At 44.2% G+C, this 66632-nt stretch overlaps 11 non-coding genes across 11 annotated transcripts; all 11 read left to right on the top strand.

Annotated features, from left to right (window-relative positions):
• Positions 1-8732: 8732 nt before the first annotated feature.
• On the top strand, positions 8733-8805 carry TRNAV-CAC (transfer RNA valine (anticodon CAC)). The gene has a single exon. It is a non-coding gene; the product is annotated as a tRNA-Val (tRNA).
• Positions 8806-9221: 416 nt separating this feature from the next.
• TRNAV-AAC (transfer RNA valine (anticodon AAC)) lies at positions 9222-9294 on the top strand. Its single transcript has one exon. It is a non-coding gene; the product is annotated as a tRNA-Val (tRNA).
• Positions 9295-20508: 11214 nt separating this feature from the next.
• Positions 20509-20581, top strand: TRNAV-CAC (transfer RNA valine (anticodon CAC)). The gene has a single exon. It is a non-coding gene; the product is annotated as a tRNA-Val (tRNA).
• A 3773-nt stretch (positions 20582-24354) lies between these two features.
• On the top strand, positions 24355-24427 carry TRNAV-CAC (transfer RNA valine (anticodon CAC)). The gene has a single exon. It is a non-coding gene; the product is annotated as a tRNA-Val (tRNA).
• A 9754-nt stretch (positions 24428-34181) lies between these two features.
• Positions 34182-34254, top strand: TRNAV-UAC (transfer RNA valine (anticodon UAC)). Its single transcript has one exon. It is a non-coding gene; the product is annotated as a tRNA-Val (tRNA).
• A 3762-nt stretch (positions 34255-38016) lies between these two features.
• On the top strand, positions 38017-38089 carry TRNAV-AAC (transfer RNA valine (anticodon AAC)). Its single transcript has one exon. It is a non-coding gene; the product is annotated as a tRNA-Val (tRNA).
• Positions 38090-41723: 3634 nt separating this feature from the next.
• On the top strand, positions 41724-41796 carry TRNAV-UAC (transfer RNA valine (anticodon UAC)). Its single transcript has one exon. It is a non-coding gene; the product is annotated as a tRNA-Val (tRNA).
• A 1654-nt stretch (positions 41797-43450) lies between these two features.
• Positions 43451-43523, top strand: TRNAI-UAU (transfer RNA isoleucine (anticodon UAU)). Its single transcript has one exon. It is a non-coding gene; the product is annotated as a tRNA-Ile (tRNA).
• A 7267-nt stretch (positions 43524-50790) lies between these two features.
• On the top strand, positions 50791-50863 carry TRNAV-UAC (transfer RNA valine (anticodon UAC)). Its single transcript has one exon. It is a non-coding gene; the product is annotated as a tRNA-Val (tRNA).
• Positions 50864-52517: 1654 nt separating this feature from the next.
• TRNAV-UAC (transfer RNA valine (anticodon UAC)) lies at positions 52518-52590 on the top strand. The gene has a single exon. It is a non-coding gene; the product is annotated as a tRNA-Val (tRNA).
• Positions 52591-53975: 1385 nt separating this feature from the next.
• On the top strand, positions 53976-54048 carry TRNAV-AAC (transfer RNA valine (anticodon AAC)). The gene has a single exon. It is a non-coding gene; the product is annotated as a tRNA-Val (tRNA).
• Positions 54049-66632: the final 12584 nt, after the last annotated feature.

The raw sequence follows: 66632 nt of genomic DNA, 5'->3' as shown, positions 1-66632 counted from the left end.
TGAAGGCACGGATCAGAGGAGTGCCCACATTCTCCCTGGGTTCCCAGGATCTATCCTCAGGACCATACCCCTCCCAGTCCACCAGGAAGAACTGCCGGCCACGAACAGTCTTCATGGCCACGATATCTCTTACCGCGTAGATGTCGTCCTCAGCAATAGGAGGAGGAGCCGGGCTGGCAGCAGCGGAGAAGGGACCAAGGAACACCGGCTTGAGGAGAGAGACGTGGAAGGAGTTGGGTATTCTCATCGTGGCCGGAAGCTTCAGTTTGTAGGAGACCTCATTGATCTTGCTGAGGACCTTAAACGGCCCGATGTAGCGAGGACCCAGCTTGTAGGAAGGAATCTTCAGTCGGATGTACTGGGAAGCAAGCCAGACCAGGTCACCAGGAGAGAAACACGGAGGGTCTAGACGCCTTTTGTCAGCGTGTTTCTTCATCCGCTGGGAAGCGCGCCCAAGGGACGCCTTGACAGAGTCCCAAATGGTAGCGAAGTCACGGGCTACAGTATCAGCAGCAGGGACATCCGAAGAAGGGGATATAGGCAACGGGACGGAAGGCTGTAGTCCGTAAACGACATGGAAGGGAGATTTGGAGGACGACTCACTGACGTGGTGGTTATGGGAGAACTCAGCCCAAGGCAGAAGCGTGGACCAGTCGTCGTGATGGGCGTTGACATAGTGACGTAAGAAGGATGTCAAGATTTGATTGACCCTCTCCACTTGGCCATTAGACTGAGGATGGTAAGCGGAAGAAAAGTCCAGAGTCACTCCCAGATGTTTGCAGAGAGCCCTCCAGAAGCGGGAGGTGAACTGAGTTCCTCTGTCGGACACGATGTGGGAAGGAAAGCCATGTAAGCGAAAGATGTGTTGTATATAGCCTTCCGCGAGTTCCTGAGCAGAGGGCAGTCCGGGCATAGGGACGAAGTGAGCCATTTTGGAGAACCGATCCACCACGACCCATATGACTGTGTGTCCGGAGGATACTGGCAAGTCCGTAATAAAGTCCATCGCTATGTGTTGCCATGGAACTGAGGGTATCGGCAGAGGCAGAAGACGGCCATAGGGCAGGTGTTTGGGCGTCTTGTTCCTGGCACAAGAGGGGCAGGCAGAGACAAAGGCGGCAACGTCCGTGCGAAGGGATGGCCACCAGTAATGGCGTACAATCGCACCCCATGTTCTCTTCTGGCCTGCATGGCCGGCTGTTTTCGAGGCATGACCCCAGTGTAACACTTTTTCCCTGTCGGTCTCAGAGACATAGGTCTTCCCGGGTGGTATCTGGGCCAGAGTGACAGGAGCCACCGGAACAATCTTGTTAGGAGAGATGATAGGTTGGATAGTCTCTTCCTCCTGCTCCAGGGGCATGAGAGACCTAGACAAGGCATCAGCGCGTATATTCTTGTCCGCGGGTCGGAAATGAAGCTGGAAGTCAAACCTGGCAAAGAATAAGGACCACCTGGCTTGCCGTGGGTTCAGTCGCTGAGCGGACCGCAGGTATTCCAGGTTCTTGTGGTCCGTGTAGATAATCACGGGGTACACTGCTCCTTCCAGGAGGTAGCGCCACTCCTCCAGAGCCAGTTTGACCGCTAATAGCTCTCGGTCACCGATGGTGTAATTACGTTCAGGTGCTGAGAAGCTTTTAGAGAAGAAACCGCAAGTCACCATCTTCCCGGAGGAGGATTTTTGCATGAGCACTGCTCCGGCTCCTGAGGAGGAAGCATCCACCTCTAAGGTGAACTGGCGGTTTAACTCTGGTCGGTGGAGTACAGGAGAGGAGGCGAATGCTCGCTTCAGGGAGCAAAATGCGGCGTCGGCCGCAGGTGACCAGTCCTTTGGATTAGCCTCCTTTTTGGTCAGAGCGGAGAGAGGAGCAGTCAGGGCGGAGAAGTGAGGAATAAACTGGCGGTAGTAGTTGGCAAATCCCAGGAACCGTTGGATTGCCTTCAGTCCAGAAGGAGGAGGCCAGTTGAGAATGGAGGAGACCTTCTTTGGATCCAGTTGCAGTCCAGTGCCCGAGATGATGTATCCCAGGAAAGGGAGAGAAGACTGCTCAAAGACGCACTTCTCATATTTGGCGTAGAGACGATTCTCTCTCAGTCTTTGTAGAACCAGCTTTACGTTCTCTCTGTGGGTCTGGAGGTCCGGAGAGAAAACAAGAATGTCATCCAGATAAACTACTACACATATGTAGAGGAGGTCCCGGAAAATGTCGTTCACCAGTTCTTGGAATACGGCAGGAGCGTTACACAGACCGAAGGGCATCACACAGTATTCATAGTGCCCATCGCGAGTATTAAACGCGGTCTTCCATTCGTCCCCAGAGCGGATACGAACTAGGTTGTAGGCACCCCGAAGATCCAGTTTGGTGAACACACGGGCTCCTCTGAGCCGATCGAACAGTTCGGGGATGAGCGGTAGGGGGTACTTGTTTTTTATAGTAATCTGATTCAAGCCCCGGTAGTCAATGCATGGGTGAAGGTCACCCTCTTTCTTCTTAACGAAGAAGAAGCCTGCTCCCGCAGGAGAGGAGAATTCTCCGGATGAATCCCTTTGCCAGGCTTTCCATGATGTAGGTGGACATGGCCCTGGTTTCGGCTGGAGACAACGGATATATCCGTCCTCGAGGTGGTGTTGTTCCTGGGAGCAGGTCGATGGCGCAATCGTAGGGACGGTGTGGCGGAAGTACCTCAGACTCCTTCTTGTCAAAAACGTCCGTGAAGGACCAATAGGCCGAGGGCAGACCCGGTAGGTTCTCAGGAACCGGAGGTCGTCGGACTGGTTGTATAGACTTTAGACATCTCTCATGACAGGCAGAGCCCCAACGGGTGATTTCGCCAGTACCCCAGTTGACTGAGGGTTCGTGTGTTCGCAACCAAGGAAGTCCCAGCAGGACTTGGTGGGACATGTGTGGAAGGACGTAGAGAGCGATGTTCTCGGTGTGCAGAGCACCGATACGCAGTTCCACCGGCTTCGTGATCCAGGAGATGGTATCAGAGAGGGGTCTCCCATCCACCGAGGCAATCAGTAGGGGCTTCTCGAGTAGAGTAACAGGCAGCTGGTATTTGTCCACCGTGGCCTGCTGGATAAAATTGCCTGCTGCTCCGGAGTCGAGGTATGCCTCAGCCGTGAAGCGCGTCTCTCCTGTTGATACTTGTACCGTCCACATAACTGGGTCGGAGAGAGTCCCAGCACCTAGGGTGGCCTCTCCTACCAACCCTAGGCTTTGGAGTTTCCCGGCCTTTCCGGACAGGAGCGTAGGAGATGTGTGTCCCCTCCGCAGTAAAAGCAGAGGCCCTTGGCGAGCCGCTCTGCTCGACGTTGGTCAGACTGTCGTACTCGATCAACCTGCATGGGTTCGTGGACAGGAATCCCAGCTGTAGATGACTGTGGCACAGAGGACTTCTGTGGCGGAGAGGAGTGCCGTACCGCACGTCGCTCACGAACCAGCTCTTTGGAGCGCTCCTGAAAACGAATGTCCACTCGCGTGGCTAGGGCAATCAGGGCATCTAGGGTGGAGGGCATGTCACGACCCGCCAACTCATCTTTGATGCGACTTGACAGTCCTTCCCAGAAGGCGGCTGTCAGGGCCTCATTATTCCACCCGAGTTCAGAAGCCAAAGTGCGGAAACGGATGGCGTATTGGCCCACCGTCAGTGTTCCTTGACGTAGGCGGAGAAGTGATGAAGCAGACGCAGAGGCGCGTCCCGGCTCGTCAAAGATACTGCGAAAGGCCTGCAGGAACTCTTGAAGATCCTTGGTCATGGGGTCCTCCTTCTCCCACAAGGGGTTCATCCACGCCAGTGCCTCGCCCTCCAGGTGAGACATTATAAAGGCGACCTTGGCTTGGTCGGAGGCGAACAGATGGGGCAGCTGCGTGAAGTGAAGGGAGCATTGGTTTATGAAGCCCCTGCAGGTCTTGGGATCTCCAGCATAACGAGGAGGTGACGCCAAACGGAGTCGGGAAGCATCCGACGCGGGAGCCGTGGATTGCCTAGTGGGAGACCTGGGTGCTGCAGGCGTCATTGATGCTTGTAATGTGTACAGGCGAGTGTCCACGGAGGTCATAAATTGCAGCATGCGGGTCTGGACTTCACGCTGGCGTTGGAGTTCCTCTTGCAGGGCCAATAGTGCTGCAGCGGGATCCATGGCCTGATCTTACTGTCAGGGCCGGGCGGTCGGGCAGACCCAGGAGGTGGATCCACTGGACCGAACTCTAAGATGGTGGTAGGGAGTCCGGTAGCTGAAGCACTGATGGGCAGCAGAACAGTCCGTGCAAGTGAAGGTAGCGAAGGAGTCCCTGGGACCACGGAGTCACAGATGGTAGTCCGGGTGACGTAGCTCCGGTTCGGAGGCCGAGATGATGTCAGGCGGGGTCCGGAACCTTGGGAGCGAGATGACAGGTCACCGCAGGGATCCGAGATGGTACGGACTGTCAGATGGCAGACGGACAGCGTGCGGGGCTCGGGATTCAGCAGGACTGGATGGCGAGGCGGGATCAGCTCTAGAAGAGAGATACGTAAGTATGGCAGGAAAACACAAGGAGACCTGACTCCTAGCTCAGAAAACACGAAGATCAGGCCCCGCCCCCTTGGACAAGAACCCCCTTTATACCCCGTACCTGTCTAACCTCATTTCCTGTTAATGGGCGCTGGCCCTTTAAGAAAGGTCAGTGACCGCGCGCGCGCCCTAATGCGCGTGCGCGCGGCCCGGGTGCCAGAAGCCAGGGAAGGAGGCTGAGAGGAGGACGCAGGGGAGCCGAGCAGGGCCTGGGAGGCCGTCGGGCGCCGGGATCGGCGGCCAGGAAGCCCAGGAAGGACGGGCACAAGGGACTGGGACGCGGGGAGCGTGGCAGGTGAGCCGGGGAGCGGGGCAGGGGACCCGGGAAGGGGAGCCGAGGACCCGGGGAGCGTGACAGAGGGTAAAGTGGATGAGGATGCGCAGGAGGAGAAGGAGGCTGAGGAGCATGACATTCCGGAGCTGTAGAGTGTGGGTGAAACCCTGACTGAGGTAGGGCCTGCAAAACTTGGTGTGTGAAGGACGTGTTCCGTCCCTCGCTCAGACTGGGTCCCAGCTTCCACAATATTAACCCAGTGTGACATCAACGAGATGTAGTGGCCTTGCCCACATGCACTTGTCCACGTGCCTGTGGTTAGGTGGACTTTGGGTGAAACAGCGTTGTTCAGGGCACGTGTGATGTTTTGTGACACGTGGTTATGCAATGCGGGGACGGCACACCGGGAGAAATAGTGGCGGCTGGGGACCGAGTAACGTGGGACAGCTGCCACCATCAGGTCGCGGAATGCTTCTGTCTCAACCAGCCTAAAAGGCAACATTTCCAGCGCAAGCAGTCGCGAAATGTTAGCATTTAGAAGTGTGGCATGTGGGGCGTTGGCAGTGTATTTGCGCCTGCGTTCAAAGGTTTGCTGAATGGATAACTGAACGCTGCGCTGGGACAAAGACGTGCTTGATGATGGTGTTATTTCTGCGTGGGCAACTGCAGGTGCAGGGCCGGAGGAGGCTTGTTTGCGGGCAGCATGGACAGGGGATTGGCTCGCATGCACAACAAGCGAAGATGTAGCAGTGACATCAGCAAGCACTGCTCCTCGACTCCGTTGTACATCCCACAAAGTCGGGTGCTTGGCTGACATGTGCCTGATCATTCTGGTGGTGGTCAGGCTGCTAGTTTTGGTACCCCTGCTGATGCTGGCACGGCAGGTGTTGCAAATGGCCTTTTTAGAATCATCTGGAGCCAACTTAAAAAACTGCCAGACTCGGGAAGACCTAACATTTGTACAGGCACCTTGTGTCGTGTTGTTCCGGGGAACAGTTGCCTGACGTCTGCCTGGGGCCACCACCCTGCTTCTTACTGCCTGTTGGGATGCTACGCCTCCCTCCCCCTGTGCACTGCTGTCCTCTCTCTGCATATCCTCCTGCCAGGTTGGGTCAGTTACTGGATCATCCACCACGTCGTCTTCCTCTTCCGCACCCTGCTCCTCCTGACTTCCTGACAATTGTGTCTCATCATCGTCCACCCCTTGTTGAGAAACGTTGCCAACTTCGTGAGAAAATGGCTGCTCAAATATTTGGGCATCTGTACATACAATCTCGTCATGGCCCACTTCAACAGGAGCTGGCGAGAGGCCAGAATGTGTGAATGGAAACGTGAACGAACAGCTCTTCCGAGTGTCCAAGTGTGGGATCAGTAATGTCCGTGGACGTGTACTCGGCCTGGTGGTAGGAAGGAGGATCAGGTTCGAAAATGTGCGGTGCAGTATCACGGCTACTGACACTTGACCGTGTGGAAGACAGAGTGTTTGTGGTGGTGCCAATCTGACTGGAAGCATTATCCGCTATCCAACTAACAACCTGTTGACACTGGTCTTGGTTCAAGAGCAGTGTACTGCTGCGGTCCCCAAGAATTTGGGACAAGACGTGCGAGCGAGTAGATGTGGCCCTTTGTTGTGGCGAAATTAGAGCTTGCACACGACCTCGGTCTCTGCCTGCACCACCATCACGTCCACTTCCTTGTTCGTTGCCAACGCCCTTGCGCATTTTGCAATGCTGTGCTGATGTGTATTCACTAGACTTGTGCGTTATATCCAAGTTTTTGCAAAACGCACACAAGTGCAGCGGAAAGCTGCCACCAACAGGCACACACGTGCGGTTTTTAAATGCAAGCACGGAGGCACTAAGAACCTAACAGGTCTCTATCCAGGGACAACGTGGAGCCTCCCAATTTTTGGCTGCTCTGCCAAAGGGCTATACTACAATAGACCCACTTCCTTACAATGGGCACTTCAGGTTTACAGGCCCTCATGCACGTCTCTATCTAGGGACAATGTGGCGCCTCCCAATTTTTGGCTGCCCTGCCAAAGGGCTATACTACAATAGACCCACTTCCTTACAATGGGCACTTCAGGTTTACAGGCCCTCATGCACGTCTCTATCTAGGGACAATGTGGCGCCTCCCAATTTTTGGCTGCCCTGCCAAAGGGCTATACTACAATAGACCCAGTTCCTTACAATGGGCACTTCAGGTTTACAGGCCCTCATGCACGTCTCTATCTAGGGACAACGTGACGCCTCCCAATTTTTGGCTGCCCTGCCAAAGGGCTATACTACAATAGACCCACTTCCTTACAATGGGCACTTCAGGTTTACAGGCCCTCATGCACGTCTGTATGCAGGGGCATTGGTGAACCTCCCAATTTTTGGCTGCCCTGCCAAAGGAAAATACTACAAAGACTCACTTCCTCAAAATGGGCACATTAGACTCAAGAGGCCTTCATGTACGTCTCTTTTCAGGGACATCGGAGTGCCACACAATGTTTTACGTAAAATCTTTCATGTATTAATCTCAAAAAGTAACATACACCAGCTCTATCTCACTATTGGGTATGTGCCCTTAACATTTCTGCCATGAAAAATCATTTTGGGGTCATTTTGGAAGGTTTTCTGGTGAGTCCGTAAAAATGGCGTAAAACGCGGACAAAATTGTTCACAGCTGTGACTTTTGAGTGATAAATGCTTCAAGGGGTCTTCCCCATGCTGTTGCCATGTCATTTGAGCACTCATCTGAGACTTTTGTGACATTTTTAGGGTTTCTCCATGCTGCCGGGGGTCATTTCACAAAAATACTCGGGTCTCCCATAGGATAACATTGGGCTCGTTGCTCGGGCCGAGTACACGAGTATCTTGGGATGCTCGGCCCGAGCCTCGAGCACCCGAGCTTCGAGCACCCGAGCTTTTTAGTACTCGCTCATCACTAGTCATCACGTCTACTTCAAATGCAGAAGGTTCTGGGTTCAATCCCCAGGAAAAACAAGCCGTTTTCGCTGTTGAAGTAATTTGCTATCAACCTGTAATATATGAAATTCTTGGTTTTGTTTGACTGATAATATATTTTGGCTTCCCTCACCAAGAGAACTACGATTTTAGGTTTCTTTTTTATTGACCATTTTAGCAGAAAACATAATCCCATATTATAAAAATCCTGTTTGTATCAAAATATATAGTTCCTTTAAATACAAAAGCAAACAACTAAACTATGTGGAAAAAAGTAACACATTCAATGTAAGCTTCCTTTTAAGCAAAATCCCTTTGTAGGAATAAAACTGTTTAAATATGTAATAAAAATTGTAAATGTTTCATTAACCAAAAATACTTTCCTTCAGCAATAAAAAGGCCCCGTCAGTCACAATTCTGCTCTGCTAGCCAATACACAATAACTTTCCATCGGGTTTCATAAAGTAGTGGTCATCACGTCTGCTTAACACGCAAAAGGTCCTGCGTTCAATCCCCAGTAAAACCAATCTGTTCTTGGTGTTGAAATAATACTCAATTAAACTACAATATATGAAGTTCTTGGCTTTGTTGCCGAATGATGGGATGTTTTGGCTTCCATCCCCAACAGAGCTACGAATTTGGTTTTTTTTTCCCTGGCGGTCAAAACTCGTCTCTAATTGCCATTACTTTGCAGCCTTTCAAAGGTTTCATAGTGTAGTGGAAATCATGTCTGCTTTACACGCAGACGGTCCTGGGTTCAATCCCCAGTGAAACCCATGTGTTCTTGGTGTTGAAATAATCCCCTATCAACCTGCAGTATATAAAGTTCTTGGCTTTGTTGCCGAATAACGGGATGTTTTAGCTTCCATCACCAACAGAGCTACGAATTTGTTTTTTTTCCCCTGGCGGTTAAAACTCGTCTCTAATTGCCAATACTTTGCAGAATTTCAAAGGTTTCATAGTGTAGTGGTCATCACGTCTGCTTCACATGCAGAAGGTCCTGGGTTCAATCCCCAGTGAAACCAATCTGTTTTTGGTGTTGAAGTAATTTCCTATCGACTTGTAATATGTGAAATTCTTGGTTTCGTTGCCAAATGACAATACATTTTGGCTTCCATCACAAAGAGAACTACGATTTTGGGTTTCTTTTTTATTGACCATTTTAGCAGAAAACATAATCCCATATTATAAAAATCCTATTTGTTTCAAAATATTTAGTTCCCATAAATACAAAAGCAAAAGACCAAACTATGGAGAAAAAAGTAACACATTCAATATAAACTTCAATTTAAGCAAAATCCCTTTGTAGGAATAAAACTGGTAAAATGTGTAATAATAATTGTAAATGTTTCATTAACCAAAAATACTTTCCTTCAGCAATAAAAAGGCCCCGTCAGTCACAATTCTGCTCTGCTAGCCAATTCACAGCAACTTATCGTCAGGTTTCATAGTGTAGTGGTCATCACTTCTGCTTAACACGCAGAAGGTCCTGGGTTCAATCCCCAGTGAAACCAATCTGTTCTTAGTGTTGAAATATTACGCTATCCAACTACAATATATGAAGTTCTCGGCTTTGTTGCCGTATGACGGGATGTTTTGGCTTCCATCACAAACAGAACTACAAATTATTATTTTTTTTCCCCTGGTGGTCAAAACTCGTCTCTAAATGCCATTACTTTGCAGGATTTTACAGGTTTCATAGTGAAGTCGTCATCAAGTCTACTTCACACGCAGAAGGTCCTGTTTTCAATCCCCAGTAAAAACAAGCCGTTTTCGCTGTTGAAGTAATTTGCTTTCAACCTGTAACTTATGAAATTCTTTGTTTTGTTGCCAACTGATAATATATTTTGGCTTTTATCCCCAAGAGAACTACGATTTTGGGTTTCTTTTTTATTGACCATTTTCGCAGAAAACATAATCCCATATTATAAAAATCCTGTTTGTTTCAAAATATATAGTTCCTTTAAATACAAAAGCAAACAACTAAACTATGTGGAAAAAAGTAACACATTCAATGTAAACTTCCTTTTAAGCAAAATCCCTTTGTAGGAATAAAACTGGTAAAATTTGTAATAAAAATTGTAAATGTTTCATTAACAAAAAATACTTTCCCTCAGCAATAAAAAGGCCCCGTCAGTCACAATTCTGCTCTGCTAGCCAATACACAGTAACTTTCCATCAGGGTTTCATAGACTAGTGGTCATCAAGTCCGCTTAACACGCAGAAGGACCTGCGTTCAATCCCCAGTTAAACCAATCTGTTCTTGGTGTTAAAACAATACTCAATTAAACTACAATATATGAAGTTCTTGGCTTTGTTGCGGAATGATGGGAAGTAATTTGCTATAAACCTGTAACATATGAAATTCTTTCTTTTGTTGCCAACTGATAATATATTTTGGCTTCCATCACCAAGAGAACTACGATTTTGGGTTTCTTTTTTATTGACCATTTTAGCAGAAAACATAATCCCATATTATAAAAATCCTGTTTGCTTCAAAATATATAGTTCCTTTAAATACAAAATCAAACAACTAAACTATGTGGAAAAAAGTAACACATTCAATGTAAACTTCCTTTTAAGCAAAATCCCTTTGTAGGAATAAAACTGGTAAAATATGTAATAAAAATTGTAAATGTTTCATTAACCAAAAATACTTTCCTTCAGCAATAAAAAGGCCCCGTCAGTAACAATTCTGCTCTGCTAGCCAATACACAGTAACTTTCCATCAGGTTTCATAGAGTAGTGGTCATCACGTCTGCTTAACACGCAGAAGGTCCTGAGTTCAATCCCCAGTGAAACCCATGTGTTCTTGGTGTTGAAATAATCCCCTATCAACCTGCAGTATATAAAGTTCTTGGCTTTGTTGCCGAATAACGGGATGTTTTAGCTTCCATCACCAACAGAGCTACGAATCTGTTTTTTTTCCCCTGGCGGTCAAAACTCGTCTCTAATTGCCATTACTTTGCATGATTTCAAAGGTTTCATAGTGTAGTGGTCATCACGTCTGCTTCACATGCAGAAGTTCCTGGGTTCAATCCCCAGTGAAACCAATCTGTTTTTGGTGTTGAAGTAATTTCCTTTCGACTTGTAATATGTGAAATTCTTGGTTTCGTTGCCAAATGACAATACATTTTGGCTTCCATCACAAAGAGAACTACGATTTTGGGTTTCTTTTTTATTGACCATTTTAGCAGAAAACATAATCCCATATTATAAAAATCCTATTTGTTTCAAAATATATAGTTCCCATAAATACAAAAGCAAAAGACCAAACTATGGAGAAAAAAGTAACACATTCAATATAAACTTCAATTTAAGCAAAATCCCTTTGTAGGAATAAAACTGGTAAAATATGTAATAATAATTGTAAATGTTTCATTAACCAAAAATACTTTCCTTCAGCAATAAAAAGGCCCCGTCAGTCACAATTCTGCTCTGCTAGCCAATACACAGTAACTTTTTGTCATGTTTCATAGTGTAGTGGTCATCATTTCTGCTTAACACGCAGAAGGTCCTGGGTAGAGTTGAGCGCAGTTTGAGGTTCTCCAGTTCTAGGCTCGAGTGATTTTGGGGGCTGTTCGAGATCGAACTAGAACTCGAGCTTTTTGCAAAAGCTTGATAGTTCTAGATACGTTCGAGAACGGTTCTAGCAGCAAAAAGCAGGGCTTTTTACAGCTATAGTGTGCAGGAGCCATCGCTGGCAGCCTGCCACAGGCTGGTAACCAAGATATACATCGGGTATCCAACCAAAGCGCTTTGGTTAGTAACCCGATGTTTATCCTAGTTACGTGCAGGAAGCCCACACTTCCCCGCTCAGCTCGCTCCGCCCCCTCCTGCCCGCGGCATGTACACACGTACACACGTATACACACACACACACACACACACAGTCCTGCTCGGCTTACCTGCGGTCGGCCCGGGGGCAGCAGTCCTTGGCACTGGAAACTGTGGCTGCCGGGCCTTTAAGGCCCGCAGGCCACAGCGTTCACTGTGTTCTCCTGCATTGAGCATCATCTGTGGGCGGAGCTACCGCCCGGCGTCCTGCTCGGTCGCACAGATGAAGGAGTCACAGTGCCAGCCAGCGACCCCCAGCACATCGCTTCCCTCCGGCGCTGTGTGGGCCCCATCTGCACCGTGACCTGATCAGTATGTGGGACATCACTCCCTCCCCGCCCCTCCCTGTCCCCCCTTGCGTGTGTGGGCCCCGCAGAGCCGTGTGTGTGGCCCCCGGAGCCGCGTGTGTGGGCCCCGCAGAGCAAGGTGTGTGTTTGTATGTATGCATGCAGCAGAGCAGTATGCGTGTCTATATGTATGTATATATGCAGCAGAGCAGTATGCGTGTCTGTATGTATGTATGTATATATGCAGCAGAGCAGTATGCGTGTCTGTATGTATGTATATATGCAGCAGAGCAGTATGCGTGTCTGTATGTACGCATGTATATATGCAGCAGAGCAGTATACGTGTCTGTATGTATGTATATATATATATGCAGCAGAGCAGTATACGTGTCTGTATGTATGTATGTATATATGCAGCAGAGCAGTATGCGTGTCTGTATGTATGTATATATGCAGCAGAGCAGTATGCGTGTCTGTATGTATGTATGTATATATGTAGCAGAGTAGTATGCGTGTCTGTATGTATGTATATATATATATGCAGCAGAGCAATATGCGTGTCTGTCTGTATGTATGCATGTATGTATGTATGCAGCAGAGCAGTATACATGTCTGTATGTATGTATATATGTAGCAGAGTAGTATGCGTGTCTGTATGTATATATATATGCAGCAGAGCAATATGCGTGTCTGTCTGTATGTATGCATGTATGTATGCAGCAGAGCAGTATGCGTGTCTGTATGTATGTATGTATATATGCAGCAGAGCAGTATGCGTGTCTGTATGCATGTATATATGCAGCAGAGCAGTATGCGTGTCTGTATGTATGTATGTATATATGTAGCAGAGTAGTATGCGTGTCTGTATGTATGTATATATATATATATGCAGCAGAGCAATATGCGTGTCTGTCTGTATGTATGCATGTATGTATATAGCAGAGCAGTATACGTGTCTGTATGTATGTATATATGTAGCAGAGTAGTATGCGTGTCTGTATGTATATATATATGCAGCAGAGCAATATGCGTGTCTGTATGTATGCATGTATGTATGCAGCAGAGCGGTATACGTGTCTGTATGTATGTATGTATATATGCAGCAGAGCAGTATGTGTGTCTGTATGTATGTATGTATATATGCAGCAGAGCAGTATGCGTGTCTGTATGTATGTATGTATATATGCAGCAGAGCAGTATGCGTGTATGTATGTATATAAGCAGCAGAGCAGTATGCGTGTCTGTATGTATGTATGTATGTATGTATGCAGCAGAGCAGTATATGTGTCTGTATGTATGTATGTATGTATGCAGAAGAGCAGTATGCGTGTCTGTATGTATGTATATATGCAGCAGAGCAGTATACGTGTATGTATGTATATATGCAGCAGAGCAGTATGCGTGTCTGTATGTATGTATGTATATATGTAGCAGAGTAGTATGCGTGTCTGTCTATATGTATGCATGTATGTATGCAGCAGAGCAGTATACGTGTCTGTATGTATGTATATATGTAGCAGAGCAGTATGCATGTCTGTATGTATGTATGTATGTATATATGCAGCAGAGCAGTATGCGTGTATGTATGTATATATGCAGCAGAGCAATATGCGTGTCTGTCTGTATGTATGCATGTATGTATGCAGCAGAGCAGTATACGTGTCTGTATGTATGTATAAATGTAGCAGAGCAGTATGCGTGCATGTATATATATATGCAGCAGAGCAGTATGCGTGTCTGTATATATGTATGTATATATGTAGCAGAGTAGTATGCGTGTCTGTATGTATGTATATATATATATGCAGCACAGCAATATGCGTGTCTGTCTGTATGTATGCATGTATGTATGCAGCAGAGCAGTATGCGTGTCTGTATGTATGCATATATGTATGCAGCAGAGCAGTATGCGTGTCTGTATGTATGCATGTATGTATGCAGCAGAGCAGTATACGTGTCTGTATGTATGTATGTATATATGCAGCAGAGCAGTATGCGTGTCTATATGTATGTATGTATATATGCAGCAGAGCAGTATGCGTGTCTATGTATGTATGTATATATGTAGCAGAGTAGTATGCGTGTCTGTATGTATGTATGTATATATGCAGCAGAGCAGTATGCGTGTCTATGTATGTATGTATATATGTAGCAGAGTAGTATGCGTGTCTGTATGTATGTATATATGCAGCAGAGCAGTATGCGTGTCTATGTATGTATGTATATATGTAGCAGAGTAGTATGCGTGTCTGTATGTATGTATATATATATGCAGCAGAGCAATATGCGTGACTGTCTGTATGTATGCATGTATGTATGCAGCAGAGCAGTATGTGTGTCTGTATGTATGCATGCAGAGCAGTATGCGTGTCTTTCTGTATGTATGTATGTATGCAGAAGAGCAGTATGCGTGTCTGTTTGTATGTATGTATGCATGTATGTATGCAGCAGAGCAGTATGCGTGTCTGTCTGTATGTATGTATGCAGCAGAGCAGTGTGTGTGTGTGTGTGTCTGTATGTATGTATGCAGCAGAGCAGTATGTGTGTGTCTGTCTATATGTATGTATGTAGCAGAGCAGTGTGTGTGTGTCTGTCTATATGTATGTATGCATGCAGAGGAGTATGTGTGTGTCTGTATGTATGTATGTATGCAGCATAGCAGTGTGTGTCTCTGTATGTATGCATGTATGATGTGTATCTATGTATGTCAGTGTATATGACTGTATAGATTTGTCTGTTTATATGTATTTTTGTGAGTTTGTCTTTAAATATGTATATGTACGTGTATGTATCTGTGTATGTGTGTGTGTCTGCGTGTTTATTGGGTCCACTGGGACTCTTCCGCCCGGGGCCCACAAAAACCTGGAGCCGGCCCTGCCTGCGGTGATGAAGTCCCGCCATCCCGACCTCAGCGCTGTCACTGTCCTTCATGGCCGCCGCTTGTCACATCACCTTCTCTCGCTTCCGACCCAAGACTGACTAGCGGTGACGTCACGGGCCTCTCGCGATTCTTGGCTGTGAAGGCGGTGGTCATTGAACTCAGTGACAGGGGCTGTCAGTGTGCTGGAGATCAGCGCAGGTAATGTACCTCGCTGACAGCAGCACTTGTCATCCCCTGCAGTGACCTGGGCTGACCCATTGATGTTAGCTCAGGTCACTGCACTGCTCTCCCAGCCAATGGGGAACATCCTGCTCTTCATTAACTGGGACAGTGTGGATCGTCATGGCAACCCCTTGGATTACACCAGACCTGGATTTGTTTTTCATTCTAATAAATTGGTTAAAGAGGGAATGTTTTGGGGAGTGTTTTTTCAAATAAAAATGTGTTTGTCGTCTATTTTTTTTTATTACTGACTGAGTTGGTGATGTCGGGTATCTGATAGACGCCTGACCTCACCAACCCCAGGGCTTAATGCCAGGTGACATTACACATCTGGTATTAACCCCATATATTACCCCGTTTGCCACCGCACCAGGGCGCGGGATGAGCTGGGGCGAAGCACCAGGATTGGCGCATCTAATGGATGCGCCACTTCTGGGGAGGCTGCGGCCTGCTATTTTTAGGCTGGGGAGAGTCCAATAACCATGGACCTCCCTAGTCTGAGAATATCAGGCCTCAGCTGTCTGCTTTACCTTGGCTGGTGATCCAATTTTGGGGGCCCCTTCCGTGTTTTTTTTTTTAATTATTTATTTAATTTAAAATAACAGCGTGGGGTGCCTTCAGTTTTGGATTACCAGCCAAGGTGAGGTTGGCAGCTGTGGCATGCAGGCTGCAGCCGTCTGCTTTACCCTAGCTGGCTACAAAACTAGGGGGAACCCTACGTCATTTTGTTTTCATTTTTTTGGCTAAATACAAAGCTAAGCACCCCTTAGTGCCACATGAAAGGCACCAAAGGGTGCTCCACTTTTTCTCCACTTTTTCTCCACTTTTTCTCCACTTTTTCTCCACTTTTTCTCCACTTTTTATCCATTTTTTTCTCCACTTTTTATCCATTTTTTTCTCCACTTTTTCTCCACTTTTTCTTCACTTTTTCTCCACTTTTTATCCATTTTTTCTCCACTTTTTCTCCACTTTTTCTCCGTTCTTTTTCTATAATCGGTCTACCCATTAGCTCTGCCATGCATACTGTAGCTCTACACCTATTGCACATGTTACTTTATGATTGACATCTTTTTCATACCAGAGCTGTCTAAGCCTACTCTGACCCCATATTTGTCATTACTATATTGTCCTTGTACTGTATTATGACATTTGTATCATGTGTTTCATTTCTTGCTGTGTTGCAATTTTTTTGCTACATCCCAATTGTACCTCTACATTGTTCGAGTTTATGTTATTGTTCTCTCACTCTTATGTGATACTGATTATTGTCATTTTTCATGATTACATGCAGATAAGTCCAATCTGACGAAGGCTCAGGCCGAAACGTCATTTGTAACTTGTTTTGGACAAAAACATATATGCTTATGAAAATTTTTTTTTTCTTAATACGGACCAATAAAGAGTGATTTTGCATTTCTATCCGTTGTGACTTACTGACTTAGTCTGGGAGATTTAGAGTGCCGAGGCTACTCACTAATTTTATCTATTATTACCTCTGAGCACCTATATACCAGTGAGCAGAGCTTCCTCTACAGTAGTTCTCCTGATTAGGCATGCCCTTACCTCATGAGCAGGGCATTGCAGCTTTGGTAGCAACCATTACGACATGGACTCTGCTGCTGTGGACCCGGGGAGAGTGAGTGCAGATTCATTGCACCCACACTCCTCACAAGAAGGGTCCGCACTCCTAGAAAATGGGGGATACGTTCCCTGAGTGTCTCCCCCCATATTCTAGATGGTCCAGAGTCATCGTGGGACCTCTTTATTTTTTTTCTTACAATAAATTGGTGAAAGAGGAAATGTTTTGGGGACTGTTTTTTCAAGTAAATTTCTTTTGTCGATTTTTTTTTTTTGTTAGTACTGACAGTTTATGATGTTGGGTATCTAATAGACGCCATAACATCACAAACTGCTGGGCTTGATTTCAGGTGACTTTACAGCTAGTATCAACTCGATTTATTACCCCGTTTGCCACTGCACCAGGGCACGGGATGAGCTGGGGTGAAGCGCCAGGATTGGCGCATCTAGTGGATGCGCCACGTCTGGGGTGCCTGCGGCCTGCTATTTTTAGGCTGTGAAAGCCCAATAACTATGTACCTTCCCACCCTGAGAATACCAGACCACAGCTGTCCGCTTTACCTTGGCTGGTGATCCAATTTGGGGGGGACCCTACTTTTATTGTGTAATTATTAATATTTATAAAATAATTATAAAAAAGAGCCTGAGGGGACCTCCACATTGGATCCCCAACCACGGTAAAGCTGCCAGCTGTGGTTTTCAGGCTACAGCCGTCTGCTTTACCCTAGCTGGCTATCAAAAATGGGGGGACCCAACGTCATTTTTTTTTTAACTATTTTTTAAATAGAAAAAATTAATGGGCTTCCCTGTATTTTGATTGCCAACCAAGGTAACGGCAGGCAGACTGGGGTGGCAACCCATAGCTGTCTGCTTTATCTGCGCTGAGAATCAAAAATACCGCGGAGCGCTACGTCATTTTTTTAAAGATTTATTTTTACAGCACTGTGATGTCCAGCAAGCAAAATACAGGGAAGCCCATTTTGTTTTTAGTTAATTAAATAAATAATTAAAAAAAATATATATGGGCTACTGCTGCATTTTTTGTATTGCTAGGTAAGGGTAATCCAAGCAGCTACTGGCTGCTAACCCCCACTGCTTGGTGTTACCTTCACTGGCAATGGAAAATGTGCTGCGGATTCCAATCCCCAGCTGCCTAGTTGTACCTGGCTGGACACAAAAATGGGGCGAAGCCTACGTCATTTGTTTTCTAATTATTTAATGAAATTCATGAAATAATAAAAAAAGGGCTTCCCTTTATTTTTGGTTCCCAGCCGGGTACAAATAGGCAACTGGGGGTTGGGGGCAGCCGTACCTGCCTGCTGTACCTGGCTAGCATACAAAAATATGGCGAAGCCCACATAATTTTTTCAGGGGGCAAAAAACTTCTGCATACAGTCCTGGATGGAGTATGCTGAGCCTTGTAGTTCTGCAGCTGCTGTGTGTCTGTATGGAGAAGAGCAGACAGCAGCTGCAGAACTACAAGGCTCAGCGTACTCCATCCAGGACTGTATGCAGAATTTTTTTGCCCAGCAAAAAAATGACGTGGGCTTCGCCATATTTTTGTATGCTAGCCAGGTACAGCAGGCAGCCACGGGCTGCCTCCAACCCCCAGTTGCCTATTTGTACCCGGCTGGGAACCAAAAATATAGGGAAGCCCGTTTTTTTTAATTATTTCACTTATTTCATGAAATAATTAAAAAACAAATGACGTTGGCTTCGCCCCATTTTTTGTGTCCAGCCGGGTACAACGAGGCAGCTGGGGATTGGAATCCGCAGCACAGGTTAGCCCGAGGTTTCTGGGCGCCTCTGCTGCGAATTTCAGTCCGCAGTCGTCCCAGAAAATGGCGCTCTCATAGAAGCGCCATCATCTGGCGCTGTATCCAACTCTTCCAACAGCCCTGAAGCCGGGTGGCTTGTTGGGTAATCATGAGTTAATACTGGCTTTGTTTTACTAGCCAGTATTAAGCCAGAGATTCTTAATGTCAGGCACGTTTGACCCGGCCATTAAGAATCTCCAATAAAGGGTTAAAAAAAAACACCACACAGAGAAAAAAATACTTTAATAGAAATAAATACACAGACACATTAGAGACTCCATCTTTATTACCCCCTGTCAGCCCTCCATGATCCTGCTCTTCTGTCTTCTTTCTTTCTAGTGTAGTAGTAGTGACGATTGTAGTGAGGATGAGGTTCACCAGCTCATCACTTGGAGCTGAGGAACCTCATCCTCACTACAATCCTCACTAGTGTAGTAGTAGTGACGATTGTAGTGAGGATGAGTTTACCCAGCTCATCACTTGGGGCTGAGGAACCTCATCCTCACTACAATCCTCACTAGTGTAGTAGTAGTGACGATTGTAGTGAGGATGAGTTTACCCAGCTCATCACTTGGGGCTGAGGAACCTCATCCTCACTACAATCATCACTAGTGTAGTAGTAGTGACGATTGTAGTGAGGATGAGTTTACCCAGCTCATCACTTGGGGCTGAGGAACCTCATCCTCACTACAATCATCACTAGTGTAGTAGTAGTGACGATTGTAGTGAGGATGAGTTTACCCAGCTCATCACTTGGGGCTGAGGAACCTCATCCTCACTACAATCCTCACTAGTGTATTAGTAGTGACGATTGTAGTGAGGATGAGTTTACCCAGCTCATCACTTGGGGCTGAGGAACCTCATCCTCACTACAATCCTCACTAGTGTAGTAGTAGTGACGATTGTAGTGAGGATGAGTTTACCCAGCTCATCACTTGGGGCTGAGAAACCTCATCCTCACTACAATCCTCACTACAATCGGGAAGAAGCGTGCAGCCTTCACTCCGTGAGTGATCAGTGCTGGCTGTCAGCGGTAACAGCGGTAACACTGACAGACGCGTTACCATAGCAATGGTGCTCTCGGAGCCGCGGTTAGCGGTGACGTCACCGCTAACTGCGTTGCTATGGCAACGGTGATCTCCGTTAATGACCGGCTGTGTCAGCCGGTCCCTAACGGAACGGGGAGTCGACCGTGTGCTAGAGCATGTCGCCGGAACACGGCGATACACATATGTGCACCGTGTACCGGAGAGATGCACTCGCAGGTCCTACATGACGCGTCATAGTCATGTGACCAGTCTGTAGCCAATGAGATAATAGCCACGTGACTGGTCACATGGCTATTTTGACGTCATGATAGGTCCTGCATTTCTGCTGGCAGTGCTGGTCACGGGGAGGATTCAGCGATCATCGGATGGAATAGCGGCAGGAGACAGAGTACAGGAGGGATCGCGGGGACCGGTAAGTGTTATGGCAATGTTTATTAACTGTTTGTGTACATTTATAATGCATTTTTATGTGTTTGTGATTGCCTCCCATTATAGCCTATTTGTTCGAGTTCGGTTCGTCGAAAGTTCGACGAACCGAACTCGAACGGGACCCCCGTTCGGCGAACCGACTCGAGCCGAACCGCGACCGGTTCGCTCATCTCTAGTCCTGGGTTCAATCCCCAGTGAAACCAATCTGTTCTTAGTGTTGAAATAATACGCTATCCAACTACAATATATGAAGTTCTTGGCTTTGTTGCCGAATGATGGGATGTTTTGGCTTCCATCCCCAACAGAGCTACAAATTTGTTTTTTTTTTCCCTGGCGGTCAAAACTCGTCTCTAATTGCCATTACTTTGCAGGCTTTCAAAGGTTTCATAGTGTAGTGGAAATCACGTCTGCTTTACACACAGAAGGTCCTGGGTTCAATCCCCAGTGAAACCCATGTGTTCTTGTGTTGAAATATTCCCCTTTCAACCTGCAGTATATAAAGTTCTTGGCTTTGTTGCCGAATAACTGTATGTTTTAGCTTCCATTACCAACAGAGCTACGAATTTGTTTTTTTTCCCCTGGCGGTCAAAACTCGTCTCTAATTGCCATTACTTTGCAGGATTTCAAAGGTTTCATAGTGTAGTGGTCATCACGTCTGCTTCACACGCAGAAGGTCCTGGGTTCAATCCCCAGTGAAACCAATCTGTTTTTGGTGTTGAAGTAATTTCCTATCGACTTGTAATATGTGAAATTCTTGGTTTCGTGTCCAAATGACAATACATTCTGGCTTCCATCACAAGGAGAACTACGATTTTGGGTTTCTTTTTTATTGACCATTTTAGCAGAAAACATAATCCCATATTATAAAAATCCTATTTGTTTCAAAATATATAGTTCCCATAAATACAAAAGCAAAAGACCAAACTATGGAGAAAAAAGTAACACATTCAATATAAACTTCAATTTAAGCAAAATCCCTTTGTAGGAATAAAACTGGTAAAATATGTAATAATAATTGTAAATGTTTCATTAACCAAAAATACTTTCCTTCAGCAATAAAAAGGCCCCGTCAGTCACAATTCTGCTCTGCTAGCCTATACACAGTAACTTATTGTCAGGTATCATAGTGTAGTGTTCATCATGTCTGCTTAACACGCAGAAGGTCCTGGGTTCAATCCCCAGTGAAACCAATCTGTTCTTAATGTTGAAATAATACGCTATCCAACTACAATATATGAAGTTCTCGGCTTTGTTGCCGTATGATGGGATGTTTTGGCTTCCATCACAAACAGAACTACAAATTATTATTTTTTTTTCCCCTGGCGGTCAAAACTCGTCTCTAAATGCCATTACTTTACAGGATTTCACAGGTTTCATAGTGGAGTCGTCATCACGTCTACCTCACACACAGAAGGTCCTGGGTTCAATCCCCAGTAAAAACAAGCCGTTTTCGCTGTTGAAGTAATTTGCTATCAACCTGTAACATATGAAATTCTTTGTTTTGTTGCCAACTGATAATATATTTTGGCTGTTATCACCAAGAGAACTACGATTTTGGGGGTTTTTTTTATTGACCATTTTAGCAGAAAACATAATCCCATATTATAAAAATCCTGTTTGTTTCAAAATATATAGTTCCTTTAAATACAAAAGCAAACAACTAAACTATGTGGAAAAAAGTAACACATTCAATGTAAACTTCCTTTTAAGCAAAATCCCTTTGTAGGAATAAAACTGGTAAAATATGTAATAAAATTTGTAAATGTTTCATTAACAAAAAATACTTTCCTTCAGCAATAAAAAGGCCCCGTCAGTGACAATTCTGCTCTGCTAGCCAATACACAGTAACTTTCCATCAGGTTTCATAGAGTAGTGGTCATCACGTCTGCTTAACACGCAGAAGGTCCTGCGTTCAATCCACAGTAAAACAAATCTGTTCTTGGTGTTAAAATAATTCTCAATTAAACTACAATATATGAAGTTCTTGGCTTTGTTGCCGAATAACGGGTTGTTTTAGCTTCCATGACCAACAGAGCTACGAATTTGTTTTTTTTCCCCTGGCGGTCAAAACTCGTCTCTAATTGCCATTACTTTGCAGGCTTTCAAAGGTTTCATAGTGTAGTGGTCATCACGTCTGCTTCACACGCTGAAGGTCCTGGGTTCAATCCCCAGTGAAACCAATCTGTTTTTGGAGTTGAAGTAATTTCTTATCGACTTGTAACATGTGAAATTCTTGGTTTCGTTGCCAAATGACAATACATTTTGGCTTCCATCACAAAGAGAACTACGATTTTGGGTTTCTTTTTTATTGACCATTTTAGCAGAAAACATAATCCCATATTATAAAAATCCTATTTGTTTCAAAATATATAGTTCCCATAAATACAAAAGCAAAAGACCAAACTATGGAGAAAAAAGTAACACATTCAATATAAACTTCAATTTAAGCAAAATCCTTTTGTAGGAATACAACTGGTAAAATATGTAATAATTATTGTAAATGTTTCATTAACCAAAAATACATTCCTTCGGCAATAAAAAGGCCCCGTCAGTCACAATTCTGCTCTGCTAGCCAATACACAGTAACTTTTCATCAGGTTTCATATTGTAGTGGTCATCACGTCTGCTTAACAGTCAAAACTCGTCTCTAAATGCCATTACTTTGCAGGTTTTCACAGGTTTCATAGTGGACTTGTCATCACGTCTACTTCACACGCAGAAGGTCCTGGGTTCAATCCCCAGTAAAAACTAGCTGTTATCGCTGTTGAAGTAATTTTCTATCAACCTGTAACATATGAAATTCTTTGTTTTGTTGCCAACTGATAATATATTTTGGCTTCCATCACCAAGAGAACTACGATTTTGGGTTTCTTTTTTATTGACCATTTTAGCAGAAAACATAATCCCATATTATAAAAATCCTGTTTGTTTCAAAATATATAGTTCCTTTAAATACAAAAGCAAACAACTAAACTATGTGGAAAAAAGTAACACATTCAATGTAAACTTCCTTTTAAGCAAAATCCCTTTGTAGGAATAAAACTGGTAAAATATGTAATAAAAATTGTAAATGTTTCATTAACCAAAAATACTTTCCTTCAGCAATAAAAAGGCCCCGTCAGTCACAATTCTGCTCTGCTAGCCAATACACAGTAACTTTCCATCAGGTTTCATAGAGTAGTGGTCATCACGTCTGCTTCACACGCTGAAGGTCCTGCGTTCAAACCCCAGTAAAACCAATCTGTTTTTGGTGTTGAAGTAATTTCCTATCGACTTGTAATATGTGAAATTCTTGGTTTCGTTGCCAAATGACAATACATTTTGGCTTCCATCACAAAGAGAACTACGATTTTGGGTTTCTTTTTTATTGACCATTTTAGCAGAAAACATAATCCCATATTATAAAAATCCTATTTGTTTCAAAGTATATAGTTCCCATAAATACAAAAGCAAAAGACCAAACTATGGAGAAAAAAGTAACACATTCAATATAAACTTCAATTTAAGCAAAATCCTTTTGTAGGAATACAACTGGTAAAATATGTAATAATTATTGTAAATGTTTCATTAACCAAAAATACATTCCTTCAGCAATAAAAAGGCCCCGTCAGTCACAATTCTGCTCTGCTAGCCAATACACAGTAACTTTTCATCAGGTTTCATATTGTAGTGGTCATCACGTCTGCTTAACAGTCAAAACTCATCTCTAAATGCCATTACTTTGCAGGTTTTCACAGGTTTCATAGTGGAGTTGTCATCACGTCTACTTCACACGCAGAAGGTCCTGGGTTCAATCCCCAGTAAAAACTAGCTGTTATCGCTGTTGAAGTAATTTTCTATCAACCTGTAACATATGAAATTCTTTGTTTTGTTGCCAACTGATAATATATTTTGGCTTCCATCACCAAGAGAACTACGATTTTTGGTTTCTTTTTTATTGACCATTTTAGCAGAAAACATAATCCCATATTATAAAAATCCTGTTTGCTTCAAAATATATAGTTCCTTTAAATACAAAATCAAACAACTAAACTTTGTGGAAAAAAGTAACACATTCAATGTAAACTTCCTTTTAAGCAAAATCCCTTTGTAGGAATAAAATTGGTAAAATATGTAATAAAAATTGTAAATGTTTCATTAACCAAAAATACTTTCCTTCAGCAATAAAAAGGCCCCGTCAGTCACAATTCTGCTCTGCTAGCCAATACACAGTAACTTTTCGTCAGGTTTCATAGTGTAGTGGTCATCACGTCTGCTGAACACGCAGAAGGTCCTGGGTTCATTCCCCAGTGAAACCAATATGTTCTTAGTGTTGAAATAATACGCTATTAAACTACAATATATGAAGTTCTTGGCTTTGTTGCCAAATAACGGGATGTTTTAGCTTCCATCACCAACAGAGCTACGAATTTGTTTTTTTTCCCCTGGCGGTCAAAACTCGTCTCTAATTGCCATTACTTTGCAGGATTTCAAAGGTTTCATAGTGTAGTGGTCATCACGTCTGCTTCACACGCAGAAGGTCCTGGGTTCAATCCCCAGTGAAACCAATCTGTTTTTGGTGTTGAAGTAATTTCCTATCGACTTGTAATATGTGAAATTCTTGGTTTCGTTGCCAAATGACAATACATTTTGGCTTCCATCACAAAGAGAACTACGATTTTGGGTTTCTTTTTTATTGACCATTTTAGCAGAAAACATAATCCCATATTATAAAAATCCTATTTGTTTCAAAATATATAGTTCCCATAAATACAAAAGCAAAAGACCAAACTATGGAGAAAAAAGTAAAACATTCAATATAAACTTCAATTTAAGCAAAATCCCTTTCTAGGAATAAAACTGGTAAAATATGTAATAATAATTGTAAATGTTTCATTAACCAAAAATACTTTCCTTCAGCAATAAAAAGGCCCCATCAGTCACAATTCTGCTCTGCTAGCCAATACACAGTAACTTTTCGTCAGGTTTCATAGTGTAGTGGTCATCACTAGAGTTCAGCGCGGTTTGTAGTTCGAGGTTCTCCAGTTCTAGGCTCGAGTGACTTTGGGGCCTGTTCTAGATCGAACTAGAACTCGAGCTTTTTTGCAAAAGCTCGGTAGTTCTAGAAACGTTCGAGAACGGTTCTAGCAGCAAAAAAACAGCTAATTCCTAGCTGGCTTTCCGCTGTAATAGTGTAAGTCACTCTGTGACTCACACTATTATGACATTTCAGTGTATAGTGTGCGTGAACAGCGCCTTCAGATCACTACTGTTTGTATAATGGCGATCGCCATTTTTTTTTTTTTTTATCCTTGTCTTCCTTCCCTAAGCGCGCGCGTCTTGTGGGGCGGGCCAGCATGTCAGCCAATCCCAGACACACACACAGCTAAGTGGACTTTTAGCCAGAGAAGCAACGGCATGTGTGATAGGATGTCCATGTCACATGTCCCTGCATTATAAAACCGGACATTTTCCTCCAGGACGCCATTATCTCTTCTGCGTCCTTGGTGTCAGTCATCACTTGCGAAGCTCCGTCCTGAGTCCTATCGCTGATACAGCTGTATGCGCTCCATACACAGCGCTGGACAGCATAGGGATAGCACTTTCCATCAGTCCTTTTAAGGGCTCGCACCGGCAGGGTCAGAGCCATAGGTGACAGGTCCTGAAAACAGGGACAGCGTCTGTGTAGCCAAGGTCAGGGATTTCGTCGCTCCATTTCCCCATTAGGAGGGAATAGAAAGACAGGCTTCCATTCCTCTACCCAGAGCCCCACAATCCTGGCACTGTACCCTCCTGTCCTCTGCACACTCCAACTCATTATAACTAAGCCATTATACTAGCAAACACTCAGTGTACCTAGTGGCATCCTAAACGTGGCTATTGGACATTTGTCTAGTCACACTAGTGCAAAGACATTTGCAGCACCTCTACCTGCATTGCACACTCCAACTCATTATAACTAAGCCATTATACTAGCAAACACTCAGTGTACCTAGTGGCATCCTAAACGTGGCTATTGGACATTTGTCTAGTCACACTAGTGCAAAGACATTTGCAGCACCTCTACCTGCATTGCACACTCCAACTCATTATAACTAAGCCATTATACTAGCAAACACTCAATGTACCTAGTGGCATCCTAAACGTGGCTATTGGACATTTGTCTAGTCACACTAGTGCAAAGACATTTGCAGCACCTCTACCTGCATTGCACACTCCAACTCATTATAACTAAGCCATTATACTAGCAAACACTCAGTGTACCTAGTGGCATCCTAAACGTGGCTATTTGACATTTGTCTAGTCACACTAGTGCAAAGACATTTGCAGCACCTCTACCTGCATTGCACACTCCAACTCATTATAACTAAGCCATTATACTAGCAAACACTCAGTGTACCTAGTGGCATCCTAAACGTGGCTATTGGACATTTGTCTAGTCACACTAGTGCAAAGACATTTGCAGCACCTCTACCTGCATTGCACACTCCAACTCATTATAACTAAACCATTATACTAGCAAACACTCAGTGTACCTAGTGGCATCCTAAACGTGGCTATTGGACTTTGCTATAGTCCCACTAGTGCAAAGACATTTGCAGCACCTCTACCTGCATTGCACACTCCAACTCATTATAACTAAGCCATTATACTAGCAATTTTTGCTGCCAGTTTAAGGGCCGTAGTTGCATTGTCAGGGATATTTATTCTTTATTATTCTGCTGTTAATAAAGCTAGACCACCACTGCAATCTACACCACCTCTCAATTTTTACTACCAGATTTTCAGTGCACAATCTTGTCGCAATCAACATGAGTGGCAAAATGACAGATGCTGGTGGAAAGGGGAAGAGGCGTGGTGGAAAAGGCAAAAAAGGTTTTGTACGTGGGGAAGGTGGCAAAGCTCCATTATCATCTGCTGAAGATAGACCATCTACCAGCAAAAGTAAGATGTCTACTACTTACCGTGGACAATCCGATGTGCTCCCTTTTTTACGGACACGAACAACAGGAACAAAGGTAGATGATGGCCAAAAAAGGAAAATGCTTGAATAGATCTCAAGTGGTCCAACAAGTGCCCTCTCAGCCACTTCAAGTACCGCATCCAAAAAACACCAGTCCTTTGAGTTGTCATCCCAATCAAACTTGATTTCTCCCAGCTCTGAAGTCTCCATCAGCCCTGCACAGTATGGTGGAACTGAGATGGCTGAGTCTGCAGAGCTGTTCAGTCACACTATAGCCTGGGAATCAGAGGTCTGCTCCCAAGCTACAGTGAGTACAGAACAGGAAATGGTCTGCAGTGATGCCCAGAACCTTTGTAACTCTGATTCAGGCCGTGAGGACAAAGTTTCTGAGCATAATGTTGACCCTTTGTCACAAACTGTAACACCTGTGGTTATAGACAATGAGGAACATACTGATGAAGATGAGACGCAGATACCCGATTGGGATGACAACTTAAATATTCGGTCAGGGCAAGAAGAGGTTCGGTCTGAGTGGGAGGGGAGTGCAAACACAACAATTGATGATGAAGTTCTAGATCCCACCTACTGTCAACCCACAGTCAGGCCCTTGAGGAGGTCAACAGAGGTGGTGGAGGAGGATGCAACTGATGACGAAGTTACCTTGCGCCTTCCTGGACAGAGTCGGAGTACTGGTAGCACGTCTACAACTGCATCCTCAGCCACCACTCTGCCTCTGAGCATTATTCGGGGTGGATCAACAGGTCGCATGGCCTCTAAGCCTTGCCTAGCCTGGTCCTTTTTTGACAAAGAAAAAGATCACCCAAATCATGTGATCTGTAAAATTTGTCATGGTTCTCTTAGTAGAGGTCAAAACCTCAGCTGTTTGACAACTTCTTGCATGAATCGTCACATGAATAAACATCATATGGCCCGGTGGGAAGCTCACCGTGCTGCAATGCGGCGTAGCGGAGCGAACCATCCACCGCCTGCCCCTTCCATGGCATCCGCGCGCTCTTCATCTTCTAGGACTGTGGGGACAGCTGTCACACCTGTTTTTCCACCCACAACTTCCACCACTGTAACCGCAACAGGCAGTTTGCTTGGTAGGTCGTCAGTTGGTTTGGAAGGGGAAACAAGTGAGTGTGTACAGCAATCTCAGACATCGATAGCACCAACGTTGGATGAAGGCAACATCATGTCTCCGCCTGCACTTTCCTCACAAACCTGCATTTTTCCAGGGACACCCTACTCAACACCGTCTACACACAGCAGCCAGATCTCTGTCCCTCAGATGTGGTCAAATAAAAGGCCACTTCCTGCGACCCATGACAAAGCTAAGAGGTTGACTCTATCCCTCTGTAAGCTGTTGGCTACCGAAATGCTGCCTTTCCGCCTAGTGGACACACAGGATTTTAGAGACCTTATGTCTGTCGCTGTGCCCCAGTACCAGATGCCTAATCGCCACTACTTCTCTAAGAAAGGTGTGCCCGCGCTACACCAGCATGTCGCACACAACATCACCGCTTCCTTGAGAAACTCTGTGTGTGAACGGGTGCATTTCACCACCGACACTTGGACCAGTAAGCATGGACAGGGACGTTACATGTCGCTGACTGGGCACTGGGTAACTATGGTGATAGATGGTGAAGGGTCTGCTGCACAAGTCTTGCCGTCCCCACGACTTGTGTGTCAATCCTCTGTCTGTCCAAGTTCCGCCACTGCTTCTGCATCCTTCACCTCATCTGGGTCCTCCACCTCCGCCCCTAGCCTGCCTGGTCAGGCCACCAGCGTTCTCACTGCGCAGAAGGAATCACGCACCCATCATTACTATACTGGCAGCAGAGCGCAACGGCATCAGGCGGTCTTTAGCTTGACATGTCTTGGTAATAAGAGTCACACAGCTGAGGAGTTGTGGTCAGCTCTGCGGTCCGAGTTTAATAAATGGTTGTCTCCACTCAACCTGCAGCCTGGTAAGGCCGTGTGCGACAATGCTGCAAACCTGGGTGCGGCCCTTCGCCTGGGCAAGGTGACACACGTACCTTGTATGGCTCACGTGTTGAACCTTGTCGTGCAGCAATTTTTAACACACTATCCCGGCCTAGATGGCCTTCTGAACAGGGCCCGAAAACTGTCTGCTCACTTCCGCCATTCAAGCGCCGCAGCAGAGCGACTTGCATCGCTCCAGAAGTCTTTCGGCCTGCCGGTTCATCGCCTGAAATGCGATGTGGCGACACGCTGGAATTCAACTCTCCACATGTTACAGCGACTGTGGCAGCACCGCCGAGCCCTGGTGCAATACGTCATGACGTATAGCCTGGGCCAACGAGATGCAGAGGTGGGTCAGATCACCCTGATGGAGTGGTCTCAGATCAAGGACCTATGCACCCTTCTGCACAGTTTCGACATGGCGACGAATATGTTTAGCGCTGACAATGCCATTATCAGCATGACGATTCCAGTCATTTACATGCTGGAGCAGACGCTAAATACTATTCGGAGTCAGGGGGTGGGACAACAGGAAGAGGATGAACTACAGGAGGATTCATATGCGCAAGACACAACAACATCACCAAGGTCCAGACGTTCATCATCACCAAGGCGCCAGGCATGGGACCATGGGGGACAGGGATCAACAAGGGCGCATGTTAGCAGGCGAGATGTTGAGGAAGGTGCAGGAGAACATGAAGAAATGGAGGACGAACTGTCCATGGACATAGAAGACTCAGCAGATGAGGGAGACCTTGGTCAAATTTCAGTTGAAAGAGGTTGGGGGGAGATGTCAGAGGAAGAAAGAACGGTTAGCACCTCTATGCCACAAACACAGCGTGGACTTGGTCCGCATGGCTGCGCCAGACACATGAGCGCCTTCTTGTTGCACTACCTCCAACATGACCCTCGTATTGTCAAAATTAGAAGTGATGATGACTACTGGCTTGCCACACTATTAGATCCCCGGTACAAGTCCAAATTTTGTGACATAATTCCAGCCATAGAAAGGGACGCACGTATGCAGGAGTATCAGCAGAAGCTGTTACTCGATCTTAGATCGGCTTTTCCTCCAAACAACCGTGCAGGTGCTGGGAGTGAATCTCCCAGTTGTAACTTGACAAACATGGGACGGTCTCGTCATCTTCAACAGTCTACCCGTACCAGTAGGACCGTATCTGGTGCTGGTAACAGCAATTTTTTGGAATCTTTTCATAATTTTTTTAAACCCTCTTTTGTAAGGCCACCAGAGACAACAAGTCTGACACATAGTCAACGGCTGGAGAGGATGATACAGGAGTATCTCCAAATGAACATCGATGCCATGACTTTGCAAATGGAGCCTTGCTCCTTTTGGGCTTCAAATCTAGAAAAATGGCCAGAGCTCTCCAGTTACGCCTTGGAGATTTTGTCGTGTCCAGCTGCCAGCGTTGTCTCTGAACGTGTCTTCAGTGCTGCTGTGTGTGTGCTGACAGATAAGCGCACGCGTCTGTCCAGTGACAATGTGGACAGACTGACGTTCATCAAAATGAACAAGTCATGGATCCAGAAGGAATTTACTACCCCTGTGTCATCCTGGGGAGAGTAAATGCTTGTGGATTTAAAATGTGCTTGATGCAAACCAAAACATCCTGTTTGCAACTAAGGCACAACTGCTGCCACTGATGGGGTGTGTGTGTGTGTGTGTGGCCCAATTTTTTTAAAAAAGGGAGGCTCCGCTTGGAGTAACCCTTGCTTACATTGTTTTTAAAAGAAGCCAAGATGAACAAGTCATGGTTCAGCAAAGACTTTGCTACCTACCCTGGTGTCATCCTGGGGACGGATAACAATGGCGCATTTTTGAATGTGCTTGATGCAAATCTAGCTGTGAAGTGTACAACTAGGGCACAAGTGCTGCCACTGAATGGGTGGGTGTGTGTGGGGCACAATTTTTGGAAAAAAAGGGAGGCTCTGCTTGGAGTAACCCTTGCTTGATGTGTTTTTAAAAGAAGCCAAGATGAACAAGTCATAGTTCAGCAAAGACTTGGCTACCTACCCTGGTGTTATCCTGGGGACGGATAACAATGGCGTATTTTTGAATGTGCTTGATGCAAATCTAGCTGTGAAGTGTACAACTAGGGCACAAGTGCTGCCACTGAATGGGTGGGTGTGTGTGGGGCACAATTTTTGGAAAAAAAGGGAGGCTCCGCTTGGAGTAACCCTTGCTTGATGTGTTTTTAAAAGAAGCCAAGATGAACAAGTCATGGTTCAGCAAAGACTTTGCTACCTACCCTGGTGTCATCCTGGGGACGGATAACAATGGCGTATTTTTGAATGTGCTTGATGCAAATCTAGCTGTGAAGTGTACAACTAGGGTACAAGTGCTGCCACTGAATGGGTGGGTGTGTGTGGGGCACAATTTTTGGAAAAAAAGGGAGGCTCCGCTTGGAGTAACCCTTGCTTGATGTGTTTTTAAAAGAAGCCAAGATGAACAAGTCATGGTTCAGCAAAGACTTTGCTACCTACCCTGGTGTCATCCTGGGGACGGATAACAATGGCGTATTTTTGAATGTGCTTGATGCAAATCTAGCTGTGAAGTGTACAACTAGGGCACAAGTGCTGCCACTGAATGGGTGGGTGTGTGTGGGGCACAATGTTTTGAAAAAAAGGGAGGCTCCGCTTGGAGTAACCCTTGCTTGATGTGTTTTTAAAAGAAGCCAAGATGAACAAGTCATGGTTCAGCAAAGACTTTGCTACCTACCCTGGTGTCATCCTGGGGACGGATAACAATGGCGTATTTTTGAATGTGCTTGATGCAAATCTAGCTGTGAAGTGTACAACTAGGGCAGAAGTGCTGCCACTGAATGGGTGGGTGTGTGTGGGGCACAATTTTTGGAAAAAAAGGGAGGCTCCGCTTGGAGTAACCCTTGCTTGATGTGTTTTTAAAAGAAGCCAAGATGAACAAGTCATGGTTCAGCAAAGACTTTGCTACCTACCCTGGTGTCATCCTGGGGACGGATAACAATGGCGTATTTTTGAATGTGCTTGATGCAAATCTAGCTGTGAAGTGTACAACTAGGGCACAAGTGCTGCCACTGAATGGGTGGGTGTGTGTGGGGCACAATTTTTGGAAAAAAAGGGAGGCTCCGCTTGGAGTAACCCTTGCTTGATGTGTTTTTAAAAGAAGCCAAGATGAACAAGTCATGGTTCATCAAAGCCTTTGCTACCTACCCTGGTGTCATCCTGGGGACGGATAACAATGGCGTATTTTTGAATGTGCTTGATGCAAATCTAGCTGTGAAGTGTACAACTAGGGCACAAGTGCTGCCACTGAATGGGTGGGTGTGTGTGGGGCACAATTTTTGGAAAAAAAGGGAGGCTCCGCTTGGAGTAACCCTTGCTTGATGTGTTTTTAAAAGAAGCCAAGATGAACAGAGCTGGGATCAGGAAACACTTTGCTACCTACCCCGGTGTCATCCTGGGGACGGATAACAATGGTGTATTTTTGAATGTGCTTGATGCAAATCTAGCTGTGAAGTGTACAACTAGGGCACAAGTGCTGCCACTGAGTGGGTGTGTGTGGGGCACAATTTTTTGAAAAAAAGGGAGGCTCCGCTTGGAGTAACCCTTGCTTGATGTGTTTTTAAAAGAAGCCAAGATGAACAAGTCATGGTTCAGCAAAGACTTTGCTACCTACCCTGGTGTCATCCTGGGGACGGATAACAATGGCGTATTTTTGAATGTGCTTGATGCAAATCTAGCTGTGAAGTGTACAACTAGGGCACAAGTGCTGCCACTGAATGGGTGGGTGTGTGTGGGGCACAACTTTTGGAAAAAAAAAGAGGCTCCGCTTGGAGTAACCCTTGCTTGATGTGTTTTTAAAAGAAGCCAAGATGAACAGAGCTGGGATCAGGAAACACTTTGCTACCTACCCCGGTGTCATCCTGGGGACGGATAACAATGGCGTATGTTTGAATGTGCTTGATGCAAATCTAGCTGTGAAGTGTACAACTAGGGCACAAGTGCTGCCACTGAGTGGGTGTGTGTGGGGCACAATTTTTTGAAAAAAGGGAGGCTCCGCTTGGAGTAACCTTGCGGTGTTTTACATGATTTCAGAAGGGCGTGCCATGCCTATATCTGTGTGTCCTCCTCTTTTTCCTTGTCCAGCTGTTTTGTTTTCGCATGAGTATATGTCCTTGTCACTTTCCCATGTGTTTGTGTTGTGTTGTGAGTTGTTTGTCACCTTTTGAACACCTTTGAGGGTGTTTTCTAGGTGTTTTTATGTGTTTATGAATGCCTGCCATTGTTTCCTATGCAGTTCGAGTTCGGTTCGTCGAACGTTCGACGAACCGAACTCAAACGGGACCCCCGTTCGGCGAACCGACCTCGAGCCGAACCGGGACCGGTTCGCTCATCTCTAGTCATCACGTCTGCTTAACACGCAGAAGGTCCTGGGTTCAATCCCAGTGAAACCAATCTGTTCTTAGTTTTGAAATCATACACTATCCAACTACAATATATGAAGTTCTCGGCATTGTTGCCGAATGACGGTATGTTTTGGCTTCCATCAAAAACAGAACTACAAATTATTTTTTTTTTTTCCCCTGGCTGTCAAAACTCGTCTCTAAATGCCATTACTTTTCAGGATTTCACAGGTTTCATAGTGGAGTGGTCATCACGTCTACTTCACATGCTGAAGGTTCTGTGTTCAATCCCCAGTAAAAACAAGCCGTTTTCGCTGTTGAAGTAATTTGCTATCAACCTGTAATATATGAAATTCTTGGTTTTGTTGCCAACTGATAATATATTTTGGCTTCCCTCACCAAGAGAACTACGATTTTGGGTTTCTTTTTTATTGACCATTTTAGCAGAAAACATAATCCCATATTATAAAAATCCTGTTTGTTTCAAAATATGTAGTTCCTTTAAATACAAAAGCAAACAACTAAACTATGTGGAAAAAAGTAACACATTCAATGTAAACTTCCTTTTAAGCAAAATCCCTTTGTAGGAATAAAACTGGTAAAATATGTAATAAAAATTGTAAATGTTTCATTAACCAAAAATACTTTCCTTCAGCAATAAAAAGGCCCCGTCAGTCACAATTCTGCTCTGCTAGCCAATACACAGTAACTTTCCATCAGGTTTCACAGAGTAGTGGTCATCACGTCTGTTTAACACGCAGAAGGTCCTGCGTTCAATCCCCAGTAAAACCAATCTGTTCTTGGTGTTGAAATAATACTCAATTAAACTACAATATATGAAGTTCTTGGCTTTGTTGCCGAATGATGGGATGTTTTGGCTTCCATCCCCAACAGAGCTACGAATTTGTTTTTTTTTTCCCTGGCGGTCAAAACTCGTCTCTAATTGCCATTACTTTGCAGGCTTTCAAAGGTTTCATAGTGTAGTGGAAATCACGTCTGCTTTACACGCAGACGGTCCTGGGTTCAATCCCCAGTGAAACCCGTGTGTTCTTGGTGTTGAAATAATCCCCTATCAACCTGCAGTATAATAAGTTCTTGGCTTTGTTGCCGAATAACGGGAAGTTGTTCCTCAGATATGTGGACGACATATTCATGGTGTGGGATGGTACAGAGGAGGAGTTCACAGGTTTTGTCACCTACCTTAATAGTACAAACACCATGAATATGTCGTTTACATCATGTTTTGGAGGCAACGTTATAACATTTTTGGATATAGAGGTAGAAGTGAAAGAAGGGTTAATATTGACAAGGATGTATAGGAAACCAACTGCCTCTAACTCGTTACTGCACTTTCAGAGTGCCCACCCCACTCATACTAAAGTAGCTTTACCCTACTCTCAGTTTTTGAGACTAAGGAGGATCAATAATGTAAAAGAGATTTTTGAAGAACAAGCTGGGGATTTAAGATCAAGGTTATTGGCACGGGGTTACCCTAGTACATTAATTGATTCTGCGTATGAGAAGGCGTGTTCTGAGAGTTCTGAAAATCTATGGGTCAGCCAATCTTCTGGTATTGGAAAATTGTCACATAGTCAGGCAAAGGCAAAAAAGGTGAGAAAAACGAACAATGCCGTAAATAGGTTTATGTTCAGTTTTAGGTTTGGCCCCTTAGATGGAGTAATAAAAAAAGCCATAAAAAAGAATTGGCATATCCTTGCCAACGACCCGGATCTAAAGAGTATGACAGATGCAGGACCCCTAGTCTCTTATAGACGGTGTAATAATTTGAGAGATCTGCTGGTGAAAAACAGGGTGACCTGTCAGTCCACATGGCTCGAGAAATGTTCGCCCGTTGGGAATTTTCGTTGCGGTCACTGCAAGTTTTGCGCCTTACATCTCACTGGTACATCTCTTCAAATTGGTTCCTTTTCTCACCAGGTCAGGCAGTTTATTTCCTGCAAGACGAAGTATGTGGTTTATGTGATTGTATGCCCCTGTGGAAGATTTTATATAGGGAAGACAATAAGGTGCATGTACATACGCTTTAGGGAGCACTATAAATCGATTTCCACAGGTAAAGGTTCTCCTAGGCTAATAGAACACATTCGCACAGCACATGAAGGTAATCCCAACATCTTGCGCTTTGCAGGACTAGTCCAGGTTTCCCTGCCTCCACAAAGGGGGCGATCTCCATAAGTTATTGCTACGTAAAGAAGCAAGTATGATAATAAAATTTGGAGCGCAGGGAAACCTGGGTTTGAATGACCGTAACGACCTAGCGGTATTCTTATAATACCGGCTTGCATAAAACTGATTTTTTGCAAATTATTTTCGAGTGATGGATTCATTTTGGATCTTTTGATAAATGAGTGGTTATGTCATTAAAAAGAATAATATGAACATAATGGGTTATGTATTGATATGACATTGATAAATGCCTCTGTACCTTTCAGGTGAATTTTTTCCTTTTTTTTTTCCCCCTGTTTTCATGTTTGTTTTTGAAATGTGTGTCACATTGATTGTATGACCATGTTTTAAATGGGATGTGTTGTCTGCACTTATGTTAATCACTATCATGTGTGCATTCCTCTGTTTTTAATGTGCGGTGATGTGGCCTGGATGCACTCCCCTTTATAAGGTGCGTGCGGCCATTCCCCGACGTGGACCCGTAGAAGTCTGGCTTACAGACGAAACGGCCGTCGTCCTTTGGAGGGACTCGCATCCTAGTCACCTCCCGCATTTTTATCTGCACCGATGAAAAGAACGCTTGAATAAAAAAGAAATTGTTTGGCATAGCAGCTGTTTGCGGTCGATTTTTCATCTTCCTGTTGTTTGATCTCCTAGCTGCTCAATACCGACCAGCACGCTGCGCCTGCAAACCAGCGCTACATGGCAGTCATCAGCACGTGAGCCACTGAACTTGGAGGTAATCTGAGGGCAGGCGGTGCAGGACTTGTTCACTTGTTGCTACAGTATAACGGGAATACATTTTGGCTTCCATCACAAAGAGAACTACGATTTTGGGTTTCTTTTTTATTGACCATTTTAGCAGAAAACATAATCCCATATTATAAAAATCCTATTTGTTTCAAAATATATAGTTCCCATAAATACAAAAGCAAAAGACCAAACTATGGAGAAAAAAGTAACACATTCAATATAAACTTCAATTTAAGCAAAATCCCTTTGTAGGAATAAAACTGGTAAAATATGTAATAATAATTGTAAATGTTTCATTAACCAAAAATACTTTCCTTCAGCAATAAAAAGGCCCCGTCAGTCACAATTCTGCTCTGCTAGCCAATACACAGTAACTTTTCGTCAGGTTTCATAGTGTAGTGGTCATCACGTCTGCTTAACACGCAGAAGGTCCTGGGTTTAATCCCCAGTGAAACCAATCTGTTCTTAGTGTTGAAATAATACGCTATCCAACTACAATATATGAAGTTCTCGGCTTTGTTGCCGAATGACGGGATGTTTTGGCTTCCATCACAAACAGAACTACAAATTATTTTTTTTTTTCCCCTGGAGGTCAAAACTCGTCTCTAAATGCCATTACTTTGCAGGATTTCACAGGTTTCATAGTGGAATCGTCATCTCGTCTACTTCACACGCAAAAAGTCCTGGGTTCAATCCCCAGTAAAATCAAGTCGTTTTCACTGTTGAAGTAATTTGCTATCAACCTGTAACATATGAAATTCTTTGTTTTGTTGCCAACTGATAATATATTTTGGCTTCCATCACCAAGAGAACTACGATTTTGGGTTTCTTTTTTATTGACCATTTTAGCAGAAAACATAATCCCATATTATAAAAAATCCTGTTTGTTTCAAAATATATAGTTCCTTTAAATACAAAAGCAAACAACTAAACTATGTGGAAAAAAGTAACACATTCAATGTAAACTTCCTTTTAAGCAAAATCCCTTTGTAGGAATAAAACTGGTAAAATATGTAATAAAAATTGTAAATGTTTCATTAACCAAAAATACTTTCCTTCAGCAATAAAAAGGCCCCGTCAGTCACATTTCTGCTCTGCTAGCCAATACACAGTAACTTTCCATCAGGTTTCATAGAGTAGTGGTCATCACGTCTGCTTAACACACGGAAGGTCCTGTGTTCAATCCCCAGTAAAACCAATCTGTTCTTGGTGTTGAAATAATACTCAATTAAACTACAATATATGAAGTTCTTGGTTTTATTGCTGTATAATGGGATGTTTTGGCTTCCATCCCCAACAGAGCTACGAATTTGTTTCTTTTTTCCCTGGCGGTCAAAACTCGTCTCTAATTGCCATTACTTTGCAGGCTTTCAAAGGTTTCATAGTGTAGTGGAAATCACGTCTGCTTCACACGCAGAAGGTCCTGGGTTCAATCCCCAGTGAAACCAATCTGTTTCTGGTGTTGAAGTAATTTCCTATCGACTTGTAATATGTGAAATTCTTGGTTTCGTTGCCAAATGACAATACATTTTGGCTTCCATCACAAAGAGAACTACGATTTTGGGTTTCTTTTTTATTGACCATTTTAGCAGAAAACATAATCCCATATTATAAAAATCCTATTTGTTTCAAAATATATAGTTCCCATAAATACAAAAGCAAAAGACCAAACTATGGAGAAAAAAGTAACACATTCAATATAAACTTCAATTTAAGCAAAATCCCTTTGTAGGAATAAAACTGGTAAAATATGTAATAATAATTGTAAATGTTTCATTAACCAAAAATACTTTCCTTCAGCAATAAAAATACCCCGTCAGTCACAATTCTGCTCTGCTAGCCAATACACAGTAATTTTTCGTCAGGTTTCATAGTGTAGTGGTCATCACGTCTGCTTAACACGCAGAAGGTCCTGGGTTCAATCCCCAGTGAAACCAATCTGTTCTTAGTGTTGAAATAATACACTATCCAACTACAATATATGAAGTTCTCGGCTTTGTTGCCGAATGACGGGATGTTTTGGCTTCCATCACAAACAGAACTACAAATTATTTTTTTTTTTTCCCCTAACGGTCAAAACTCGTCTCTAAATGCCATTACTTTGCAGGATTTCACAGGTTTCATAGTGGAGTCGTCATCACGTCTACTTCACACGCAGAAGGTCCTGGGTTCAATCCCCAGTAACAACAATCCGTTTTCGCTGTTCAAGTAATTTGCTATCAACCTGTAACATATGAAATTCTTTGTTTTGTTGCCAACTGATAATATATTTTGGCTTCCATCACCAAGAGAACTACGATTTTGGGTTTCTTTTGTATTGACCATTTTAGCAGAAAACATAATCCCATATTATAAAAATCCTGTTTGTTAACAAATATATAGTTCCTTTAAATACAAAAGCAAACAACTAAACTATGTGGAAAAAAGTAACACATTCAATGTAAACTTCCTTTTAAGCAAAATCCCTTTGTAGGAATAAAACTGGTAAAATATGTAATAAAAATTGTAAATGTTTCATTAACAAAAAATACTTTCCTTCAGCAATAAAAAGGCCCCGTCAGTCACAATTCTGCTCTGCTAGCCAATACACAGTTACTTTTCATCAGGTTTCATAGAGTAGTGGTCATCACGTCTGCTTAACACGCAGAAGGTACTGCGTTCAATCCCCCGTAAAACCAATCTGTTCTTGGTGTTGAAATAATACTTAATTAAACTACAATATATGAAGTTCTTGGCTTTGTTGCCGAATGATGGGATGTTTTGGCTTCCATCCCCAACAGAGCTACGAATTTGTTTTTTTTTTCCCTGGCGGTCAAAACTCGTCTCTAATTGCCATTACTTTGCAGGCTTTCAAGGGTATCATAGTGTAGTGAAAATCACGTCTGCTTTAGACGCAGAAGGTCCTGGGTTCAATCCCCAGTGAAACCCATGAGTTCTTGGTGTTAAAATAATCCCCTATCAACCTGCAGTATATAAAGTTCTAGGCTTTGTTGCCGAATAACGGGATGTTTTAGCTTCCATCACCAACAGAGCTACGAATTTGTTTTTTTTCTCCTGGCGGTCAAAACTCGTCTCTAATTGCCATTACATTGCAGGATTTCAAAGGTTTCATAGTGTAGTGGTCATCACGTCTGCTTCACACGTAGAAGGTCCTGAGTTCAATCCCCAGTGAAACCAATCTGTTTTTGGTGTTGAAGTAATTTCCTATCGACTTGTAATATGTGAAATTCTTAATTTCGTTGCCAAATGACAATACATTTTGGCTTCCATCACAAAGAGAACTACGATTTTGAGTTTCTTTTTTATTGACCATTTTAGCAGAAAACATAATCCCATATTATAAAAATCCTATTTGTTTCAAAATATATAATTCCCATAAATACAAAAGCAAAAGACCAAACTATGGAGAAAAAAGTAACACATTCAATATAAACTTCAATTTAAGCAAAATCCCTTTGTAGGAATAAAACTGGTAAAATATGTAATAATAATTGTAAATGTTTCATTAACCAAAAATACTTTCCTTCAGCAATAAAAAGGCCCCGTCAGTCACAATTCTGCTCTGCTAGCGAATACACAGTAACTTTTCGTCAGGTTTCATAGTGTAGTGGTCATCACGTCTGCTTAACACGCAGAAAGTCCTGGGTTCAATCCCCAGTGAAACCAATCTGTTCTTATTGTTGAAATAATACGCTATCCAACTACAATATATGAAGTTCTCGGCATTGTTGCCGAATGACGGTATGCTTTGGCTTCCATCACAAACAGAACTACAAATTTTTTTTTTTTTTCCCCTGGCGGTCAAAACTCGTCTCTAATTGCCATTACTTTGCAGGCTTTCAAAGGTTTCATAGTGTAGTGGAAATCACGTCTGCTTTACACTCAGAAGGTTCTGGGTTCAATCCCCAGTGAAACCCATGTGTTCTTGGTGTTGAAATAATCCCCTATCAACCTGCAGTATATAAAGTTCATGGCTTTGTTGCCGAATAACGGGATGTTTTAGTTCCATCACCAACAGAGCTACGAATTTGTTTTTTTTCCCCTGGCGGTCAATACTCGACTCTAATTGCCATTACTTTGCAGGAGTTCAAAGGTTTCATAGTGTAGTGGTCATCACGTCTGCTTCACACGCAGAAGATCCTGGGTTCAATCCCCAGTGAAACCAGTCTGTTTTTGGTGTTGAAGTAATTTCCTATCGACTTGTAATATGTGAAATTCTTGGTTTCGTTGCCAAATGACAATACATTTTGGCTTCCATCACAAAGAGAACTACGATTTTGGGTTTCTTTTTTATTGACCATTTTAGCAGAAAACATAATCCCATATTATAAAAATCCTATTTGTTTCAAAATATATAGTTCCCATAAATACAAAAGCAAAAGACCAAACTATGGAGAAAAAAGTAACACATTCAATATAAACTTCAGTTTAAGCAAAATCCTTTTGTAGGAATAAAACTGGTAAAATATGTAATAATAATTGTAAATGTTTCATTAACCAAAAAAACTTTCCTTCAGCAATAAAAAGGCCCCGTCAGTCACAATTCTGCTCTGCTAGCGAATACACAGTAACTTTTCGTCAGGTTTCATAGTGTAGTGGTCATCACGTCTGCTTAACACGCAGAAAGTCCTGGGTTCAATCCCCAGTGAAACCAATCTGTTCTTAGTGTTGAAATAATACACTATCCAACTACAATATATGAAGTTCTCGGCTTTGTTGCCGAATGACGGGATGTTTTGGCTTCCATCACAAACAGAACTACAAATTATTTTTTTTTTTCCCCTAACGGTCAAAACTCGTCTCTAAATGCCATTACTTTGCAGGATTTCACAGGTTTCATAGTGGAGTCGTCATCACGTCTACTTCACACGCAGAAGGTCCTGGGTTCAATCCCCAGTAAAAACAAGCCGTTTTCGCTGTTCAAGTAATTTGCTATCAACCTGTAACATATGAAATTCTTTGTTTTGTTGCCAACTGATAATATATTTTGGCTTCCATCACCAAGAGAACTACGATTTTGGGTTTCTTTTGTATTGACCATTTTAGCAGAAAACATAATCCCATATTATAAAAATCCTGTTTGTTAACAAATATATAGTTCCTTTAAATACAAAAGCAAACAACTAAACTATGTGGAAAAAAGTAACACATTCAATGTAAACTTCCTTTTAAGCAAAATCCCTTTGTAGGAATAAAACTGGTAAAATATGTAATAAAAATTGTAAATGTTTCATTAACAAAAAATACTTTCCTTCAGCAATAAAAAGGCCCCGTCAGTCACAATTCTGCTCTGCTAGCCAATACACAGTAACTTTCCATCAGGTTTCATAGAGTAGTGGTCATCACGTCTGCTTAACACGCAGAAGGTCCTGCGTTCAATCCCCAGTAAAACCAATCTGTTCTTGGTGTTGAAATAATACTCAATTAAACTACAATATATGAAGTTCTTGGCTTTGTTGCCGAATGATGGGATGTTTTGGCTTCCATCCCCAACAGAGCTACGAATTTGTTTTTTTTTTCCCTGGCGGTCAAAACTCGTCTCTAATTGCCATTACTTTGCAGGTTTTCAAAGGTTTCATAGTGTAGTGGAAATCACGTCTGCTTTACACGCAGAAGGACCTGGGTTCAATCCCCAGTGAAACCCATGTGTTCTTGGTCTTGAAATAATCTTCTATCAACCTGCAGTATATAAAGTTCTTGGCTTTGTTGCTGAATAACGGGATGTTTTAGCTTCCATCACCAACAGAGCTACGAATTTGTTTTTTTTCCACTGGCGGTCAAAACTCATCTCTAATTGCCATTACTTTGCAGGATTTCAAAGGTTTCATAGTGTAGTGGTCATCACATCTGCTTCCACGCAGAAGGTCCTGGGTTCAATCCCCAGTGAAACCAATCTGTTTTTGGTGTTGAAGTAATTTCCTATCGACTTGTAATATGTGAAATTCTTGGTTTCGTTGCCAAATGACAATACATTTTGGCTTCCATCACAAAGAGAACTACGATTTTGGGTTTCTTTTTTATTGACCATTTTAGCAGAAAACATAATCCCATATTATAAAAATCCTATTTGTTTCAAAATATATAGTTCCCATAAATACAAAAGCAAAAGACCAAACTATGGAGAAAAAAGTAACACATTCAATATAAACTTCAATTTAAGCAAAATCCTTTTGTAGGAATAAAACTGGTAAAATATGTAATAATAATTGTAAATGTTTCATTAACCAAAAATACTTTCCTTCAGCAATAAAAAGGCCCCGTCAGTCACAATTCTGTTCTGCTAGCGAATACACAGTAACTTTTCGTCAGGTTTCATAGTGTAGTGGTCATCACGTCTGCTTAACACGCAGAAGGTCCTGGGTTCAATCCCCAGAGAAACCAATCTGTTCTTAGTGTTGAAATAATACGCTATCCAACTACAATATATGAAGTTCTCGGCATTGTTGCCGAATGACGGTATGTTTTGGCTTCCATCACAAACAGAACTACAAATTTTTATTTTTTTTTCCCCTGGCGGTCAAAACTCGTCTCTAAATGCCATTACTTTGCAGGATTTCACAGGTTTCATAGTGGAGTCGTCATCACGTCTACTTCACACGCAGAATGTCCTGGGTTCAATCCCCAGTAAAAACAAGCCGTTTTCGCTGTTGAAGTAATTTGCTATCAACCTGTAATATATGAAATTCTTGGTTTTGTTGCCAACTGATAATATATTTTGGCTTCCCTCACCAAGAGAACTACGATTTTGGGTTTCTTTTTTATTGACCATTTTAGCAGAAAACATATCCCATATTATAAAAATCCTGTTTGTTTCCAAATATATAGTTCCTTTAAATACAAAAGCAAACGAGTAAACTATGTGTAAAAAAGTAACACATTCAATGTAAACTTCCTTTTAAGCAAAATCCCTTTGTAGGAACAAAACTGGTAAAATATGTAATAAAAATTGTAAATGATTCATTAACCAAAAATACTTTCCTTCAGCAATAAAAAGGCCCCGTCAGTCACAATTCTGCTCTTCTGGCCAATACACAGTAACTTTCCATTAGGTTTCATAGAGTAGTGGTCATCATGTCTGCTTAACATGCAGAAGGTCCTGCGTTCAATCCCCAGTAAAACCAATCTGTTCTTGGTGTTGAAATAATACTCAATTAAACTACAATATATGAAGTTCTTGGCTTTGCTGCCGAATGATGGGATGTTTTGGCTTCCATCCCCAACAGAGCTACGAATTTGTTTTTTTTTTTCATGGCGGTCAAAACTCATCTCTAATTGCCATTACTTTGCAGGCTTTCAAAGGTTTCATAGCGTAGTGGAAATCACGTCTGCTTTATACGCAGGAGGTTCTGGGTTCAATCCCCAGTGAAACCCATGTGTTCTTGGTGTTGAAATAATCCCCTATCAACCTGCAGTATATAAAGTTCTTGGCTTTGTTTCCGAATAACGGGATGTTTTAGCTTCCATCACCAACAGAGCTACGAATTTGTTTTTTTTCCCCTGGCGGTCAAAACTCGTCTCTAATTGCCATTACATTGCAGGATTGCAAAGGTTTCATAGTGTAGTGGTCATCACGTCTGCTTCACACGCTGAAGGTCCTGGGTTCAATCCCCAGTGAAACCAATCTGTTTTTGGTGTTGAAGTAATTTCCTATCGACTTGTAATATGTGAAATTTTTGGTTTCGTTGCCAAATGACAATACATTTTGGCTTCCATCACAAAGAGAACTACGATTTTGGGTTTCTTTTTTATTGACCATTTTAGCAGAAAACATAATCCCATATTATAAAAATCCTATTTGTTTCAAAATATATAGTTCCCATAAATACAAAAGCAAAAGACCAAACTATGGAGAAAAAAGTAACACATTCAATATAAACTTCAATTTAAGCAAAATCCCTTTGTAGGAATAAAACTGGTAAAATATTTAATAATAATTGTAAATGTTTCATTAACCAAAAATACTTTCCTTCAGCAATAAAAAGGCCCCGTCAGTCACAATTCTGCTCTGCTAGCCAATGCACAGTAACTATTTGTCAGGTTTCATAGTGTAGTGGTCATCACGTCTGCTTAACACGCAGAAAGTTCTGGGTTCAATCCCCAGTGAATCCAATCTGTTCTTAGTGTTGAAATAATACGCTATCCAACTGCAATATATGAAGTTCTCAGCTTTGTTGCCGAATGACGGGATGTTTTGGCTTCCATCACAAACAGAACTACAAATTATTTTTTTTTTTTCCCCTGGCGGTCAAAACTCGTCTCTAAATGCCATTACTTGGCAGGATTTCACAGGTTTCATAGTGGAGTCGTCATCACGTCTACTTCACACGCAGAAGGTCCTGGGTTCAATCCCCAATAAAAACAAGCCGTTTTTGCTGTTGAAGTAATTTGCTATCAACCTGTAACATATGAAATTCTTTGTTTTGTTGCCAACTGATAATATATTTTGGCTTTTATCATCAAGAGAACTACGATTTTGGGTTTCTTTTTTATTGACCATTTTAGCAGAAAACATAATCCCATATTATAAAAATCCTGTTTGTTTCAAAATATATAGTTCCTTTAAATACAAAAGCAAACAACTAAACTATGTGGAAAAAAGTAACACATTCAATGTAAACTTCCTTTTAAGCAAAATCCCTTTGTAGGAATAAAACTGGTAAAATATGTAATAAAAATTGTAAATGTTTCATTAACAAAAAATACTTTCCTTCAGCAATAAAAAGGCCCCGTCAGTCACAATTCTGCTCTGCTAGCCAATACACAGTAACTTTCCATCAAGTTTCATAGAGTAGTGGTCATCACGTCTGCTTAACACGCAGACGGTCCTGCGTTCAATCCCCAGTAAAACCAATCTGTTCTTGGTGTTGAAATAATACTCAATTAATCTACAATCTATGAAGTTCTTGGCTTTGTTGCCGAATAACGGGATGTTTTAGCTTCCAGCACCAACAGAGCTACGAATTTGTTTTTTTTTCCCCTGGCGGTCAAAACTCGTCTCTAAATGCCATTACTTTGCAGGATTTCACAGGTTTCATAGTGGAGTCGACATCACGTCTACTTCACACGCAGAAGCTCCTGGGTTCAATCCCCAGTAAAAACAAGCCGTTTTCGCTGTTGAAGTAATTTGCTATCAACCTGTAACATATGAAATTCTTTGTTTTGTTGCCAACTGATAATATATTTTGGCTTTTATCACCAAGAGAACTACGATTTTGGGTTTCTTTTTTATTGACCATTTTAGCAGAAAACATAATCCCATATTATAAAAATCCTGTTTGTTTCAAAATATATAGTTCCTTTAAATACAAAAGCAAACAACTAAACTATGTGGAAAAAAGTAACACATTCAATGTAAACTTCCTTTTAAGCAAAATCCCTTTGTAGGAATAAAACTGGTAAAATATGTAATAAAAATTGTAAATGTTTCATTAACCAAAAATACTTTCCTTCAGCAATAAAAAGGCCCTGTCAGTCACAATTCTGCTCTGCTGGCCAATACACAGTAGCTTTCCATCAGGTTTCATAGAGTAGTGGTCATCACTAGAGTTGAGCGCGGTTCGCGGTTCGAGGTTCTCCAGTTCGGGTCTCGAGTGATTTTTGGGGCTGTTCTAGATCGAACTAGAACTCGAGCTTTTTTGCAAAAGCTCGATAGTTCTAGAAACGTTCGAGAACGGTTCTAGTAGTAAAAAGCAGAGCTTTTTACGGCTACAGTGTGCAGGAGCCATCACTGGCAGCCTGCCACAAGCTGGTAACCAAGAAAAACATCGGGTATCCAACCAAAGCGCTTTGGTTAGTAACCCGATGTTTATCCTAGTTACGTGCAGGAAGCCCACACTTCCCCGCTCAGCTCGCTCCTCCCCCTCCTGCCCGCGGCATGTACACATACACTCACACACACACTCACACACACACACACACGTTCCCGCTCGGCTTACCTGCGGTGATGAAGTCCCGCCATCCCGACCTCAGCGCTGTCACTGTCCTCCATGGACGCCGCTTGTCACATCACCTCTCGCTTCCGACCCGAGACTGACTAGCGGTGACGTCACGGGCCTCTCGCGAGACTTGGTGTGAAGGCTCCGGTCATTGAACTCAGTGACAGGGGCTGTCGGCAGTGCTGGAGATCAGCGCAGGTAATGTACCTCGCTGACAGCAGCACTTGTCATGCCCTGCAGTGACCTGGGCTGACCCATTGATGTTAGCTCAGGTCACTGCACTGCTCTCCCAGCCAATGGGGAACATTCTGTTCTTCATTGACTGGGACAGTGTGGATCGTCATGGCAACCCCTTGGATTACACCAGACCTGGATTTATTTTTCATTCTAATAAATTGGTTAAAGAGGGAATGTTTTGGGGAGTGTTTTTTCAAATAAAAATGTGTTTGTCGTCTATTTTTTTTTATTACTGACTGGGTTGGTGATGTCGGGTATCTGATAGACGCCTGACCTCACCAACCCCAGGGCTTAATGCCAGGTGACATTACACATCTGGTATTAACCCCATATATTACCCCGTTTGCCACCGAACCAGGGCGCGGGATGAGCTGGGGCGAAGCACCAGGATTGGCGCATCTAATGGATGCGCCGCTTCTGGGGCGGCTGCGGCCTGCTATTTTTAGGCTGGGGAGAGTCCAATAACCATGGACCTCCCTAGTCTGAGAATATCAGGCCCCAGCTGTCTGCTTTACCTTGGCTGGTGATCCAATTTTGGGGGACCCCACGTGTTTTTTTTTTTAATTATTTATTTAATTTAAAATAACAGCGTGGGGTGCCCTCAGTTTTGGATTACCAGCCAAGGTGAGGTTGCCAGCTGTGGTCTGCAGGCTGCAGCCGTCTGCTTTACCGCAGCTGGCTACAAAACTAGGGGGAACCCTACGTCATTTTTTTTTTTCATTTTTTTGGCTAAATAAAAAGCTAAGCACCCCTTAGTGCCACATGAAAGGCACCAAAGGGTGCTCCACTTTTTCTCCATTTTTTCTCCACTTTTTCTACATTTTTTCTCCATTTTTTTCTCCACTTATTCTCCACTTTTTCTCCACTTATTCTCCACTTATTCTCCACTTTTTCTCCACTTATTCTCCATTTTTTCTCCACTTTTTCTCTACTTTTTCTCCACTTTTTCTCCATATTTTCTCCACTTATTCTCCACTTTTTCTCCATTTTTTTCTCCACTTTTTCTCCACTTTTTCTCCACTTTTTCTCTATTTTTTTCTCCACTTTTTTCTCCAATTTTTCTCCACTTTTTCTCCACTTTTTCTCCACTTTTTCTCTATTTTTTTCTCCACTTTTTTCTCCACTTTTTTCTCCACTTATTCTCCACTTATTCTCCACTTTTTCTCCACTTTTTCTCCACTTTTTCTCCACTTTTTCTACATCTTTTTCTCCACTTTTTCTCCACTTTTTCTCTATTTTTTTCTCCACTTTTTTCTCCAATTTTTCTCCACTTTTTCTCCACTTTTTCTCCACTTTTTCTCCACTTTTTCTCTATTTTTTTCTCCACTTTTTTCTCCACTTTTTTCTCCACTTTTTCTCCACTTATTCTCCACTTTTTCTCCACTTTTTCTACATTTTTTCTCCACTTTTTCTACATTTTTTTCTCCACTTTTTCTACATTTTTTTCTCCACTTTTTCTCCACTTATTCTCCACTTTTTCCCGATTTATTACCCCGTTTGCCACTGCACCAGGGCACGGGATGAGCTGGGGTGAAGCGCCAGGATTGGCGCATCTAGTGGATGCGCCACGTCTGGGGTGCCTGCGACCTGCTATTTTTAGGCTGTGAAGGCCCAATAACTATGGACCTTCCCACCCTGAGAATCCCAGACCCCAGCTGTCCGCTTTACCTTGGCTGGTGATCCAATTTGGGGGGGACCCTACTTTTATTGTGTAATTATTAATATTTATAAAATAATTATAAAAAAGAGCCTGAGGGGACCTCCACATTGGATCCCCAACCACGCTAAAGCTGCCAGCTGTGGTTTTCAGGCTACAGCCGTCTGCTTTACCCTAGCTGGCTATCAAAAATGGGGGGACCCAATGTCATTTTTTTTTTAACTATTTTTTAAATAGAAAAAATTAATGGGCTTCCCTGTATTTTGATTGCCAACCAAGGTAACGGCAGGCAGATGGGGGTGGCAACCCATAGCTGTCTGCTTTATCTGCGCTGAGAATCAAAAATACCGCGGAGCGCTACGTCATTTTTTTAAAGATTTATTTTTACAGCACTGTGATGTCCAGCAATCAAAATACAGGGAAGTCCATTTTATTTTTAGTTATTTAAATAAATAATTAAAAAAAATATATATGGGCTCCCGCTGCATTTTTTGTATTGCTAGCTAAGGGTAATCCAAGCAGCTACTGGCTGCTAACCCCCACTGCTTGGTGTTACCTTCACTGGCAATGGAAAATCCAGGGAAGCATTTTTTATTTTTTTTGCCAAAAAACTACAAAAAAAGGACGTGAGCTTCGCCATATTTTTGTATGCTAGCCAGGTATAGCAGGCAGGTGCTGGAAGAGTTGGATACAGCGCCAGAAGATGGCGCTTCTATGAAGATGCCATTTTCTGAGGCGGCTGCAGACTGCAATTCGCAGCAGTGGGGCCCAGAAAGCTCAGGCCAACCTGTGCTGCGGATTCCAATCCCCAGCTGCCTAGTTGTACCTGGCTGGACACAAAAATGGGGCGAAGCCTACGTCATTTGTTTTCTAATTATTTCATGAAATTCATGAAATAATAAAAAAGGGCTTCCCTTTATTTTTGGTTCCCAGCCGGGTACAAATAGGCAACTGGGGGTTGGGGGCAGCCGTACCTGCCTCCTGTACCTGGCTAGCATACAAAAATATGGCGAAGCCCACATAATTTTTTCAGGGGGCAAAAAACTTCTGCATACAGTCCTGGATGGAGTATGCTGATCCTTGTAGTTCTGCAGCTGCTGTCTGTCTGTATGGAGAAGAGCAGACAGCAGCTGCAGAACTAGAAGGCTCAGCATACTCCATCCAGGACTGTATGCAGAATTTTTTTGCCCACCAAAAAAATGACGTGGGCTTCGCCATATTTTTGTATGCTAGCCAGGTACAGCAGGCAGCCACGGGCTGCCTCCAACCCCCAGTTGCCTATTTGTACCCGGCTGGGAACCAAAAATATAGGCAAGCCCGTTTTTTTTTAATTATTTCACTTATTTCATGAAATAATTAAAAAACAAATGACGTGGGCTTCGCCCCATTTTTGTGTCCAGCCGGGTACAACTAGGCAGCTGGGGATTGGAATCCGCAGCACAGGTTAGCCCGAGGTTTCTGGGCTCCTCTGCTGCGGATTTCAGTCCGCAGCCGTCCCAGAAAATGGCGCTCTCATAGAAGCGCCATCATCTGGCGCTGTATCCAACTCTTCCAACAGCCCTGGAGCCGGGTGGCTTGTTGGGTAATCATGAGTTAATACTGGCTTTGTTTTACTAGCCAGTATTAAGCCAGAGATTCTTAATTTCAGGCACGTTTGACCCGGCCATTAAGAATCTCCAATAAAGGGTTAAAAAAAAGACATTACACAGAGAAAAAATACTTTAATAGAAATAAAAACACAGACACATTAGAGACTCCATCTTTATTACCCCCTGTCAGCCCTCCACGATCCTGCTCTTCTGTCTTCTTTCTAGTGTAGTAGTAGTGACGATTGTAGTGAGGAAGGATGAGGTTCACCAGCTCATCACTTGGGGCAGGGGAACCTCATCCTCACTACAATGCTCACTACAATCGTGCAGCCTTCACTCCGTGAGTGATCAGTGCTGGCTGTCAGCGGTAACAGCGGTAACGCTGACAGACGCGTTACCATAGCAACGGTGCTCTTGGAGCCGCGGTTAGCGGTGACGTCACCGCTAACTGCGTTGCTATGGCAATGGTGATCTCCGTTAATGACCGGCTGTGCCAGCCGGTCCCTAACGGAATGGGGAGTCGACCGTGTGCTAGAGCATGTCGCCGGTACACGGCGATACACATATGTGCACCGTGTACCGGAGAGATGCACTCACAGGTCCTACATGACGTGTCATAGTCATGTGACCAGTCTGTAGCCAATGAGATAATAGCCACGTGACTGGTCACATGGCTATTTTGACATCACGATAGGTCCTTCATCTCTGCTGGCAGTGCTGGTCACGGGGAGGATTCAGCGATCATCGGATGGAATAGCGGCAGGAGACAGAGTGCAGAAGGGATCGCGAGGACCGGTAAGTGTTATGGCAATGTTTATTAACTTTTTGTGTACATTTATCATGCATTTTTATATGTTTGTGATTGCCTCCCATTATAGCCTATACGTTCGAGTTCGGTTCGTCGAACGTTCGACGAACTGAACTCGAACGGGACCTCCGTTCGGCGAACCGCCTCGAGCCGAACCGGGACCAGTTCGCTCATCTCTAGTCATCACGACTGCTTAACATGCAGAAGGTCCTGTGTTCAATCCCCAGTAAAACCAATGTGTTCTTGGTGTTGAAATAATACTCAATTAAACTACAATATATGAAGTTCTTGGCTTTGTTGCCGAATGATGGGATGTTTTCGCTTCCATCCCCAACAGAGCTACGAATTTCTTTGTTTTTTCCCTGGCGGTCAAAACTCGTCTCTAATTGCCATTACTTTGCAGGCTTTCAAAGGTTTCATAGTGTAGTGGAAATCATGTCTGCTTTACACGCAGAAGGTCCTGGGTTCAATCCCCAGTGAAACCCATGTGTTCTTGGTGTTGAAATAATCCCCTATCAACCTGCAATATATAAAGTTCTTGGCTTTGTTGCCGAATAACGGGATGTTTTAGCTTCCATCACCAACAGAGCTACGAATTTGTTTTTTTTCCCCTGGCGGTCAAAACTCGTCTCTAATTGCCATTACTTTGCAGGCTTTCAAAGGTTTCATAGTGTAGTGGAAATCACGTCTGCTTCACACGCAGAAGGTCCTGGGTTCAATCCCCAGTGAAACCAATCTGTTTTTGGTGTTGAAGTAATTTCCTATCGACTTGTAATATGTGAAATTCTTGGTTTCGTTGCCAAATGACAATACATTTTGGCTTCCATCACAAAGAGAACTACGATTTTGGGTTTCTTTTTTATTGACCATTTTAGCAGAAAACATAATCCCAGATTATAAAAATCCTATTTGTTTCAAAATATATAGTTCCCATAAATACAAAAGCAAAGGACCAAACTATGGAGAAAAAAGTAACACATTCAATATAAACTTCAATTTAAGCAAAATCCCTTTGTAGGAATAAAACTGGTAAAATATGTAATAATAATTGTAAATGTTTCATTACTAAAAATACTTTCCTTCAGCAATAAAAAGGCCCCGTCAGTCACAATTCTGCTCTGCTACCAATAAACAGTAACTTTTCGTCAGGTTTCATAGTGTAGTGGTCACACGCCTGCTTAACACGCAGAAGGTCCTGAGTTCAATCCCCAGTGAAACCAATCTGTTCTTAGTGTTGAAATAATACGCTATCCAACTACAATATATGAAGTTCTCGGCATTGTTGCCGAATGATGGTATGTTTTGGCTTCCATCACAAAGAGAACTACAAATTATTATTTTTTTTTCCCCTGGCGGTCAAAACTCATCTCTAAATGCCATTACTTTGCAGGATTTCACAGGTTTCATAGTGGAGTGGTCATCACGTCTACTTCACACGCAGAAGGTCCTGTGTTCAATCCCCAGGAAAAACAAGCTGTTTTCGCTGTTGAAGTAATTTGCTATCAACCTGTAGTATATGAAATGCATGGTTTTGTTGCCAACTGATAATTTATTTTGGCTTCCCTCACCAAGAGAACTACGATTTTGGGTTTCTTTTTTATTGACCATTTTAGCAGAAAACATAATCCCATATTATAAAAATCCTGTTTATTTCAAAATATATAGTTCCTTTAAATACAAAAGCAAACAACTAAACTATGTGGAAAAAAGTAACACATTCAATGTAAACTTCCTTTTAAGCAAAATCCCTTTGTAGGAATAAAACTGGTAAAATATGTAATAAAAATTGTAAATGTTTCATTAACCAAAAATACTTTCCTTCAGCAATAAAAAGGCCCCGTCAGTCACAATTCTGCTCTGCTAGCCAATACACAGTAACTTTCCATCAGGTTTCATAGAGTAGTGGTCATCACGTCTGCTTAACACGCAGAAGGTCCTCCGTTCAATCCCCAGTAAAACCAAACTGTTCTTGGTGTTGAAATAATACTCAATTAAACTACAATATATGAAGTTCTTGGCTTTGTTGCCGAATGATGGGATGTTTTGGCTTCCATCCCCAACAGAGCTACGAATTTGTTTTTTTTTTTCCCTGGCAGTCAAAACTCGTCTCTAATTGCCATTACTTTGCAGGCTTTCTAAGGTTTCATAGTGTAGTGGAAATCACGTCTGCTTTACACGCAGAAGGTCCTGGGTTCAAGCCCCAGTGAAACCCATGTGTTCTTGGTGTTGAAATAATCCCCTATCAACCTGCAGTATATAAAGTTCTTGGCTTTGTTGCCGAATAACGGGATGTTTTAGCTTCCATCACCAACAGAGCTACGAATTTGTTTTTTTCCCCTGGCGGTCAAAACTCGTCTCTAATTGCCATTACTTTGCAGGATTTCAAAGGTTTCATAGTGGAGTGGTCATCACGTCTGCTTCACACGCAGAAGGTCCTGTGTTCAATCCCCAGTGTAACCAATTGGTTTTTGGTGTTGAAGTAATTTCCTATCGACTTGTAATATGTGAAATTCTTGGTTTCGTTGCCAAATGACAATACATTTTGGCTTCCTTCACAAAGAGAACTACGATTTTGGGTTTCTTTTTTATTGACCATTTTAGCAGAAAACATAATCCCATATTATAAAAATCCTACTTGTTTCAAATTATATAGTTCCCATATATACAAAAGCAAAAGACCAAACTATGGAGAAAAAAGTAACACATTCAATATCAACTTCAATTTAAGCAAAATCCCTTTGTAGAAATAAAACTGGTAAAATATGTAATAATAATTGTAAATGTTTCATTAACTAAAAATACTTTCCTTCAGCAATAAAACGGCCCCGTCAGTCACAATTCTGCTCTGCTAGCCAATACACAGTAACTTTTTGTCAGGTTTCATAGTGTAGTGGTCACACGTCTGCTTAACACGCAGAAGGTCCTGAGTTCAATCCCCAGTGAAACAAATCTGTTCTTAGTGTTGAAATAATACGCTATCCAACTACAATATTTGAAGTTCTCGGCTTTGTTGCCGAATGACTGGATGTTTTGGCTTCCATCACAAACAAAACTACAAATTATTTTTTTTTTCCTTGCAGGCAAAACTCGTCTCTAATTGCCATTACTTTGCAGGCTTTCTAAGGTTTCATAGTGATACTTCACACGCAGAAGGTCCTGGGTTCAATCCCCAGGAAAAACAAGCTGTTTTCGCTGTTGAAGTAATTTGCTATCAACCTGTAGTATATGAAATGCTTGGTTTTGTTGCCAACTGATAATTTATTTTGGCTTCCCTCACCAAGAGAACTACGATTTTGGGTTTCTTTTTTATTGACCATTTTAGCAGAAAACATAATCCCATATTATAAAAATCCTGTTTGTTTCAAAATATATAGTTCCTTTAAATACAAAATCAAACAACTAAACTATGTGGAAAAAAGTAACACATTCAATGTAAACTTCCTTCTAAGCAAAATCCCTTTCTAGGAATAAAACTGGTAAAATATGTAATAATAATTGTAAATGTTTCATTAATCAAAAATACTTTCCTTCAGCAATAAAAAGGCCCCGTCAGACACAATTCTGCTCTGCTAGCCAATACACAGTAACTTTTTGTCAGGTTTCATAGTGTAGTGGTCATCACGTCTGCTTAACACGCAGAAGGTCCTGGGTTCAATCCCCAGTGAAACCAATCTGTTCTTAGTGTTGAAATAATACGCTATCCAACTACAATATATGAAGTTCTGGCATTGTTGCCGAATGACGGTATGTTTTTACTTCCATCACAAACAGAACTACAAATTATTTTTTTTTTTCCCCTGGCTGTCAAAACTCGTCTCTAAATGCCATTACTTTGCAGGATTTCACAGGTTTCATAGTGGAGTGGTCATCACTATTGATGAGCGAGCATGCTTGTTACTACTCGGTACTCGCACAAGTATCACTGTACTCGGGCTGCTCGGCGGGGACCGAGTAATCTCGCGATACTCGTGCTGTACTCATGGTCTTCATCCCTGCATGTTGGCGCTCTTTTGAGAGCCAGCCCTCATGCAGGGATTAGCTGGCAGACCACTGCAATGCCACAGCCCTGTTAGTTGTGGAATTGCAGTGATTGGCCGGCCTGCACAGCGTGACCGAGCCTTTGTACCGGCCGGCGCGCTGTGCTCTGCTCACAGCTATCCAGACAGTCAGTGCAGGGAGCGTGTCGCTGCTTCAGGGAAAGGTTTGCGGCCCTTTATAGTTAGTTCCGGAGCAGGGCTGCAAACAGTGTGACCAGAAGTCCTTCTCAGGACTATTCTAGTTGTATACAGCAGGCAGGGTATAGCCAGGTCGGAGTACAGTAGCAGAGTCCTTCTCAGGACTATTGTTGCTATATACAGGCAGGGTATAGCCAGGTCGGAATACAGGCTAGTGACCAGAAGAGTCCTTGTCAGGACTATTGTAGCAGTATACAGGCAGGCAGGCAGGCAGGGTATATAGCCATTCCTAGTGGTGACCGTATACCAGCCTTCATCATATCTGGGGCTGGTGTACACAGTCTAAAACAGTCCAGATAGTGTCAGACTTCTCAGTAATTGTCGCTCCTAAAAACCTGTTAGGTTCTTATTGCGTCCGTGCTTGCATTTAAAAACAGCACGTGTGTGTCTGTCGGTGGCAGCGTACAGGTGCACGTTTTGCACAAACTATTATATAACGCACAAGTCTAGTGAATAATACACGTCAGTCAGCAGTGGCTGATAGTGTCAGACTTCTCAGTAATTGTCGCTCCTAAAAACCTGTTAGGTTCTTATTGCGTCCGTGCTTGCATTTAAAAACAGCACGTGTGTGTCTGTCGGTGGCAGCGTACAGGTGCACGTTTTGCACAAACTATTATATAACGCACAAGTCTAGTGAATAATACACGTCAGTCAGCAGTGGCTGATAGTGTCAGACTTCTCAGTAATTGTCGCTCCTAAAAACCTGTTAGGTTCTTAGTGCGTCCGTGCTTGCATTTAAAAACCGCACGTGTGTGGCAGTAGGTGGAAGTGTCAGGCTCCATATTGTCCCTGGATAGAGACGTGCATGATGGCCTGTAAACCTGAAGTGCCCATTGTAAGGCAGTGGGTCTATTGTAGTATAGCCCTTAGGCAGGGCAGCCAAAAATTTGGAGGCTCCACATTGTCCCTGGATAGAGATGTGCATAAGGGCCTCAAAACATTGTTCCCATTGCAAAGGAGCGGGTTTCCTGTCGTTGTAATGCCCATTCTGAAAGAATGGTCGAAAAAATTTACCACTGGGGGTATACCTGAAACAACGGCCTAACTATTGTAACGGTCATCATGATGGCGCATGAGGAGAAGGAGGAGCAGTCCAGCAATTAGCCAAAGTCCAGAAGTGTGTTACCATGGGTGAGTGGAGGTACATGGCAAATTCCCGTTACAAACTTTAAATTTCGCTGTCATTTGCTGGTGGTGTGGTGAAGTCTGGCCCAATCCAACCCTTGTTCATCTTGATCAGAGTCAGCCTGTCAGCATTTACAGTTGACAGGCAGGTGCGTTTATCTGTAATGATTCCACCTGCGGCACTAAAAACAAGCTCTGACAAAACGCTAGCGGCAGGGCAGGCCAGGACTTCCAAGGCGTAGAGAGCCAATTCATGCCACGTGTCCAGCTTGGATACCCATTAATTGTAAGGCACAGAGGAATGTCGGAGTACAGTTGTTTGATCTGCAAGGTACTCCTTGAGCATCTGGGCAAACTTAGGATTTTTTGTGGCACTACCCCGCACCTCAGGGGCTGTGGTATGTGAGGGCCTGAGAAAACTGTCCCACATCTTAAAGACTGTTCCCCTACCTCTGGCGGATTGGACTTGTGCCCCTCTCGGCTGTACGCCTTGGTTGTCCACTGATTCCTGACCTATGCCACTAGCGTTTTGTGAGGGTAATGCTTTGCCTACTTCCGTGACTATGGCCTTCTGGAACTGCTGCATTTTGCCAGACCTCTTCGCTTCGGGAATAAGAGACATAAAGTTCTCATTTTAGCGTGGGTCTAACAGTGTTACCAACCAGTAATGATTGTCGGCAAAGATGTTCTTAACACGAGGGTCACGAGACAGGCAGCTTACCATAAAGTCAGCCATGTGTGCCAGACTCTTAACAGCCATCACTTCAGTATCCTGACCAACACGATGATTGAACATGCTGTCCTCCTCCTCCTCCTCCTCATCTACCCTGTCCTCTGGCCAGCCACGCTGAACCGAGGATATGACTGCATGTCATATCCTCAATTTGGCCAGAGAGTTGCTCCATGTCTTCATCCTCCTCCTCGTCATAGTCCTCCACTGCACGTTGTGATGAGACGAGGCTGGGCTGTGTGTTATCACCCACACCCACTACTGTTTCTTGCTCAAACTCATCGCGCTCCGCCTGCAATGCATCATGGTTGTTTTTTGAGCAGAGACCATTTTAGAAGGCAGAGAAGCGGTATGGTGACGCTAATAATGTCATCATCGCCGCTCACCATCTTGGTGGAGTCCTCAAACTTTTGGCGGATGGTACATAGGTCGGACATCCATCTCCACTCCTCAGGTGTTATGTGTGGAGTTTGACCCATTTCCCGACGGCTTAGGTGATGCAGGTACTCAACAACTGCCCTCTTCTGCTCACATATCATGACCAACATGTGCAGAGTTGAATTCCAACACGTGGGGACATCACACACCAGTCTGTGAGCCGGAAGATGCAAATGGCGCTGAAAGCTGGCAAGGCCGGCTGAAGCAGTAGGTGACTTTCGAAAATGTGCAGACAGGCGGCGAACGTTTACCAGCAGATCAGACAGCTCTGGGTATGACTTTAGAAACCGCTGAACCACGAGGTTGAGCACATGGGCCACGCATGGAACATGTGTCAGCTGGCCTCGCCTCAAAGCCGCCACCCGGTTCCGGCCATTGTCACACACAACTTTTCCTGGCTTTAGGTTCAGAGGTGTGAGTCAGTGATCTTCCTGCTGTTTCAGAGCTGTCCACACCTCTTCTGCATTGTGGGGTTTGTCACCTATGCAGATTAGCTTCAGCACAGCCTGTTGCCGCTTCGCCGAGGCAGTGCTGCAGTGCTTCTGTGTCGCCCTGGACAAGCCAGGGGCCACAGAGCACAACACTTACACACCCCACACTCCCTGCAGGCATATCATAGTCAAAACACCAAATCCTTGTTGCCTTCCCCAGGGGCTGTTGTCCACACCAGGGGGTGGAGCCAGGCGGTTGGTCTCCACCCACCAAGGAGGAGGGAAAACACAGGCAGTGAGAGTTAAGCTAAGGAAGTGGAAGGAGGAAAGTAGTAGAGAGGAGAAAAGTGACAGCAAAGAGCTTGAAGTTGGTCCGGGTGTGTGGCCCGGACAGGACAGCAAGGTTGGCAGGATGTGGTGACCGTCTGCAGTGGAGGCCGATTGGAGTCTGCCGTAAGGACCGTGGATGGGTGGTGACCCGGCCGTACCGGACCGGTATACAAAGAGAAGACAGCACCATTGGCAGGGGCCTTTCGGATCCCGGCAAGGCTTGGTGTCGCCGTGAATTTGCCAAATCCGTTAGTGAAGGGGACCTCAGGGTTTCCAAACAGCCAAGTCACGATAGAAGGCAACCGTCCAACCGTGAAGGGGAGACACCGCCACCGCCAAGGGCAACCGTCTCCCAGGGCCAGCGCCTGTGGGCAAAAGGGGCTCCTCCAGCCCATATCCAGGTCGGGGAGCGGGTTACCGGTGGGAAACCATGACTACCAACACTGAACTTAGGTGCAGGGAGAGACAGTCATCACTAACCTGCAGGGAGGAACAACCGCAGCCGTCCGAGGGACCCGTCCATCCAGCCACTTGTTTTACCGTGAACTGTGTCATCATCATTGGGCTGAGTGAGTACCTCCGTGCCGTGCGGCACAGCGCTGCCCCTGCGACCCTTCACCTCATCAGGCCCCGCAACCCGCCTGTCATTTATCTCTACCCCATCACCGGGCCCCGGGACAACCAACCCCCCTACCCACGGAGGGGAGAAATAACAACAAAGCTGCTCCCTGTCACAGGCTCCCGGGATCCACGTCCAGAGCAGCGGTGGTGTCCACACAATCACCACAACCGTGGGTGGCGTCACGGACAATATCCCCAAAACCCAAACCACCCCTTTTCAATCACGGGCGAGGAGCGCCGCTCGAGCCACCGGGATCCGGCCATCGCTCGAGCCACCGAGCAGCAGCAGCCGTAGAGCAGCGGCAGCCGGACCTGAGCAGTGGGAGAGCGCAGCGTCCCCTCTTCCGCCCGCGACACTTACAGCTTGGGACTGGTGTGGAGGGTAAAGTGGATGAGGATGCGCAGGAGGAGGAGGAGGCTGAGGAGCATGACATTCCGGAGCTGTAGAGTGTGGGTGAAACCCTGACTTAGGTAGGGCCTGCAAAACTTGGTGTGTGAAGGACGTGTTCCGTCCCTCGCTCAGACTGGGACCCAGCTTCCACAATATTAACCCAGTGTGACGTCAACGAGATGTAGCGGCCTTGCCCACATGCACTTGTCCACGTGCCTGTGGTTAGGTGGACTTTGGGTGAAACAGCGTTGTTCAGGGCACGTGTGATGTTTTGTGACACGTGGTTATGCAATGCGGGGACGGCACACCGGGAGAAATAGTGGCGGCTGGGGACCGAGTAACGTGGGACAGCTGCCACCATCAGGTCGCGGAATGCTTCTGTCTCAACCAGCCTAAAAGGCAACATTTCCAGCGCAAGCAGTCGCGAAATGTTAGCATTTAGAAGTGTGGCATGTGGGGCGTTGGCAGTGTATTTGCGCCTGCGTTCAAAGGTTTGCTGAATGGATAACTGAACGCTGCGCTGGGACAAGGACGTGCTTGATGATGGTGTTATTTCTGCGTGGGCAACTGCAGGTGCAGGGCCGGAGGAGGCTTGTTCGCGGGCAGCATGGACAGGGGATTGGCTCGCATGCGCAACAAGCGAAGATGTAGCAGTGACATCAGCAAGCACTGCTCCTCGACTCCGTTGTACATCCCACAAAGTCGGGTGCTTGGCTGACATGTGCCTGATCATTCTGGTGGTGGTCAGGCTGCTAGTTTTGGTACCCCTGCTGATGCTGGCACGGCAGGTGTTGCAAATGGCCTTTTTAGAATCATCTGGAGCCAACTTAAAAAACTGCCAGACTCGGGAAGACCTAACATTTGTACAGGCACCTTGTGTCGTGTTGTTCCGGGGAACAGTTGCCTGACATCTGCCTGGGGCCACCACCCTGCTTCTTACTGCCTGTTGGGATGCTACGCCTCCCTCCCCCTGTGCACTGCTGTCCTCGCTCTGCATATCCTCCTGCCAGGTTGGGTCAGTTACTGGATCATCCACCACGTCGTCTTCCTCTTCCACACCCTGCTCCTCCTGACTTCCTGACAATTGTGTCTCATCATCGTCCACCCCTTGTTGAGACACGTTGCCAACTTCGTGAGAAAATGGCTGCTCAAATATTTGGGCATCTGTACATACAATCTCGTCATGGCCCACTTCAACAGGAGCTGGCGAGAGGCCAGAATGTGTGAATGGAAACGTGAACGAACAGCTCTTCCGAGTGTCCAAGTGTGGGATCAGTAATGTCCGTGGACGTGTACTCGGCCTGGTGGTAGGAAGGAGGATCAGGTTCGAAAATGTGCGGTGCAGTATCACGGCTACTGACACTTGACCGTGTGGAAGACAGAGTGTTTGTGGTGGTGCCAATCTGACTGGAAGCATTATCCGCTATCCAACTAACAACCTGTTGACACTGGTCTTGGTTCAAGAGCGGTGTACTGCTGCGGTCCCCAAGAATTTGGGACAGGACGTGCGAGCGAGTAGATGTGGCCCTTTGTTGTGGCAAAATTAGAGCTTGCACACGACCTCGGTCTCTGCCTGCACCACCATCACGTCCACTTCCTTGTTCGTTGCCAACGCCCTTGCGCATTTTGCAATGCTGTGCTGATGTGTATTCACTAGACTTGTGCGTTATATCCAAGTTTTTGCAAAACGCACACAAGTGCAGCGGAAAGCTGCCACCAACAGGCACACACGTGCGGTTTTTAAATGCAAGCACGGAGGCACTAAGAACCTAACAGGTCTCTATCCAGGGACAACGTTGAGCCTCCCAATTTTTGGCTGCCCTGCCAAAGGGCTATACTACAATAGACCCACTTCCTTACAATGGGCACTTCAGGTTTACAGGCCCTCATGCACGTCTCTATCTAGGGACAATGTGGCGCCTCCCAATTTTTGGCTGCCCTGCCAAAGGGCTATACTACAATAGACCCACTTCCTTACAATGGGCACTTCAGGTTTACAGGCCCTCATGCACGTCTCTATCTAGGGACAATGTGGCGCCTCCCAATTTTTGGCTGCCCTGCCAAAGGGCTATACTACAATAGACCCACTTCCTTACAATGGGCACTTCAGGTTTACAGGCCCTCATGCACGTCTCTATCTAGGGACAACGTGGCGCCTCCCAATTTTTGGCTGCCCTGCCAAAGGGCTATACTACAATAGACCCACTTCCTTACAATGGGCACTTCAGGTTTACAGGCCCTCATGCACGTCTCTATCTAGGGACAATGTGGCGCCTCCCAATTTTTGGCTGCCCTGCCAAAGGGCTATACTACAATAGACCCACTTCCTTACAATGGGCACTTCAGGTTTACAGGCCCTCATGCACGTCTGTATGCAGGGGCATTGGTGAACCTCCCAATTTTTGGCTGCCCTGCCAAAGGAAAATACTACAAAGACTCACTTCCTCAAAATGGGCACATTAGACTCAAGAGGCCTTCATGTACGTCTCTTCTCAGGGACATCGGAGTGCCACACAATGTTTTACGTAAAATCTTTCATGTATTAATCTCAAAAAGTAACATACACCAGCTCTATCTCACTATTGGGTATGTGCCCTGAACATTTCTGCCATGAAAAATCATTTTGGGGTCATTTTGGAAGGTTTTCTGGTGAGTCCGTAAAAATGGCGTAAAACGCGGACAAAATTGTTCACAGCTGTGACTTTTGAGTGATAAATGCTTCAAGTTGTCTTCCCCATGCTGTTGCCATGTCATTTGAGCACTCTTCTGAGACTTTTGTGACATTTTTAGGGTTTCTCCATGCTGCCGGGGGTCATTTCACAAAAATACTCGGGTCTCCCATAGGATAACATTGGGCTCGTTGCTCAGGCCGAGTACACGAGTATCTTGGGATGCTCGGCCCGAGCCTCGAGCACCCGAGCTTTTTAGTACTCGCTCATCACTAGTCATCACGTCTACTTCACATGCAGAAGGTTCTGGGTTCAATCCCCAGGAAAAACAAGCCGTTTTCACTGTTGAAGTAATTTGCTATCAACCTGTAATATATGAAATTCTTGGTTTTGTTGCCAACTGATAATATATTTTGGCTTCCCTCACCAAGAGAACTACGATTTTAGGTTTCTTTTTTATTGACCATTTTAGCAAAAAACATAATCCCATATTATAAAAATCCTGTTTGTTTCAAAATATATAGTTCCTTTAAATACAAAAGCAAACAACTAAACTATGTGGAAAAAAGTAACACATTCAATGTAAGCTTCCTTTTAAGCAAAATCCCTTTGTAGGAATAAAACTGGTTAAATATGTAATAAAAATTGTAAATGTTTCATTAACCAAAAATACTTTCCTTCAGCAATAAAAAGGCCCCGTCAGTCACAATTCTGCTCTGCTAGCCAATACACAATAACTTTCCATCGGATTTCATAGAGTAGTGGTCATCACGTTTGCTTAACACGCAGAAGGTCCTGCGTTCAATCCCCAGTAAAACCAATCTGTTCTTGGTGTTGAAACAATACTCAATTAAACTACAATATATGAAGTTCTTGGCTTTGTTGCCGAATGATGGGATGTTTTGGCTTCCATCCCCAACAGAGCTACGAATTTGTTTTTTTTTTCCCTGGCGGTCAAAACTCGTCTCTAATTGCCATTACTTTGCAGGTTTTCAAAGGTTTCATAGTGTAGTGGAAATCACGTCTGCTTAACACGCAGAAGGTCCTGGGTTCAATCCCCAGTGAAACCCATGTGTTCTTGATGTTGAAATAATCCCCTATCAACCTGCAGTATATAAAGTTCTTGGCTTTGTTGCTGAATAACAGGATGTTTTAGCTTCCATCACCAACAGAGCTACGAATTTGTTTTTTTTCCCCTGGCGGTCAAAACTCGTCTCTAATTGCCATTACTTTGCAGGATTTCAAAGGTTTCATAGTGTAGTGGTCATCACTTCTGCTTCACACGCAGAAAGTCCTGGTTTCAATCCCCAGTGAAACCAATCTGTTTTTGGTGTTGAAGTAATTTCCTATCGACTTGTAATATGTGAAATTCTTGGTTTCGTTGCCAAATGACAATACATTGTGGCTTCCATCACAAAGAGAACTACGATTTTGGGTTTCTTTTTTATTGACCATTTTAGCAGAAAACATAATCCCATATTATAAAAATCCTATTTGTTTCAAAATATATAGTTCCCATAAATACAAAAGCAAAAGACCAAACTATGGAGAAAAAAGTAACACATTCAATATAAACTTCAATTTAAGCAAAATCCCTTTGTAGGAATAAAACTGGTAAAATATGTAATAATAATTGTAAATGTTTCATTAACCAAAAATACTTTCCTTCAGCAATAAAGAGGCCCCGTCAGTCACAATTCTGCTCTGCTAGCCAATACACAGTAACTTTCCATCAGGTTTCATAGAGTAGTGGTCATCATTAGAGATGAGCGAACCGGTCGCGGTTCGGCTCGAGGTTGGTACGCCGAACGGACCTCCCGTTCGAGTTCGGTTCGTCGAACGTTCGACGAACCGAACTCGAACTGCATAGGAAACAATGGCAGGCAATCACAAACACAGAAAAACACCTAGAAAACAATCTCAAAGGTGTCCAAAAGGTCACAAACAACTCACAACACATGGGAAAGTGACAAGGACATATACTCATGCGAAAACAAAAGAGCTGGACAAGGAAAAAGAGTAGGACACACAGATATATGAGTATATGCAAGGAAACATCGATTCCATTATTGTGCAACTTGAGCCCTGCTCATTTTAGGCTTCCAATGTTGATAAATTGCCTGAGCTCGCCACGTACGTCTTGGGGATCTTGTCGTGTCCTGCAGCCAGCGTTCTCTCGGAACCTGTCTTCAGTGCTGCTGTGGGTCTGCTGGCAGATAAGCACACGTGTCTGTCCACTGACAATGTGGACATGGCTCTCAGAGGACTTTTCTTCCCCTGGGTCAGCCAGGGGACGGGAAAGGCACGCGTATTTTTGAGAGTGCTTCATGCAAAGCATCTTTTTCTTTTTCAAAAGGGGGCTCAACCGATGCCAGTCAAGTGGGGTGTGTGTGGCCCAGTTAGTGGCAACGAGGGAGACTGTGGTTGGAGTCCCCTCGCTGTGTTTCTAAAAGAACCAAGATGAACAAGTCATGGCTCTCAGAGGACTTTTCTTCCCCTGGGTCAGCCAGGGGACGGGAAAGGCACGCGTATTTTTGAGAGTTCTTCATGCAAAGCATCTTTTTCTTTTTCAAAAGGGGGCTCAACCGATGCCAGTCAAGTGGGGTGTGTGTGGCCCAGTTAGTGGCAACGAGGGAGACTGTGGTTGGAGTCCCCTCGCTGTGTTTCTAAAAGAACCAAGATGAACAAGTCATGGCTCTCAGAGGACTTTTCTTCCCCTGAATCAGCCAGGGGACGGGAAAGGCACGCGTATTTTTGAGAGTGCTTCATGCAAAGCATCTTTTTCTTTTTCAAAAGGGGGCTCAACCGATGCCAGTCAAGTGGGGTGTGTGTGGCCCAGTTAGTGGCAACGAGGGAGACTGTGGTTGGAGTCCCCTCGCTGTGTTTCTAAAAGAACCAAGATGAACAAGTCATGGCTCTCAGAGGACTTTTCTTCCCCTGGGTCAGCCAGGGGACGGGAAAGGCACACGTATTTTTGAGAGTGCTTCATGCAAAGCATCTTTTTCTTTTTCAAAAGGGGGCTCAACCGATGCCAGTCAAGTGGGGTGTGTGTGGCCCAGTTAGTGGCAACGAGGGAGACTGTGGTTGGAGTCCCCTCGCTGTGTTTCTAAAAGAACCAAGATGAACAAGTCATGGCTCTCAGAGGACTTTTCTTCCCCTGGGTCAGCCAGGGGACGGGAAAGGCACGCGTATTTTTGAGAGTGCTTCATGCAAAGCATCTTTTTCTTTTTCAAAAGGGGGCTCAACCGATGCCAGTCAAGTGGGGTGTGTGTGGCCCAGTTAGTGGCAACGAGGGAGACTGTGGTTGGAGTCCCCTCGCTGTGTTTCTAAAAGAACCAAGATGAACAAGTCATGGCTCTCAGAGGACTTTTCTTCCCCTGGGTCAGCCAGGGGACGGGAAAGGCACGCGTATTTTTGAGAGTGCTTCATGCAAAGCATCTTTTTCTTTTTCAAAAGGGGGCTCAACCGATGCCAGTCAAGTGGGGTGTGTGTGGCCCAGTTAGTGGCAACGAGGGAGACTGTGGTTGGAGTCCCCTCGCTGTGTTTCTAAAAGAATCAAGATGAACAAGTCATGGCTCTCAGAGGACTTTTCTTCCCCTGGGTCAGCCAGGGGACGGGAAAGGCACGCGTATTTTTGAGAGTGCTTCATGCAAAGCATCTTTTTCTTTTTCAAAAGGGGGCTCAACCGATGCCAGTCAAGTGGGGTGTGTGTGGCCCAGTTAGTGGCAACGAGGGAGACTGTGGTTGGAGTCCCCTCGCTGTGTTTCTAAAAGAACCAAGATGAACAAGTCATGGCTCTCAGAGGACTTTTCTTCCCCTGGGTCAGCCAGGGGACGGGAAAGGCACGCGTATTTTTGAGAGTGCTTCATGCAAAGCATCTTTTTCTTTTTCAAAAGGGGGCTCAACCGATGCCAATCAAGTGGGGTGTGTGTGGCCCAGTTAGTGGCAACGAGGGAGACTGTGGTTGGAGTCCCCTCGCTGTGTTTTACATGCTTTTAGAAGGGCATGACATGGCTTGGAGGTTGACTTTCATCATATGCAAACTGTTGGCTACCAAAATGCTGCCTTTCCAACAACTGTGGTTATAGGCAATGAGGAACATACTGATGAAGATGAGACGCAGATACCCGATTGGGATGACAACTTAAATATTCGGTCAGGGCAAGAAGAAACTCGGTCTGAGGGGGAGGGGAGTGCAAACACAACAATTGATGATGAAGTTCTAGATCCCACCTACTGTCAACCCACAGTCAGACACTCGAGGAGGTCAATAGAGGCGGTGGAGGAGGATGCAACTGACGTCGAAGTAACCTGGCGCCTTCCTGGACACAGTCGGAGCACTGGTAGCACGTCTACAACTGCATCCTCAGCCACCACTCTGCCTCTGAGCATTATTCGGGGTGGATCAACAGGTCGCATGGCCTCTAAGCCTTGCCTAGCCTGGTCCTTTTTTGACATAAAAAAAGATCGGCCAAATTATGTGATCTGTAACATTTGGCATGGTTATCTTAGTAGAGGTCAAAACATGAATAAATATCATATGGCCTGGTGGGAAGCTCACCGTGCTGCAATGCGGCCTAGTGGAGCCAACCATCCACCGCCTGCCCCTTCCAGGGCATCCGCGCGCTCGTCATCTTCTAGGACTGTGGGGACAGCTGTCACACCTGTTTTTCCACCCACAACTTCCACCACTGTAACCGCAACAGGCAGTTTGCTTGGTAGGTCGTCAGTTGGTTTGGAAGGGGAAACAAGTGAGTGTGTACAGCTCTCTCAGACATCGATAGCACCAACTTTGGATGAAGGCAACATCATGTCTCCGCCTGCACTTTCCTCACAAAGCTGCATTTTTCCAGGGACACCCTACTCAACACCGTCTACACACAGCAGCCAGATCTCTGTCCCTCAGATGTGGTCAAATAAAAGGCCACTTCCTGCGACCCATGACAAAGCGAAGAGGTTGACTCTATCCCTCTGTAAGCTGTTGGCTACAAAAATGCTGCCTTTCCGCCTAGTGGACACACAGGATTTTAGAGACCTTATATCTGTCGCTGTGCCCCAGTACCAGATGCCTAGTCGCCACTACTTCTCTAAGAAACGTGTGCCCGTGCTACACCAGCATGTCGCACACAACATCACCGCTTCCTTGAGAAACTCTGTGTGTGAACGGGTGCATTTCACCACCGATACTTGGACCAGTAATCATGGACAGGGACGTTACATGTCGCTGACTGGGCACTGGGTAACTATGGTGATAGATGGTGAAGGGTCTGCTGCACAAGTCTTG

Source organism: Anomaloglossus baeobatrachus, chromosome 2, assembly GCF_048569485.1.
Source record: "Anomaloglossus baeobatrachus isolate aAnoBae1 chromosome 2, aAnoBae1.hap1, whole genome shotgun sequence".
NCBI classification, from domain to species: Eukaryota; Metazoa; Chordata; class Amphibia; order Anura; family Aromobatidae; genus Anomaloglossus; species Anomaloglossus baeobatrachus.
This window is presented reverse-complemented; position numbering and strand designations above follow the sequence as displayed.